At 39.2% G+C, this 53,716-nt stretch overlaps 3 protein-coding genes and 1 long non-coding RNA gene across 4 annotated transcripts; 2 read left to right on the top strand and 2 right to left on the bottom strand.

Moving 5' to 3' along the window:
* Positions 1–409: 409 nt before the first annotated feature.
* Positions 410–11,210, top strand: LOC116324194 (single-minded homolog 1-like). Its single transcript, XM_031744767.2, has 12 exons — positions 410–609; positions 1,270–1,733; positions 3,314–3,396; positions 3,517–3,606; positions 3,778–3,886; positions 4,184–4,269; positions 4,643–4,842; positions 5,091–5,197; positions 5,407–5,554; positions 7,813–7,969; positions 8,063–8,450; positions 8,825–11,210. Exons 2-12 carry the CDS (start codon positions 1,559–1,561, stop codon positions 9,565–9,567), a joined length of 2,286 nt encoding a protein of 761 aa, XP_031600627.1. The 5' UTR covers positions 410–609; positions 1,270–1,558; the 3' UTR covers positions 9,568–11,210.
* Positions 11,211–25,444: 14,234 nt separating this feature from the next.
* LOC120433115 lies at positions 25,445–26,751 on the bottom strand. Its single transcript, XR_005608328.1, has 3 exons — positions 26,640–26,751; positions 26,398–26,497; positions 25,445–25,648 (listed from the first exon to the last, which is right to left on the bottom strand). It is a non-coding gene; the product is annotated as an uncharacterized LOC120433115 (long non-coding RNA).
* Positions 26,752–32,083: 5,332 nt separating this feature from the next.
* ripply2 (ripply transcriptional repressor 2) lies at positions 32,084–32,617 on the bottom strand. Its single transcript, XM_031744728.2, has 3 exons — positions 32,485–32,617; positions 32,335–32,405; positions 32,084–32,246 (listed from the first exon to the last, which is right to left on the bottom strand). The coding sequence occupies exons 1-3, from the start codon at positions 32,602–32,604 to the stop codon at positions 32,084–32,086; spliced, it is 354 nt and encodes a 117-aa protein (XP_031600588.1). The 5' UTR covers positions 32,605–32,617.
* Positions 32,618–47,416: 14,799 nt separating this feature from the next.
* Positions 47,417–52,226, top strand: LOC116324134 (melanocortin-2 receptor accessory protein 2A). Its single transcript, XM_031744687.2, has 4 exons — positions 47,417–47,571; positions 47,839–47,962; positions 48,477–48,576; positions 51,095–52,226. The coding sequence occupies exons 1-4, from the start codon at positions 47,491–47,493 to the stop codon at positions 51,579–51,581; spliced, it is 792 nt and encodes a 263-aa protein (XP_031600547.2). The 5' UTR covers positions 47,417–47,490; the 3' UTR covers positions 51,582–52,226.
* Positions 52,227–53,716: the final 1,490 nt, after the last annotated feature.

Consider the following 53,716-nt stretch of genomic DNA (forward strand, 5'->3'; position numbering starts at 1 on the left):
CAGCATAATTGTGGAAATAATGCATGTTCTTCCTGGAGGATTATTTTATTTTCTGTTGTTTTCCATCACCGAGTGAGAGTCTTTAAAGCTTTTAATTACCCTCTCACCTGTTAACATTCCCCTGCTATTTATGCAGGTTTATTTATTTATTTCAGCTTGATCCATGATCTCCAGGCTAATGACAAAAACACAACAGGATCACATTTAAGCTCACTTCGGGCACGGCCAAGTGCTACGCATACCTAAATCGTCGCCCACTGTAAGTGTCCAATCGCGTAATGACTTGTAACGCTTCCACCCAATCACGAGGAAGCAAGAAAACAATGGGCGGGTCTTGAGCTGCTCCAGAGAGGGACATTGAGATAGTTGAGGAGAGGAGGTTTGCTGGGCATGAATGCCACTCGTTGCCTGTCCCTATAATTTGGAGAGGTGTATGCAGCGCACGGCCCGTTCGCCTTTCCAGGTGGAAATCCAGGAGGAGCTGAGAGCAATTTTAACTGGGAGGACTGGTGAACCCGGTTCAGGACAGGTGAAATTCCCAGCAGGCTGCTTTGAGACTCAGGATCGATTCAGATGTAGGGAAATACCCAACAGCGTATCTCTGCTCGGGTAGGAACACTACAAATACATGCATCTAAACAAATCTGAAAACTAATGATCCTTTTAATATGTTTTTAAACTTTCTTTAAAGAAGTAAACAAGGGAAAAAAATCGAGCACCGAGTTGTCTCTGCCAACGCAGTTGCACACGTTTCAGGAATTGTGTTGGGTCAAATGTCATTTCCTCGATACTCCTTCAGGGATCAGCAGCATAACGGCTTGTTTTATCACTCCCAAAGTAATAACAGAAAATGCAACGTGCAGAATTAGTTTACTGCATCTTACCGTTAGATTTCTTTTTAATTGTTATGGTCTAGTTGCGGTTAGTACAGATATCTCTGTTGAGCAGCTGTTTACCAAAATCTTGTCATCTTTTCAGAAAATTAAACCACATACACGTAATGTAATAGCGTCGCTTTCATATTGCATTACGTTTTTTCTGCATTGTTTATATCATTTTTTCAGAGGTTGTTGCTTTTGTTTGTGATACTGTGGCAAAAGCATCGTATCCTGGCTCTAGATCTGTTAAAAAACATAAATCTGACTTTGACTGATGATTGACGTATACGATTTTTTTTTTTCGCTGTTATTCCAGAGTCACCTCTATGTGCAATGCAAGCCTCCTTTAGACAAACAACACAGTTATTCACACTCATTCTTTGTTTTGCAGGTCATGGATGAAGGCCAGTGGCTACACCGAGGAGGTTTAACTACAACCAGTTGAATTATCACTGACTCAGATCACTCATTTGGGAGATCACAGGGATATTCCCACCCTTTGGATTCATCTTGTCATACAAAAAACCCAAAAAAAACAACAACAAAAAAAACCAATTTTTTTTTGCAGTTGAAAAAAATATACAATGAAAAACGAAGCAAAGCGGGAGGAGTCGGTCATACTGCTGATTTGAACGAGCGAACCATCCGACAAGTTAAGGATATAAAGAAAAGGCGCCGACATGAAGGAGAAATCCAAAACGGCCGCAAGGACTAGACGGGAAAAGGAAAACAGTGAATTCTATGAACTGGCTAAAATGTTGCCTTTACCGTCGGCCATCACATCCCAGTTAGACAAAGCCTCCATAATAAGACTGACAACAAGTTACCTGAAGATGAGAATTGTTTTCCCCCAGGGTGAGCACCTAGCCAACGTGCACTCTCCACTGCTTATTTATTTATTTATTTGTGTTGGATTTTTTTTCATCTACACGTTTTTGCGATCCTTTCATTAACTTTATTTCATTAACTAAAAATAATTATATCTCTTCTTTGATCAACTTATCTGCAGAATTTTACGAATGAAGGGAAACGCATGGGGAGTGGGGGGGCTTTTTACTAATATGGTAATATAATAGTAATAATAGTAAACTGGAATTACTTCTACACAACCTAATATTATTATATTTTAGGAAAAAATAAATAAACATGACTACTTTAAAAATCTGCATATTTTTAGGATTGTCACTCGGTCGGTTACTGCAAAAAAAGAGAGAACGGAATAAGAATACTTCTGTTAGCCTGTTAATAATTAACAGATTAAACCCATAAAACTTAGTGTTCAGTATAAGTTAGAAAGTAGGGTGTAATTAGAACACACAGGTTCTCTTCAAGTCATACAGAAACGTTACAGGAATATTCCCACAATTCCTCGTGGGTCGTCAGGGAGTCTGTTCAGACGCATTATGATGCTTTTTAATTCCGTATAACCAAATGAGACGATCAGCCAACGTCTCTGCAGGTCCACTAGTCTGCGTGACTGAGAGGAAGAGTCGCCAATTAGAAAAAGCACCTGCAAGGCTTATAATCACCTAAAGCACATATAATCTTACCCAGCTTCTGCGGTGTGATAAGAAAATGCTGGATGCAAAATGTCTCCCAAATACCCAGCTCGCGTTTTTTTTTTATCTTTTCATTCTTTGATGGAAGCAGCTTACAAAAATAAAATGAAAAGAAAGAAAGAAAGAACATATACATATACATATATATATATATGTAAAAAAAAATTTTAACACAACCCCTCATCTGGTAGATTGATGTTAGTCTGCATGTCCCACCGACACCGAAGACCTATTTTCATTTTCATTTACACATTTACAGCAGGGGAGACGGACACCTAATTTACTTATGATACCCGAGCTCCACGACATTTCTGATGGAACTGAATAAATTTTGATGAGCAGCACAAGATAGCATACAGGCTATCGTGGGATATACCAGGCAAAAATCCACAAATGGACATTTTTTGTTACATTTTAGGAAGGAAAAAAACATCAACAATAACAACAACAACCATAATAATAATAATAATAATAATAATAATAATAATAATAATAATAATGACACCTCTGCACGTGTGGGTTTATGCCTCCAGGGAGACTGTACAGCATCCAGGAAGGGACAAATTTTCAGGACTGTGGAGAGGAATAAATGTTTTAACTATAAATTGGCCCTTTAAATAGGAGCTCCTAGCTTCTGGATTTCTATGTGTGTGTGTGTGTGTGTGTGTCCTACTTTTTCCCTTATGCTAAAAGAATAATAACAATAATAATAACAATAACAACAACAACAACAATAATAATAATAATAATAATAATAATAATAATAATAATAATAATAATAATTTAAGCTTAAATAAAAAAAATCGTTTATATATATTTCTATTTAATTTCAAAGTCATGCAGCAGCCAAACACCGTTATTTCGCTCTCTCTCCAGGTCTGGGTGAAGCTTGGGGTCACTCAAGTCGAACGAGATCCTTGGACAACATTGGACGAGAGCTGGGATCTCATTTACTGCAGGTATTTAGGCTTTTATTAATATTATTAAAGGTACTGATCTGCAGCCAAAGAATATGGTCGACCCGGGCTTGTGAATTAACACGGAGAAGTGACGGCAACCCGGCCTTTTATTATTTGCAGACGTTGGACGGATTCATCTTCGTCGTGGCCCCAGATGGGAAGATAATGTACATTTCAGAGACAGCGTCGGTCCATTTAGGACTGTCTCAGGTTCGTTTCTCTGATCATTATATATATATTTCATTTCAGACGTTTTTTTTTTCTCCCTATTTGTTATTCATAAAGCATCGTCTGAAATTTAACGCGATACCCATGCGCAGATAAAACGCATCATCCACCAGGAAGCTTTTACCCGTTAATTACCTGAGTTATTCTCAACAGGTAGAGTTGACTGGGAACAGTATTTATGAATATGTCCATCCTGCCGACCATGATGAGATGACAGCTGTCCTCACCCCACATCAGCCTTATCACACACATTTCGTGCAAGGTACAGAACGATGCCTTCAGGCTCCACATATGCACATGTTATGTCATTTAGCATTTTATTTAATCATAGTGTTGCACTGTGTAGTGTCAGCATAATTAGCATATGATAAAAAAAAAATGCAATGAACGCGCGTAATATACGCGGATGGAATTTACGCAATAGCTTGCGCCTGTGCCTGTGTTTTTACCTTGCAGGATAAATTTTAACGCCGTAAATCCCTATTATTTCATTTTTTCAATTATTATTGTTATTATTATTATACGAGAATTTAACAGCAAAGTGTTTGACCTCTTTCAGAATATGAAATGGAACGCTCTTTCTTTTTGCGGATGAAATGTGTGCTGGCAAAAAGAAACGCGGGGCTTACCAGTGGTGGATACAAGGTAGGCAGTGCTAGTAAACAAAGAGTGTCTTGTTCTTTTTATTTATTAACAATAACGATAATGGTATTATAAAAATTATTTCCCATTAATAAACATAACAAGTGAATAAGAAAAAATGGTCACCAATATTAAAATTACGTTATACGTTTTTTTCTAACCAGGAAAAGTTTTAACCTACAACAGTTTTATTATCATTTAATTATATTGTTATAACATAGTATTTTGATATAAATTACATTATGCTGCCTGCTTCTGAAATGCATCACATAAATCATAGAGCTGACTACTGTTCTAATGAAATGGAATTTTAAGAAATTTCATTATTAAATGTAATTTCTGATTTAGCTATTATCGTGTATCTGCTTTACAACAGGTGATCCACTGCAGTGGCTACCTGAAGATCCGTCAGTACAGTTTGGACATGTCACCTTTTGAAGGATGCTACCAGAATGTGGGCTTGGTGGCTGTGGGTCACTCTCTGCCTCCCAGCGCCGTGACTGAGATCAAACTGCACAGTAACATGTTCATGTTCAGAGCCAGCTTGGACATGAAACTCATCTTCCTGGACTCCAGGTACTAATCAAGACTTTGCTCTATGTGTTGTATTCTTTTCTCTTTAGGCGTTTTTGAGTTTGTTTCTATTTTAATTGTACTGTGTGGTTGGCAAACCTTGTGTGAAGTCTATGCATTTTTCATTAGGAAGGGGAAGCAAGTTATAAAAGAAGCTGCTGGAGCTAAAATTGCCTGTAAAAAACCAAAGCACAGAAAAATGAAATATCCCTGAATTAGCTGCTTATTTTAACTCCTGAATTTCTCCCCAGGGTAGCTGAGCTGACAGGTTATGAGCCCCAGGACCTCATCGAGAAAACGCTGTACCATCATGTCCACAGCTGTGACATCTTCCACCTCCGCTGTGCACACCACCTCTGTGAGTTACAAGTGTGTTCATTTATGCTTTTACAACAGGCTGCTTGACCTTCTCTTGTTATGCAGCAACTGCTCAGGCAACCTGCTGCAGCCACCATGTGCAGGCAATCACACGTCTCCCACACGCACGCACACACACAACAAAGAAAACGTGCAACTTGTTAAATATGTTAATCTCTGTTGTCTGTGTGTTTCTTTTATCTCCTGCAGTGCTGGTAAAAGGCCAAGTCACAACTAAGTACTATCGGTTCCTTGCCAAACACGGCGGCTGGGTCTGGGTCCAAAGTTATGCCACTATCGTCCACAATAGCCGATCCTCAAGGCCTCACTGTATCGTCAGTGTCAACTATGTCCTCACGTAAGTGTAAATAACGATTTCCATAATAAAATCAGAGGGAAACTTTTGTTATAACAGATACTTAATAATTGATTTCAAAATCATTTAAAAAGTATGCTCTTTTGAGACAGTTAAATCTATAATTCGTGCTGATGGCTGCAATTATACTGTAGCTGCACAGTCATTGTAAAACAAGGTTGCAGCACTACTCCGGTCTAAATAAGAATGCCCTTTTAATAGAGATGGCACTGTGGGAATAACACTGAATATTTTACTTGTATAATCATATCATGCACTCTTATGATCTGTACTTGAAGCTCACTCTGTGATACGATGGGTCTTTTTCTCCTGGAGAAATCCTTCTCTTTATCCCTCCGTAGTCTCTCTGTACAAATCCACCAAATACAGAGGTTGCAGGACTCAGGCAGCTGTGTGTTATGAGAGAACAAAGCACACTAAGGCCCTTTGAGACAGCAAGACAAACATCAGGGTTCAACCCCATCAAAAACCTCTACTGCCACCATCGATCTGCAGTCTAAGGAAAGCAAAATCGATCAAACGGTGAACTAGGAATCAATAGCTATCTCATAGCTGTAACACATGTTGGATTTTCCTTGTTTGGTTGATCCACATGTCGTTTTTTCCTGTGTGTGTGTAAGTGCATGTGATGGAGTTTGTGCAAGTCTGTACGTGCATGTATGCATATGGCTGCACTCCACCTATTGATTTCTTCAATGCAGTAAGGTGAAAACAAAGTAACTACATTAAAATGACAGAGAATTTCCAAGTGAATAATCAAGTCCAAGACAGAAGTATCTGAAAGTCCAAGAGGCAAAAGTGGGAAAAAAAACAAACAACTACTTAAAAAAAAACAGCAATTCAATCACCTTGGCATGGCAGCATTTCAGCCCAACAAGAATCCATTAATAAATTATGTTTGGAAGTTGGCTGGTGGCATATTTCAGACGTGAGGTGCTCTGACATTGACCCCTGAGGTGGAATTCGGCTAACACAGCTGAGTTTGCACAAAGGCCCAACATTATTGGCTCAGACATAAGTCAGCCAGGGCACAGATAGGATGCACAACTGGCTACCACAACTATACCTGCAAGAGCAAATAACACTCAGACTGTGCACTGGCTATCCAAACATAGCCTTTCGCCTGCAGTGTTGTACATAAGGAATGGGTCATATTTAGAGTCATATTGAAGAGGCTGGCTGTACAGGGTCAGGGATGGGCCACAAGGTTTAAAATGCCAGACAGCTGCTATTACATACTGTTGATGTGATAAGTTAAGAATAGGCTCATGTTTGCTGAACACTTGACACAGGAGCCTTTTTCACTCCCTCGACGGTGACAATTGCATTGAGTTCAGCCGCAGTACAGTGGGTTAAAATGTCAAAGATGGCACATAAGTTACATGTTTGAAATCTGCAACATTCAAAAGTAAATTAAAAAAAATTGGGAACATTTAGAGGAAATAGATTGCATAGATAATGTGTATAAATATGTTTCTGGTGTGTGTTTACTCTCGGTACATTCTTTCCACATTCTCGTAATGTTTGTGGTTAAAAAAAAGAAAAAGAAAAAGAATGATTAACTTTTTTCTGGGTGTTTGTTAATAATCTCAGAAGCTGAGAGCTTATAATCTTAAAGTTCCCTTAAATGCTGTATTCACTTAAAGTTGTATTTAAATCCTTTTTATAAAGCCTGACCCAATCTAAGTCTGACCATCTATCTATATTCAACATTAGCCAAGGAGTGTGCTTTAGACTAATTAGTAATTATGCTGCTTGTGCAACGCTAAAACCAAGATGGTCAGAAAGAGAACATGCTCCAAGTATGTATGATGAAAATAGCCTAAAGGTTTGGAGAATTCTGGATTAACTACAGAAACACGAGCTAGCTTGCAGCAAAGTTCAAAGATGCATGCATGTTAAAACAAAGCGAGGGATCTGAGGTGATCTCTGAGGTTGTACATGCTAACATCAGCATTGCAAGGTACTCGCAGTAATAGTACTAGCATGATGTCAGCACTAAAAAGAAAACCTCATGGTGAGTGGTGATGAATTTGGTTTTGGTGGCACTTGGTGGTGGTAAATAAGTAAAGGGATCACTTGGCAGAGTCCTGTGGAGCCCATGAATTTCATAGCAAGTCACTGTTAGAGATATGTTATTCTGAGCATGATCTTGCAAGACTATAAAAAACATCAAAAAATGGAAGTTTAAGTTAAACTATTTTGTTTATCTCTAACATGCATTTTATGTCTTTTAAAAGGGACACTGAGTATAAAGGAATGCAGCTGTCTTTGGATCAAATGAGCCCCAGCAAGCCAGCCTTTCCCTACGCTGACAGTCACAGTGAAGACAGAAAGAGCACCAAGTCACGTCTGACCCAGTCGAAGGCCAAAGCCAGAGTGTCACCCTACCCACAGGTAATTGTTTTTTAGAGCTAAGTCAATTAGGGAAGCTTGCTTTGGATTTAAATCAAAAACTCCCAGAACTGTGATTTTCTTGTTTCTGTCCAGCAATTTTCAGCTTTTAATCCAGAGCGTTCAGAGTCTGACCAAGACAGTCAGTGGGGAGGGAGCCCACTGACAGACTCTGCCTCTCCTCAGCTGTTGGATCCCAGTGAAGCTACGGAGGCTTCTTGTGCCTACAGATTGTATCCAGAATCGGGCTCCCTGTGCTACGGCCTGGGTCTATCGGAAGAGGATCTTGCCCATGCCCAAACGCATCCTCACACCACAACCTGTGATCGTGTTCGATGCCAGAGTGGCCGCTACTTCCTGGGAGCCCCCCAGTCGGGAAGAGAGATGTGGTGGGACACCACACGCTCTGTTCTCTCATTGCCAAAATTCTCAGTGGACAACAGCGAGGGCTACGAAATAACATCCTACCATGGCGCCATTCACGGTGAGGTGTTAGGGTTGAGACCACAACCATCTGTCTCTGAAAATAGTTCTGGCCTAGCTTCTCCTGGTAGCTGTTTTCCAAATGTTATTATGGGACATGCTAAGTTGTTTACACCGTCTCTTGCCAGTGTGCCGATTGCTACCATCTGTTCAAAAATTGCCCGCAATTGAAAGCCAAGTTATTTCACATTTCACGTCCTCAAACAGCAAAAAAACCCCACTGTGCTTCAGCCAAGACACCCAGTCAGACCATGATGCTATAATGATATATGCATTTAAGGCAGAATTTTGCCCATTAACCACATGAGCATTTTAACAATGTGATATTCATTTATTCCATTGTTATCAAATCTGACCACTGATTTGCATTTATAGGACGGGGCCACTGGGATGAAGACAGCGTAGTGAGTTCACCTGACGGAGGTGGGTCCACCAGTGATTCGGGAGAGCGTTACCACGGTGACCAATTCCAAGCGAGCCCTCGAGAGCCCAGCAAGATGGAGACCCTGATCCGTGCCACACAGCAAATGATCAAAGAGGAGGAGAGCCGTCTACAGCAACACAAGATGCCACTGGATGTCTCGGGCCTCACCAAAACTCACAGTCCCTGTTTCACCTCCTCCCTACCCCATCACTCTCAGCTTACTATGCCCAGCGTGGTATGCCGTGGCCCCGGAGCCCCCAGCATCGACCTCCCTACCGAACGCCTCCATCACCGAGACAGCATCAAAGTTCTTGGCCCCAATGAAAATGATGAAAACACGACGAGTCCTGCTTCTTTGTCTCGTCTCAGCAGCCCCAGCTCTGACGGAATCCCCAGATCAGGCCTCTCCCTCACCAAAGACTACATGCAGACAGATATGTCCCCACACCCTCAACAACCCCAGGGAAGTCCGCTGATCTATCCAGCACAGGAGAGGCAGCCACTGGACAGGCAGGCGGCGTATGCCTTGACTGGGTACTCCCTTGAGCATCTGTATGATCCGGAGAGCTTGCGGAGTTACTCCAGCTTGGCCTGTGGAGGAGTGCAGTATGATGTGGCATCTCATGTGAGAATGCAGGCTGAACAAATACAGGGACATAAAACCACCTCAGTTATCATAACCAATGGAAGCTGACGATATCTGGTGAAGATTGAGCCAGCTGTCTAAAAGAGGACGTTACCATGGGTAGTGAGGTTGTAGGCATGTGCAACCAGGTGCTCCACACAAAAGCTGAGACACTGACAAAAGGATACAAGGAACCTGTGTGGGGCTGACTTGCCCTTGGTGATCCATTCAGCACAACTTGTGTTTGTCAGGCCTTTCTCTTTTCTTTGTCATTAGAGAAGTTTCTTTTTTTCCCCAAGACTCTAAGAAGCTAGTGTTCAGGAACTGACTTTTTGCATACTGCCTGACAAATGGAGAAAGTTTGCTCCATTACATAACAGAGTTGTCTTAAAGGCAGTAAACTAACTTTCCCTCCCTGCAAAAGCTGGTTAAACATCAATCCAGTGTTTCTATTCCAAACCTCTCATGCACCATTGGCCATGTTTGTTAACCTGACCTGTACATGATTTCCAAAGGCAGTAAGAAAATGTGTTGTTCCATAGCCGTTTCACCTGAAAACTCCAGAGCACAGACCATACAGTCTGACACGTGAAGTGCAACATGGAAAAGGCTATTGACTCACTATTGTAAGATGTCAGTGTTTCCTGGTATTTATTTGTCAGTGAGCTGTTTTTTGTATGTGTCATTATTTTCTGTCCAAGTAGAATATTTCACTGGTGGCATTAAATTAGTTTTGGTGTTTGGATCACACCATTATTACAATATTTAAAAAAAAATAAAGTGAAAAAACAGAAAGAGAAACATGCCTCTGATATGGAAAAGTGCAAAATATCCAGGTCAACTTGAAACTGGTTTATGGAATATGTGAAATGCCCTCATTTAGTGTGCGAAAAGATGTTTCCAATCTCACTCATTTTTACACTCATCTCCCCATGCCCTCTAAATATAGGCATTGTATATTTACTTGCAGTTTTAGCTATTAATGCTTACATATCAGAGTATGATTTCTTCTGTTTTTACATCACTTAACTTTTACCTGACCTATTAGCATATGTAAAATATGCAGTAAAAGTCTATAAATTCTGTTCCATGCGTTGTAAAAATAACCGTGGATTAAGGCCACAGGTTGTGGCTGTTTTTTTTTTTGTTTGTTTGTTTGTTTTGTAGAATTCTATGAAAACTTTTTCTTCAGACTTTTTTCTTAGAATTCCATTTTTTTTCTCAGAACTCTAGAAAAAGAAAATCTAATATTCTGACAGAATTCCGAGGAAAAAAATGAAATCCTGGAGAAAAAAAGTCATATTGTCATTGTTTTTCCCAGTGGCCCTAATCCTCTTCCTTAATTTTTAATTGTTTTGATTTGTTATGAGTTGTATTGAATGCTTCAAACATATCTTAAATAAGTTGAAAGTCTTTAGTTTCTTATTTAATTTATGATGTAAATATCAAACAAGGAACTTTTTGAACAGGAAACGACAAAATTATTTATTAATTGGTTTAAAAAGTCCTTAAATCTGAATACAGTTGTAAACATATATCTTTTGTCAGTGTTTTGTTGTATCTGTCAAATCTGTTTTGAATGAACTCACACACACAAACTCAAACACGCAGACACAAACACAATGCTGCTGCCTCAAAAAAAAAAAAAAAATAGATACAGAAATGTACTGATACATAGTAGATCATAATAGATTAATTGCTGTGTATTTTTATGTGGCTTTCATCTTTGTTTTCTTCTAATATTTTAGAAAAAGAAAATAAGGAAAAAAATATAAAAGAATAAGTGCTGCTATTCTGTCTCCCTTTTCTTGCAATCACTGGAAGAGACCAAAAGTAGTAATGTGAAAATATAAACTTATAAATCCTGAATCTTAGTTTTTAAGCTAAATTTACTATAATAATCATAATACAAGGGTAGTATATTTTAAAGCAAATTACAACATCTGTATACCCGTTAAGAATCAATGTATATACATGTAGTGCAAAGACTCGGTTCACTGATGTGTTCAAACAACAATGAAGGTCTAGTGCACACTTTGAATACCCGGTATCAGTCTTTGGCTACACTGACAATGTCGTTTTTCCATAAGATTCAATGACTGTAATGAAAAAACGATTTGACTGATAATTATTCCAAACAGCTAGCATAAAAAAATCCTGAACACATCATTACAATGGCGAAGTAACTGCAGTTTGGAGCAGTTAAATTTGCACATTTAGCCTCTAACCTCTTCTCAGAGGTAATTCCTCTGTGGTGTATTTTAATGAATGTATGTTGTTTGAATGTAGTTGGAGAGGTTGCCTGCCTGTCTTTCTGTCTGTCTGAGCTGACAAAGGACCTGGACACAGCCTGGGCCTGAATGGAGAACTTCCATCAGTTACTGCTGACGTGACTAACTGATGGTCTGCCAGATATCAGTGCTGCTGTCATTCCAAGAGGCAAAACCTTTATACCGCTTAGCTGCTGACATCATCAAGGTTTATGAACAGTGTGTGTGTGTATTTGTGTGAGTGAGCGTGTGTTTAGTGCTGAGATACGGCAATAATCAGAGGCCTTTTTTTCTCCTCCTGAATACTGGGAATTTTGCCTGATGTGCCCCGAAGGCTTTCACATGTAGAGTCGGTTACAAATGTGGCCAAACACTGGGCCTTTTGCCCAGACTTCGCACTCTTGCATACACCTCCCCAACTACCTCATACTTCCTCATCCAAGATCCTCTCAGTCTATAGAAAGTTCGAGTCCTGTAGACAGACTAAAAGTTGAGATGAAAACTGTAAGGTTGTGTGCAAGTGGAAAAAGAGTTTAAGAAAAAGAAACCAAAAAGGTAACAAGAAGAAACAGTGGAGAGAAGAAAGGTCATTTTGTCGAGGTAAAAAATCAATGCCAAAATAAAACGAGGATTTCAGAGCTCTGCAAAAGTTTTAGACTCAGTCTTTAAGTAAAAGTTCTGTAGAAAGGCTCCAAAATGGCTACATTATTAATTGCATTGCATTATTTAATTATTGTTGATGAAATTATGCATGAATCGAACCTACCTGGATTTAACTTTTTTATACTGCATTCGCCTGTACAGCTGCAGTTAAGGGAAGCACCACTTTACCACAATAAATTTACATAAGCAGTGAATTTACAGTGAATTTAACTTCTTGTAATGTTTAATGGATACTTTACTAATGCTCTAGGACTTTTAGTTTGCCCAGTCAAGGTTGTCTCTAAAATATCAGAGTAGAGCTAGGAAGTGTTTGGTTAAAAGGGAACTAGTCAAAAATGTACTCAAGTATTTTGTCACTTTGCACCATTGTAGAATGGGAAAGACAAGAAGTGTGGAATTATGACAATTACAGAAGAGCTCATCCTTAAACTCTAACAGAGGAGACATTTTTTAGAAGTGACTCAAGGAGATCCTGGAGAATAGCAGATGTTACTCCTAGAATCAAATCAATCACAAATATAACAAAGGATTGTATGACATCACTACGAAAACAGATGTCTTGCGTTAATCGCTTAGTCACTCTTAGGAACTCATCATAATGAACCGCGGTGCTGCAAAATTAAAGTGTTTGCAGTTAATTTAACTATATGCTACTGCTAATAAAACGCACAAGTGAATTAGCTTCGTTTGCACCATAAGGCATTAGCGGTTTGAGGAGATAAAGATGCCGCCTATGTCATGTGGTTGCCTCTGTGTGGAGGTAAACTATAGAACCACAGGAGAAAGACCCCAAGGTTTCACAACTGCAGTGAAGGAGAAATGGATCCTAACTTCTCAAACGAACACAGAATACAAGAGTGCAGGTGGCAAGGTTCAGAATAGCCACTGACTGTCTACTTGATTGATTTCAGGCCTGGGATTGAGGCACAATTGCATATTCATACATCAATTAAATTGTTCCTTCACCAGTGCCACTATAATTCATTGTGGCGCTCCGTGAAAAGTCATCCTTATGAAACAGCTTCAGAACAGCACAAAGGAAACTGTTTCAACATGTTTTCTGTTCGTGTGTACTTTACGACCTTTCCAGTTTGAACTGACATCCTCTAATTGTTTAATTCCTGTCCTTCTCTGAAATCAGCTTGGAATTTATAACTTTTACATATCTTGGCTCAAAACACAGCTGCACAGTGTAAGAAATGCAAATGTTGTCCTGTGCATAAAAACATTTCCCATGGAGCCAAAAAAAAAAAAAAGAAAAACGCCCAATTCAGAGATTCCAAATGAGTCAATGAAGGACAAAGTAGCACAGGACCTGGGAAAATCACTCAACCAGGACTTTTAGTGACACCTCTACAGCAGACCGCGTTGCACCAACAAGACATTTAGATGTTCTGATTGGGTGGACCGGGATATTGAGGTCATCTGGTCGATCTGATTGGCTGAGCTAGAAAAGTGGAGAGGTCATTCTGTAAAGAGCAGAGGAAATAAGTTTTCCACTGTGGAGGCACCTGGATTTGGAATGCTGCTTGGAAATCGTGCCCAATTAGAGTGTACACAATTGACTTTACATCACAACAGTGCGATCATTACATTCATTTAGATGTAAATGTCATCAAGCTGCATAGTTTAAAAGTTAGACATAAAATGATGAGAGAAAAAAGTCAACGAGTAGTTTAAAAGAATGTCCATTCCTAGTTAAAATCTGAGCAAATCAAACAACAAAGTGTATTTGTTTGTGATTATTGTAATCTGTTCTTTTAGTGTGTGAACACCCGGATGCTGGATGCACTACAGTGCGTTTTAGACAACAATATAGCGCTCTGTCATAAATGAGTCTAAAAATTCATGAATTTGTTTTTCCCTCTATAATTGCTTTATAAAGTATCTTACATTTTTCCTTAATAATGTAGCTAAAAACTAAGTGACAAATTAAACTGGAGACAAGTACAATAGTTAACCGTGTACTGTCAATTAGTTACAGTGTTATGTAAAAGAACTGGACCATGTGACACTGCAATATGAACAATTCCTTTGTGCCTATATTGTTAGAAAACTATAAGAACATTTAAACACAAAAAGAGGAATGTGACAGTCATAAAAACCGCCTTCATTTACACAAAACCAAAACAAAAAAATTCACTCTTAATTTAAAACCCACTAATCTCTCGGCAATGAGGCTATTAAAAAGACTACAAGTACAATATCTTGAGCCTCTACACACACACACACACAGCACCGAGACTCAGACAGTGTGAATCTAATGCCCTTCAATCCTGTGAATCCCTTTGTTCCCGATTTCATGCTTGATTTGCCCACAGCTTGAGTCTGGCTGGTATCAGCGCTCTTCTCACTGCTTTCACTCCTGCCAAATCCACAGAGCCACACCGGATCCATGTCTCCTCTCTCCCTCTCTGCTCTTGTCTGCCATTGTTCGTTCCAGCATCTCTGCAAAATGCTCAGCACATGCCAAGATGTTGTGTTTGTTTATTTGCATCCCGGTCCCTCTTGTAAACACCTTACCAATCTGCCAAGATCGAATCAGAGCTATTTCTGATGGTAACAAATCATTTCGCGTGATTTAAACCGTTGTTTATCCACTAGACATATATCTTTATTAAATGATTTCCTGTAGAGCTGCAAGGACAATCCCCCCCGGTGCATCACACTGCATGCACGATACAAATCGTTCACAGATCTTAAGATTGATTCAACACCTCTCACAAGAGGCCTTTCAGCCATTCTGTTTTGAAATCTTCTGCTTCTAAAGCAGCACATCAGCTTGGCTCTTCTCCTACGATTCCACCAGCACTCGTATTGAGCAGATATTGTGACAGCTGCGCGAGGGGGACAAGAGGGAGAGAGCAGAAGACGGACAAGGAGAAAGAAGGGGAAAGGAAAGAGCGAGGAGAGAGTCTCTAGAGAGAGGGTGCCAGTGCTCCACAGCTCCAAGTCACTGCTTGCATGCCAATGAGGAGATTCCCCTGCAGCAGCAGCAGCAGTGGCGGCAGTAGTAGTAGCGCAAAGCAGCAGGAAGGGCCAATGCTGACACCGTACCACTATAGTCCTTGATAGTCACATTACACACTCCACACAAAGGAACTGAACACCAGATGGACTTCTTGGTGCAAAATACCAAAATGAATGTATACCAAATCAAAGTTAGAGTAATGATGAGGATATTGTGATATTATTATTGCAACTTTTGGTCCATTTTTAGTTTGAAAAACATACATTTATGTCAAACCTTTAAAATGTTTCCATTTTGGTGATATTCCTATGTTTTGTAATGCATATCGTAGAAAAGCAAAAGGACTGTTTTTGTTTGTTTTTTTCATTTTTTGTGAAAAAGGTCAGAGTCGCGTGCTCTTAATAAAAATGCAGCAGACCTCGGCTACATTGCGCTCTGCTCTACTTTATCGGATTCTGCTGGTAAAGAAATTGGTTACTCCTGCCTCCTCCCAGTTGGGTTTATCTTTTTATCTTAAACTATAAGCAACAGAGACCAAAACCTGCTGTTCTGTGGCGACTGGTGGATTAGTGGACAGGTTCACAATTTGTCTCTCTTGAATTCACAGCCATCCTTTTGTCAGAAAAGATTACGCATTTGCGTCTGGACTGGAAATAGCACACTGTGATATAACATTGCTTAGGTTTGGCCATTTAACTGCAAGAATGAGAGTAATAAAAACTGCAAGATCCCCCATCGAGCCGGTTGACTAAAGGTATATTTTTTTTTGTTTGAAGCAAATTTAAGAGGGTTTTTATTCAGATCTGTTTGTCACTCTTTATCGTTTTTCGCCAACAGATGAGAACATGAGGTACATCCGTAATCCTGGTGCTAACAGCAGCAGAGTGAGTAAGAGCATTAGCGCCCCCCCTCCTCCTCCCAAAGAAGAATTAATAACTAATTATGTCAGGTCACTCGTCCAGATGGTCCTATCAGATGGGCCCACTGTCTAAACCTCACCTCCAACAAGCACCTCTGACCCTGAGGACTGCATCACCCCTAGCAACATGGAGTCTGAGGCCTAAGCGGATGGAAAGATGGAATCAGGGGGTACATGAGCGTTTGGGGTACGCATAAAGAGGCGGTGGGGTGGGGTGGGGGGGCACAAGTTGGGCGTGTCTGATCAGTGTTGGATGGCTGCCTTTAAAGCTCAATGAATACAAGGCTCCCTGCCGGGGCCCTGATCTCCACGGTCATGATTCTGTTATTACACGCCATGTTCCTGTGATGGGCAGATGGCTCAGAGCACTGGCACATGCATTCACACGCATTCAACACACGCCGAGCCTGTCGCATCAATGGACACAACCTGATACTCCCCTTTCTTGTCTCATTAGGAGGCTATAGAAACATAAGAACATAATAGGGGGGAATTAAGTGCCTGTGCGGATGTCAAAGGGGGATGTGGCAGAAGATTGGGACGATGGCTAACAAGCGCATGGTGCGCTCGTTCAGCTTTGTGGGGTGATTAGTGCCTTCGACAGGCCTGACAGGTAAAAGACAAGCCCACTGAAGAGAGGGCAGCTTTTAAACAGACACTTAAACAGCTAGGAAAAATGACAGCAGTGAGGAACATGCATCTAAGTTTCCAGTCTGACACAATAAATTTGGGTGTGCATGTCATGTTGAATAAAGATAAAGCTAATTTACATATGTGGGATGTGGAACACGGCATGTTATTTTGTGACAGTGTTACAACTGTCCTTCATATGGTGATCAGAAATTTTTCAAATTAAAATCTGTATGTAAGGTTTACAGTAATGAAAGAAAGATGACGACAGTTACTTTTAAAAAGGCAGTGACACAACGGTTTTGCATTTTTTCTTAGTTCTTTCTCTTCATTGTCTTTGCATGCACTTTTTCATTTAAAAGATTTTGCGTCCCATTATGTCCTCTAAAAGCTCCTTTGCAATTTGTCACATAAAAGCCTCCTAAACTCTTAAGCAAACAGGAACTTTACCAAAGCTCCCCTCAGTGCAAGACTCTGACCAGATCTCCGTCTCGTATTTGAGCAAGAGACACGCGACAAAAGCAGCTAAGAAGAAATCAAACAAAGACACCTTAAATAGGATTTAAGGTGTTTAACCACATCTCTTTCACTCTGCCACTTTCTTTTCTGTCCTTTGGTACAAAATTGGTGGATAAAGAAGCGTGACAAAAGCAGCGCGCCTCACACAGCATCAGTGTGCAGCAGAGCACCCTGTTGATATCGTCGTGGCTCAAGCTTTTAACAAGCACTCTGCAAATCAAAGAAATTATAAATGGGAGTGACAAGATTGGTGGCTATCATTCACTCAATTATATCAAATGGCCTGACACATGTTGATAAACACAGATAATTACTTGTGAAAAGGTTCGTCATTAACATTACATCATTACTTTCTGGCATTCTGGTGTTAAGTGTCTAACAAGATTAGCCTGCCAGGCACGTTTCTCCTCTCAGCTGAGTAGACAATGAACAACTTTACCAGCTGGCTGCTTTTTTAATGTCTGTTATTTATGAACTCTGAAATTTGGCTTCATATTTAGGAATAGGAGGAGAAATTAAATGATTGCTGTCCAAACAAAATCATGTATATTTTAAGGTTTTTTTTCCCCTTTTTCTTCTTGTTCACAAGAAAAAGATGAAAGTAATTTTGCTTTATGGGTTGTAAAAATGTATGTACTTTGCTTGCCTTTTTATTAGGTATAAATACCTAAAACCAGTTAAAACTAATGCAACACATACATAATAAATCAGACCTGAATGATGGTTATGAGGCTTATTTTTTTTGTTCAACCTGTTTTATGGAGGTCGCAGTTTGTGATGTTGCTGAACTGTTTCCATTGTTTTGTTCATCAGATTTTTGTCAGCGAGCTAAATAACAGAAATGCTTCTTTGTCTGATGCTATGTATATAGAATTTTAACAGCCCCACAAAACCACATCCTCCAAAGTAATCACAGCTGAATCCTCACCTCTGTAACACTGCAATCTTTATAAAGGTACAATTAATTACAGCCAGGATTGTAGCTGCATTACTTTAAACTGGGTGCACTTAATTAACTTGCAACTATTTTGGAAGCTTTTTGAGTTGGTGGAAAGTTGGAAGTCACAAAGCTTTGTTTCTTTTTTTTTGTCTTAACTTAAAAGAAAATAACGTGATGGAAGTACAAGGTGATGAAAAAATTATATACTGTGAAAATAAGACGAGTCATGACACATATGGAAAAAAACAGCCTTGAATATAGTTTTGTTTTTTTTAGATTGCCCTCTCTTAGAAGCCTAGCAAATGGTCATGAATGCCATGAGGTGAAATTGTGTGAACTATTGTGCAACATTTGCTGACAGCTTTCCTCCACTATATTCAGAAGAAATACTTTCTCCAGTTTTCTCACGCAAAACCGTTCCCATAAAATCGGTACTTTTTTTTTATTAAAGTGGCAAAGACAAAAGAAAAAACAAAACACAAAAACAATTAAGCGATAAGATTGCAGAGGTTGTGTAGTGCCTATTTTTCACAGCTATTATTATTCTCCCATTTTCCACATATGTTGCTGCAATGAACCCAGAAGCCCTGTCACTATGTTACAGCAGGAATCTGATGATGGCCTCTTCTAAGCAGCTATCACACACCATCTGGTAGTACTATTCTTCAGCTGTTTGAAGAATCAAGAAAATCAACCCATCATCTACCCCCACGCTACCCCCTGCACTCATCCACACAAATACACACCCGTGTGTACACTTGCGACATGCACCTGCACATATACACACGCATGCATAATTTCATCCACACACACTTCACTTTGAACGCACACTTTTCTCCTGACCGCCAGCGGGAGTGTGATGTCATTACAGCTCTCTAAGGCCTCTTATTAGCCAGTGCTCTATAATCACTCTGGTTATATATTAGTACAATGCATTGATTACCCCATAATCCAATCACTCGCCTGTTATTGATCTTTTATAGAGCACCCCCCAGACAATAAAGCTGCAGCCACAGACTGTGGGTCAATAGGCACACAGGGAGAAGAGTCTCCTTGCAGCTAATTGGCTTATGAAATAATACAAACATTTTGCTTTCCCTACACCAGCAGAAATCAATGCAGAGCAGAGCTGGTGCATTCAGATTCTTTTTTTTTCTTTTTTTTTAACCAGGAATTGATGTCTCTGTTACACATTTCAGGCTTCGTGCACTTTAATCTTTTTTTTTTAACTTTCATTTTTTTCTTTTGCCACTATTTTTCTATTTTACTACCCTCCACTTTCTCTAAACCAAAGCTTCCGTTTTTTCCTGTAATTTGTCCTGCCAGTCCATCGTTCTTCCACTTGGTCTTCTCTCCTCTTTACCCTTACTCCCTCTATGTCCAGCCTTCAACTGATGTTGGATTGCCAGATAAGTTTCTTCTTACAGCGAGACCACATCTGACACCCAGCTGTGTGGTTCATGGGCTGCAGGAGCAGCTGCTGGTCATAAATCACCCGAGCTGGAGGAGCTTTGGCACTCCTTCTGTCAGCCGTGAAACAAAGACATAGAGGTAGCGGGGGGTCAGAGGTATCCAACCTGGGCAACAGCAAGAGACCCAACGCCACCTCTGTAGTGTTGCACTGAACAGTTCTAAATTATCAAACCACACTGTAAGACTGGGTGAAGTCATTTAGGAATATATGCAGTCAGGGTGCAAGAGGATATAAATGCAAAGTCAAGAAGTATGCTGTAATATGGTATGCAAGCAATTATGGTTAAAGAGGCAGTGCAGCCTGCAAGCTGTGAGGTCAGACAACAGACAACCCCTTGCTGAGTTACTGTAGCAGAAGAAATGCAAATAAATTCGATCAGAAAGTGAAGTTCTTTAAGGAAAGTCCTGCCAATCATAAACAAAGTAAAAAGCAATAATATGGTATTTTGCTCTAAATTAGGAATAAAGCACTGATTGTGTGCAAAAAATGAGTTTAGTGAGTAATTTCATAAAAAATATCAAACATGGATATATTGCTTTTTTAAGTAATGGAAACAAAAAACAAACAGAGCTTTTATTCACTAATTTGCACCATTTCTGTAAAATATACAATAAAATGTATTTATCTATAATAATGAAAAACACCAAAACCAGGCAACAGGTAATATGCAATATAATGCATCACGATGCTCGGGCATTCTGTCATGATTTCAAATTCTCAACTTTAATCAATCAATACCATCCCTGCTGAGAGCCATTATTTGGTTTTCTGCCATGTTTTTGGTTTGACTGGATCTACACAGGGGTCTCGAACCTGCAGCTTGCTCCCCATCTTCAGTGGCTTCCCGTGGCTTTGACATAAAAACTACATGAATATCATTACAAAAGTGAATAATGTTTATATGTTTAAAAATTACATTTTTGTTTATAACGTCTATGATTCATTCCATCCAACCAATTCAAAAACACACCAAAAGTTTTATAAAAGTTGAGAGTTTCAGCACCAGAATTACTCAGTTGGTAGGGCCTTTGAGATGACTATGCATGCACATGTAAGCAGAAATGGTCTGCATGTAGTTCAGACAATGAGTTTGTGCTACCTGACTTTACAGAGGTCTATTTTTTTTAGTTTTCCTGTTATTTTTGGTTATTTGATGAAAAAAAAAAAGTATTTTAAGGTTGTATTGAAATGTAAATTAAGCCTTTATTATTAAAAAAAAAAAACTGTCTAAAAAAATCTCAGTACTGGCAATTTTGTTGTCGTGTGAAGCCAAAACACATACTGGCCTGGGTGCCAAAAATCTTTATATGCAGGAAAAACCCTGCACACGGGAATAGATATTTAATTCCTTGTTTTATCACTAAAAATAGCAAAAACAATTATTTTGGTTCTATAAACTTGTAAACGCAACAGAAACCTGGTATTATTGTAATAAAGATGTAAAGTTAAATTGCCAAATGATCATAAGCAGCCCACAGTGAAGGAAACTAGGTTAAAAGATTTCAATATTTTGGCCTGTGTTGGCAGGCTCATTTATATTTAACAGGCTGTGTCACCTTCACTGTCAGACTTAAATATGTTGTGCAGCTCCAGTACATAGAGACTTTTTTAAAACCTCAAAAATGGTTCTTTTGATGGAGCACGGTCCCCAGCCCTGCTCGGTAAGAGTCAGAGTGTAACGACTAACAGTTCTGTCTGCTCTTGTCTGGTGAATTAACATCCTTAGACATGCATGTCTGTTCACATGTATGATAAAATATTTTAATTATTAAACCCCTGGTTGGGAGATGAATGCATGAGCTTATTATCATGGGTGAATAACTTATCCAGATATTAAGGGAAATTGCTAAATTAACACAAGAAGTTTTGAGTTGGGGTGGGGAGGAGGGACTGCATTTACTTTGTTTTTTTAAGCAGACATGCACACTGCAGCGGGGAGTGCATGCCCTAGCTTAACCTTTTAGCCACGGTCCCTTAATAATGTTGTTCAAAACTGAGAATGAAAAATATTTGGAAACAGAATGAAGACTTATTTTGTCTGTATGTATTCTGTAGTCAGCAGAATTATGTTAGGGGTTTTTTTTAACCTCTTACAGTTGCTTCTCAGAATATGAAAATGTCTTGTGACTTGTTTGACCCCATTGAGCAATAACCTCTAAAAAAAATGCAAATGACAAATGCAACACATACATCTGTTTGAGCAAATAAATCTGTTTTCAGATGCAATCCCTGCACACTACACTAAACTGTTGAAGTGTGGAGATTGTGCAGATTGCACAGAACTGTAATTCAAGACCCCCTTCAAAGTCACCTCTCAGTGTTTATACTTCAGCCCACACAAGGCTGCATACTTTTGCAGATTTCTGTATAATAAATTGGGTGTTATTTTACAAGACACCAAATCTCCTACAAGATAAAGAAAGAAAAAAAAAACCGAGAACAACAAGCATGACGGCTTGGAGAGAGGATTGGCCATAGACACTAGACACTAGGGAGAAGAATGGGAGGAGAGTTGTGTTTTCTTTTTAGATCTATATGTCTAAAATCATGTTCTTTACGTTGCTGCTCACAAACATGACATACGACACAAACACCACAAAGACAAGCCTCTAAGAAAGACACAGAAAGTGTCAGTTTCCAGCTTTTTCATCTCCTTGAGCAGAAACATAATTGCCAGTGAGGAAATAGCAGTACGTAGGATGTCAGCGGAGAGGAAAGGGCACAGGGAAAAGAGAGCAGATTATAAAAAGGTATAGAGGGAAAAGGATGACAAAAGGGAGAAGGAAAGGAGAGGACTTCTTTGCCCTTTGGTGTGCAGCAAAGGCAGATCGATAACACCGTAATGAGCGTGGTATTAGCTGGGGTGCAGAGGGACTGAAGCAGAATGGAGGGAAGGTGGAGGGGGAAGGGGTAAGCCAGGATCTGATTCCCAACAGCAAACAACACCAGTGCTGTAGACACCAGAACCAACACCTGAGAACACCTATTAAAGCCAGATGACCCTCTGCTCGGCTAATGATGAATCCACCCTCGTACAAAGTCCTCACACACACATACCCACGCTCACATGTACACACTCACATGGGTTTAGTACCCGTCGCAGAGTTGTTCCGACTCTGCCAAGCTGCTACTAAAGCCAAACACATCACCCAAAGAGGGCTAACAGAGAAAAACCAAGCCTAATCCTTACTAAGAAAAAGACTACACTCAACATCACCTCTCCTTTTTGGTACAGATTACCCAACAATGGCTTCTGCCACTCTCTTAAATCCACTACACATTGGCAATTTGTATTAGAAAGCAGGGAGACACAGGGATTGTCTTTGGTTGGTTGAAAGAGAGAGAGGAGGACCAGCAGAGAGAAGTGGGGGATAACCATCAGGTATACTCAAAGCCAATCTGTTGCCTCATCAATAGGCTCCTTATGCTACGAGTGCCATGTGCAGGGCACACAGCTCTGCTAGCCCCCAGATTCGGCCGTCCGACTAGCCATCGAGGCAGGCAGAAGCCGTGGGATGCAGATAGATGGCCACGGCTGGGTCCTCTCAATGGAAGGATCAAAGCGGGAATCGAAGAATGGGCCCCCTTCTTTGTGCTCGTGTGGATCCCAAAACAAACGCATCCTCCTTTCTGTTGGAAGCTGCATAGAACAGGGTGTCTGCAGGAACAGATGGTAACAGAGGACTACTACTGGGAGACACCTCTGCGAGTGTTTAATTCAACACATCTCTATGTCTCACTTATAGACAACAATCATGTGACATCACTTCTAATCCAGCATATACAAGACCATAATAATACACTATATGGTATCTAGTTATCCAGCAATTAATTCATCAACAAATTGTTTTTAAAAAAAATGCCTAATATAACTTCTTTTGCCACAAATTTGTTTTTTGTCCAAAACTATGGAATATGATGCAGTGAGTGATTTTGCATACACAGTATCTGCAGATTCATGATTGAAAACAGCCTTCAGCAAAGCCTATATACACATACACACCTCCTGCTATAAATGTTACTTTGACTCAAATAATAATAATATCACATTTTATTTATAGGCACCTTTTAAGGCACTGAAAAAATCAAAAATCCAAATCAATCTGGTGACTCTCCTGACTAGAGAACTAAATTTGTATTGATCTCCAAGTGAAAACAGTCTAAGAAATCTACTTATCTCGTTTGAGGAAATAAAACTAATTTTTAAACTAAACTAAATCGTTAGTAGGGAGGAAACTGAGATAGTGTCACACACAGAGTGACACTGTGTGCTACAGTGAGAAAGTCCTGACTGTAACAGAAAGTAAAAACATACTGCCAGACTCAAAATTTCAAAAGTCAGTTAACTTATAAAACAGAACTTTCTTTATATTCAAAAGAAGTTTGGGTTTTAAATAGCCTGGGTTACTAAACAGCCTTCACTGGAACTTCTGCCAGCACCATAAAAGATTCCAGTGGCTGACATTGTGCTGGTGTGAAGGAAGAACTCAGATAGGTATATCATCAGATATATAACCCTTTTTTAATATAATCCAACTGTCTGAACCATCTGTCACTGAAAGCACTTGGGCTGTTACACTCATTCTAAAAGAGAAAATTGCCTTGCTAGAATTTAGATGTTTTTGTTTAGCGTAAAACAATCAAAATTGTCAATTTTGTATTATTATTATTATTTCCTCATGTCGTGAAGAGTCACAGTCTCATTCACAGCCAGTGAGTAGAGAGATTTTCTCAAGCCCATCAGAAGCAGGGCTTCCAGTAGATATAACCCATGCTATGGTAATCACATGCTAATCACAGTTAACACCAGCACAGGGTCCTATACTCTAGATTAATGCATCCGTGGCATATTCACGTTTCCATTAGCATAAATCAGGTTCACCCTGCCTTTGTAATTAGTGTTTTCGTGTGAATGATAATAGGATATGGTGATTAGGTCAGGGTACTAGAATGGAAATGACTTGTCAGCTAAGTCGGCCTCAAACAGTTCCGCACATGATGGACTATCAATATGTGCTTCCTCAAGAAGCAATTAATGATCTAGAAAGATAATTGAAGTTTGACAGTAAGATGTGGAAAGCAAAAGGAGACCATTAATCAAATTTCTGCAATAGTTGTCATCGCAGAGTTTTGATTGACACTTTTTTCTGACACCTTGTATTAAAGGACAACTTCAGTCCTACAAACCAGATCCCTTCAGAAAATGTTTTCCAGGCTGCAGGACACCTTTTAGGATCAAAACATGGGAATGGTTTGTGGACCCCCATTCTTCTCCCCAATTAAGTGCATGAAAATTCAAAAGGCCTGACCTACTAAAGCATAAGTACAAACTACAACCAGTTTCACCTCTGTTCCTCTGCAATCAACATGCAGTAAAAACCTTCTTTTTCATAGGAGGCAGTGTGGAGGGGAAAAAAGGGTGTATGTATGAATATATACATGCGTTTGGGAACATGCGGACTCAAGATAAGATCAGTGTGCTACCCATGTGTGTAAATTTAAGAGACAGACATGAGGACAGATATATGTGCGTGTGTGTCAGTGCAATGCACACCTGTGCGCTTTGATGAAATTCACAATACAAGCAGGACAAGCGCCAATGATTGGCCAGAGGTGCGGTACACTTTGTTGAGTATTGTATCCCTTGGGAAACCCCTTCCTCTCCTGACATCCCTGACATGGAGCATTCCTCTCAGGCTGGTGACCCCACATGACGGACGAGAACCTCCATGCCTATAACCAACTGATGAGATCTGCTGCAGCCCTAAGAGAGTGAAAGGTAGAGGTTGTGATCAGGAATGTGGAAAAAAAATCAATCTGTTAGGTTTACAGTGGATCACGGCAGCAAGGAGAAAGGAACACATGGCATGTAATCAAAAAATGAAAATCGCTCTGATTTTAAATCTTGATTTAACAGGACTGGTCACTCTTTGTGTAGCTACCTGACACCCCTGTTTTCATAGTAATTTATGAGCCTTGACCTGTGAATCTGAACACCCAGCTCTGGCCTCCAAAAACCCATCTTCTTTATGGGTATCATAACCCCTCTTTGAACTGTTTGCTTGGAATCACAGCTTTCACAAAGTCTTAAATGTGAAAACCGATAGTCATGACGAAACTTTTGGTTTCCCTCTCTTTTTTTCTTTCTGGTGAGGGTTACGGCTAGGATAAAGGTAAAGGTGGGGTTACTTTTCAGCCTTTTCTGGGAACATTACAGCTTGCCCATACAGTTTTAGCCACAGTGCAAACACCACTAACACAAGGGTATACAGAACGTCTGGGCAGCATAGCCTTTTATACATCCAGTTAGCCCACATTTACCTGGAGGACTCTGTATCACAGTGTAGCTCTTGTCATGGTAGAGGAATAGCTGAATGAGAGATTCTCAAACAGGGGCAGTAATTTGCAGAGTGTGTTTCTAAGTTATTCTAGCTCCCTGCAGCTCAGCAGTGGCTGACCCCTCTCCCCTTCTGTCTGCTAAGAGGCCTACAGGGAGGAATCAGCCCAAATTACCTTTATTGATCCAGAGAGACAGGTGAATACCAAGCAGGTCTCTTTTCCCTTCACTTGTCTTATCTCTCATCCAGCATTTTCATCTCCCCATCCCCCCTCTCTGCCTGCAAGAAGAGAAAATTTAAAAAAAAGAGAAAGAAACAGGGAGCGTTTATGTGAGAGGGAGTGTTCTAACCAGCACATGTTACTGTATCAGCCACAGCAGTGATTTACTGGTCGCATTCGTGTTGCTGTGATTAAACCTGCCTTCTCCTCGTTCATCTTTCACAAGCTACCGAGTGAACGGGAATGGCGAGCGCCTGTTTTTCTGCCTCCAATCTGCCGTTGTCCTTTCGCCCCAGCATACAAATCACTGTAGCGGTGGAAAAGATACTCCATTAGGTCCAACTCTGAGTTAAATCAATGCGTGACTTATCAAATGAAATAGGGGATTATGAGGTAATCACCTGACAAACGTTACTGAAATTGTAATTATCTCCACTGCACACATCTCAGAGACAGAAGACCAAACTAACTATTTAAGTGGAGGGTGGGATAACAGGGTACAGAAAAGCACAACTGCCTTTTCTCTTAGATAGCAGTGTGAGCCAGCATGTTCGTGGGGCGAGAAGAACCAGAGCAACTCTGTGGTTTATTTCACTCAGCAGAGATATATGTAGCTACTAAGGGGTTCACTTCATTGACAGATTTATGCTTTAGCTTGTCTGTATCATTACTGGAAAACTGCTGCCCGGTCTGTGTGTTTCTCCTGCTTCATTACACGTGTGCCCTCTTTACATCACTTTTTTAAGGAAAACTGCTGTTCTTAGTTTATTATTACTTTACTTTGAAAATTGGAGTTAAAGAAATGTATTTTTTTTAGTCCACTGTGAGTAGAAATCAGTTATTTACCTTTGCCGGCTAAAGCAGAACCCCCTGACAATTTATCCATTTATTTTATCTCAGCAGCAGAAAATAGAAGATATTCAGTATTTCCAGAAATTAAACTTCCAGAATCAAACCCTAATGATATAATGATCTATTCCACTGTATAAACAATTTATATCATTACATTTCTTAATAGGTGCAGATTCTGCATCATAAATGACATGTTAAGTATTTTCCTATGCATTCATCTGTACAGTGATGTACAAAGAAACATCACAGGAGGGACGTTCTGTAAAACTCTGTTTTTTATATACATATAGGGTTTGAATTTTACTCCATCATATAACTGAAATTCACTGGTTACCTCTCAAGTACAACACAGCCCCCAAGTGGATGTACTGAACTATTACACTGCAGTGCTCCAAACCAGTGGAAGAATCACTTTTGGCTCTCTTGCCCCATCTGTTGGTCAAAAACCCACATTGAGCTTTGTAGCTTTCTAAACGCATCACTAGATTGAAAACTCCATAAGGATATATGCGGCCTATCTACATTATTAAGGGTTGCATTGCATTCAGTCCCCTAAAAATGAAGCGAAATGTTCATTAGAGTTTTTATCAATTTTATGCATACAAATAATGGAACATGATTCTGTAAAGCTTGTGTGTAGTGGTTTACAGTTTGCCTAACACATGACAGATCCCTGGTTTGATCCCAGGAGGTGACACAAGCCATTAGAGGGTGGCATCTGCCCTCAAATCAAACATTCAGATTTACCTGCTAAGGTGACACATTAAGAATCAGCAAGCAGCTAAAAGTAGCTTCTTCATGTATCATCTGAGTGATGATGTTGAAAATCCCATCAAATAAACACGACTTTAAGCACAATTCCATTGGTCTCACTGAGATATCATTCAAAGTCAGTTTTCCAAATCTCTGAACACAAATTGCATCATTTCACACACTTTGTTCACCTTGAAACACTGGCCTTCAAAATGCAATACCATGACTACCAATTAGCCTCATTCATGTTGCACCTGTTCAAACATATTTGGTAGAACAATTTAATCATGTGTCAGAGCATAAAAGAGGCCTCAAGTGACTTATACAGGTGTTAGACAAGAAGATGGAGCAGCAAGAACACAGAAGAAGAGAAAGAGGAAGGTGAAGGCAGTGAAATGCAATTAGCATTTGTGTGTGTGTGTGTGTGTGTGTGTGTGTGTGTGTGTGTGTGTGTGTGTGTGTGTGTGTGTGTAGGTGTGTGTAGGTGTATGTGTGTGTGTGGGTTGATTAAGCATACTACTACACACCATATGACAGTATTAAATATTTATTTTGTTGTAGTTCTGTATATATGCACTTAATGTACTGTTTCCTAATGTGTTTATATTACCAGATATAATTATTGACTTTTGCTATATACATCATCCCTACCTAACATTCTCCAACTTAAACATTGAGAAGAAAAACTGTGCTAGAATCTACCATGTGAAATTCATACCTTAATTCATACACATTACATTTTCTATTCAAAACCAGTGGTGCTTCCTGTCTACAAATCTGCCAAAGACAATCTTTTGCATATTCAGGAGCACACAGCTCCCTTTTTGTATAACTGGCTTAACTGTCTTCGAGCAACAGAACAAACAAGAGAGCCATCGAAACAACAGATACGAACCAAAGTGACCAAAATGCATCTCTAGCTGCAAACCCTCTGTTCACACAGCCGAACAAAGGTGTGCCTGTGGGAAGCTGGTTGATTAAGTTCAGACCCAACTAGGCTGAGTCACACTTCATCACCTCATTAGGTGTCTACAATCGCACCACCAGTGCAGTCAGAGTTCACAGGGGCATGCCTCCACATGCTCACCAGATGAACTAATACAAACAACAATATACCATTAGAAATTCCCATAATTATTATCCATTGATTGTCTACATTGATATTTATACATTGATATTTGAACAGTAATGAATACTGAAGATTGATTAGCACCAACTTGTGACTTCATATAAGACAAACATGAACTGATTTGTGAATATAACTATAATCTCCACTGCACTAGGGGAAAAAGTGATATCCACGGCTCCATATTTATGTGTTTCATTGTTACTGGTTGCATCTATTTGTAACCAAGGTGCATGACAGTTGTGACATGTGGCTACTTGAGGCTGACTACTACTGTCTTAGATTTGTATTCTTTACACTCAAGTTCACACCAGCACATGCAAAAGCGGCATGTGTCTGATAAAACAAGCTTTACAAAGCTGCGTTAGGTTTGGGGCAATGTTCAGCGTTCAAAATCTCAATGGTAAATAACTGTTTACTTTTTCTTATCATATTTGCAGCTGCATTATCCAAAAATTCAGCTGGCTATAATTTCATGAGGACACACATCTTTCCCTTGTTTTATGTTTATTCCTGGAGGTGAGCAGATTTCACACCAAAGTAAGTGACACTCCAGTAGCTTTAACACCCAAGCATGCCTGGGAAAGTCCCAAAGCTCCCACAGTTGCAGACAATTACTTCAGTAATTCATCAAAAACTATGATCTCAGTTGAATATTTAGACATTAAAATGAATTTTGATGATCAGGACTCAGATTGCGATCACTTGCTCTAGAAAGTCATTGTGTTACTTTTGTGATGGTTTGTTGAACCAACAACTCCTTTCTTTGTCACCTTTACTAATCAGAGGCCCATATTACTATTTAAGTATCAGTGAACAAGTATTTTGTGAATTATTAAACAGTCCAATGTTGAAGTCTGTCTATGATATGCCACATGTGCTGGGGTGATGCATCGCCCCCACTGAGCCCAAAATTTGTCTCACCACAAAGGTGTGCAAACTTTGCACTCTTCAGAACACCTACAGATGATCTAAAAAGTTCCCATGGCACAGTTTAAAAGGTCAACACTGGTGTGACTTGAAAAGTTCAACAGTTCAAATGTGCAGATAGATATGTTGTTGAGGTTTTAGCAATCCATACTAGACTACTCATAGTACTTCCATCATATCCAAAGAAGAGCAAGCTCATGAGACAGAACTTTAACATGACAAGTGTCACTTTAATTGCTACATCGCATGATTGCTGGCTGATGTAACTATTTGGACATGTCATATGTTTTGTGGTCTAAAACCCAAGACTCTATTAGGATTTACTACAATTACAAGCAGCAGTCACAAGCTGATATCATAACTTTAAAATAATAAACTCATTCACTTCTGCATTCCAGTAATGACATATCGTTATTATAAACATCATCAGAGGACTTTTAGAAGAAAGGCTGAGATGTCACTCTCTAAACAGGCAACTGATATGGCTCTAAGTTCACAGGCTTTTATCCTTAGCTCGTGGATTCATGTTGGTTTACTGGGTAATATATTTTATATACCCAGAAAAAAAAACACAAGTTACTACTGCCATATGTATAGAATCTTGATGGGCACCAATAATGCACCAATAGCAGGCGGAATAATGGACCAGTAAAGGTTTGCAATGAGTTAATCTAGCTCTTGTTAACACACTCTACATCAGTGTTGTTTCTGTGCCTACACTTGCTATGATTTTAAAGCAAGTGCAGGCGAAAGCATAAGAACTGGAACATACATTCAGTCAAACAAATTCAGTCACTAGTTGGTTTTGAACAATTTAAACGATCAAGATCATAGGGGTTAGCTCTAGCTAAGAAAATACAACTAGTCCATGAATGCTTTTGTTGTAAAGTAGGGGTCCATAAGGATAGAGGTTGGGAAACATTGAGCAGATGAAACACAGTGGTTCTCTATTGCAAGGTTTGTTATCACATGAGCCTGTTACCACCTTGCCCTTTCACCCCAAATCCTGCTTGACTGAGTCAAACTAAGAGCCTAATTTAAAAAAAAAAAATGCAAACCTAATGTTAACACTTGTTTGTTTCCTCGCCTCATGCCTGCCAGATTCGACCTCCTGCTTGATGCTTGCTCCCCAAATATGCGGTGTCATCCCAAGGAGGACGTGTGACTTTATGGGTTAGGTCTGATGCACTTCAGCGCACAAGTTGGTAGAAGTCCTTTGATGGCCCACATAAAATACAGATTCTCTGATAATGTTATCAGTACTTTTTCTTCTTCTAAAATGTTTCACCTCCGTTTGTCTCAGCCAAACTTTATGGTCTCTGGTGACAGGGTTTTGTGCCCTCCACCTGTCCCACGGTTTCCGCGCTTCACGCGACGCTGCACAGGAAATGGTGCGTTTAACACCCTGCACTTATCCGTGGGAAAAGGGATGTTCAGCGGAAAGAAAGCGGTTATAGCCAGTAAAGTGAATGCAAATATGGAAAGAAAAAGCTCTGCTACAACGTCTAATTAAGGGATCTGCATACATTTGGAGTGACTTACAGGGTATATTCATGTGAGGTTTTAGGTGTTTCAGTGCCAGAAATAAATACAGTAAGTAAGAAAGGCCCAAACACGTTCTGCACTTGCATAAAATCAACCTGATATCTTTCGAATGGAAAATTTCACAGTCTACTGGAGAAGTTCTCCTTTTCCCTTGAACACTTCAGTCAATCAATGTAGCGCTGAATGCTTAATTTGTGTGTGAGTGTGCAGTGAATATTTTAAAAACAAATAAACCCCAGATAACGAAATTTATTTCCTGCATTTTATTATAAAATACAAAGGAGGTAGAAATGTGAAAGGAATAACTTAAGCTTGGTAACTGGTATTTGAACTATTTACATATAATTACAGGAATAAATTAAAAGATATATATATATGTATAAATATTGTCACATTATGACAGCATGCAACATTCTTCAAAGTTCACAAAGACATTTAGTTCCGCTCCTTTTCAACATCCTCCTCTTCATCATCATTGTCTTCGTCGCTGCTGGAGTCTTCGTAGGTGCAGATTGCTGCTTGGACCGGATAGTTGCGAAGGAGTATTTCTGCGTCTCGGTACAGATAATCGAAGCATCTCGATTTTGGCCAGTACAACCTTAGAACAAAAAGAAATTCATGTTTTTATATATGTATACTTTACTCTCTTTTTTCAACGATGCCTTAATTAATAAAGCTCCACTTACTTGACTGGATGGATCACTTGAGGTGTTTTCGGATCTTTTGCACCACTGAGGTCTCCATGGTTTGAAAGATTCTAAAACAAAGAGATTTCTTTAGTCTTTCTGTCAAGTAAGCAGATTTCAAAAATACAAACTTTAAAGTGCAAAACTTACCTTGTGTCGGACATTGTTATCCTCATTTCGAAACCATGGTCTCCACAACTCGGACTGCTGGCTCGAATTACCTCCGTTAGAAACAGATGACAGCCCACTCTTGTTAGCGCAGGTCTCCATGGCTCCTTGTGGTGGTCAGCTCTTCGTAAAATGTTGTGAGGATGTGGGGAAGCGGACAGGAACCGTCTTTTTATCAGGCCCTGGAAACCCGTGCCAAATTGCGTTTTGACGCGTCCCCAAGTGTTTCCATGCGCCACGGTGTTAAGGTGCGAAGTCACACTTCAACAAACTATGGTCATTTGGTCACCTTCTGGTTTAATTTTGCATGAAGATTTTTCAACTGCCTGATAATAATCTATTTAAAACGGTATCAGTAATGGTCCATTTCTAGCTATTTATTTATGCTTGCATAGTTGTATTATGTATGCAGATTGCAAAGTCTGCATGTGTTTTTTACTGTCAGTATTGTGACAGGTTTCTTGTTTGTGTGTGTGTGTGTGTGTGTGTGTGTGTGTGTGTGTGTGTGTGTGTGTGTGTGTGTGTGTGTGTGTGTGTGTGTGTGTTTTGTTTTGTTTTTTGTTTTTTTGCTTGTCTGGCAACGTAATTTAAAATTCAAACACCTATTTTAATCAGCTTAACTTTTGTGAGAGAAAAAAGACTGAACTCTTGATCCCTTTCTTTATCTCTGTCTGTCTGTGTAGCCATTTGGGTGTAAGGTGTGAAGAAACACGTGCCCTACTGTCTTTGTGTGCTCAGTGAGAAATGGAAGGAGGCTCGTGTGCGTCTGTGCGAGGGGCGGTGAGGCAGTTACACGCGCCAGCCTTTGTTGAAAACAACACTGCAGCAGATGCACAGCTGGAAGGCATTCACTCTCAAATGGAAAGCCTTATAATTATGGAGTTAAATCAACTTTTGGAGATGCCTTTATTTTTCCACTATTTTTAATCATCTTGTTGAATAATTATAGATTTTCAAAGTTGCTAAGGCACATTCTTATACATAATCTCCATCCTTTTGTCAGACCTCTAAACGGAAATCCCAGTTTTACTACTGTAAAACCTCTGACTTTATTGGCAAAACCTCACAAACCAAAACAGTTTGACCTGCACTTAATTTTTTCTGGACAAAATCCAAAATAATAACACTCTATACACTACTTTTAAAAAAAAAAGCCACCTGAAAACACAGTGTTCAGGACATCATAACACAACAGCAGTAAACACAAGAAGTTTCAAGATTCACATTCAAGAATATGATGGTCTAGTCTGCTGAGACAAGGTTGTCAGCTGTGTCCAGCTCCCCTCTTTCACATAACAACAAGAAATAGAAGAAGGCATACAGTAGAGATGCTTTATATCCAGACATATAATTACACATACAGTAATTAACAGTCCTTATAGAAGTGGTCAGATTCACATGTAAAATGAGAAAGATGGGCACCTTAATGAGTAAATCACAGTATGACATATACAGATAGGCTCTGTATATGTTGCAGAAAGACGGTTTTTGGAGTTTTGGCTCATACACCACCATAGAGGATTTTTTAATGAGACAAGCAGCATATGGTTAAAGTGCAAACTTTCAGCGTTGATTTAATTGAGGAGAGAGTATAGCCCTGTGCACATCATATTTCATCCTGTAACTTCTATTAGCGCACACATCATAAATAAACACTAGTGCCCCTGTTCTACTGGCAGCCATACATGTCATAACATTACTTCCACCATGTTTTAAAAATAGTGTGGTATGTTTCAGATCATGAGCTATTTTTTATGAATGTTTTTAGATGAGGACTAATCTTGTTTTCGAGTGTGACCAGTGGCTTGCACCTTGTTCTAAACTGACTGTATTAGGAAATGTATTTCCATTCATTTCATATTTATAAACCTTAACACCTAGACACCTACCTCTATCACAGAAAATATGTACGTATTTCAGGTCCTTCGGTGTTCCTGAACTATAGCCACTACAGTCATTTTTTTTAAAAGAATGTACCAGACTGTTGATGTGGCCACACCTGAAGTTTTTGCTATCTATCTAATAGATTTGCTTGCTTTTAATAGATTTGCAGCTTAATGATGCTCTGCACTCGTACTAAAACCAGTGCGGTGCACTACCACTGGCATCTCCTTAGGCCTCATATGTCAAATTACAGTGAAAAGCTCTAAAATACAAATTCAGCTCTGCGAATCATTGTCAGCTGCTGTTGTTGTTCATCATCTTTCTTGTCTTCCTCCACTGTTGGTCTTAACCTTCAGCTAACCCTTGTTGGCTGTGCACTCTGAACTGGCATGCAGTGTGTTTGTTAAATTAGATCATTAGTAACAACTGCAAACAATTCTGAATTGCTGTCCTTAAGGAATGACATCTGTGCTCTAGCTGATTAACTTCTGCTTAGCATTATGTATCACAAGTAAATTGCTGTGAAAAATGTGTTTTAGTAAGAGAGAATATAATTAGAGCCTTGCAAATGAGATCTGCTAATTGTGTCTAACCGTGTAAGCTGTTTGAGTTTTTGTGGGGGAAAAAAAGAGATGAAATTGCCTTAGGATGGTGAGAATTTGGTTCAGAGATAGGGAGTTAGTGCTTTAGAAAAGACTGCATCATCTGGATAGAGTGCCTTCCCGCAGTGCACCAGCAGGGGGAAGTGTGGGGCTAGATGCTAAAATCATAATGAGAACACTCTAAGAGATGATGAATCTGAAAAAACTTACAATGCTCTGTTGTATGAATGAGAACAGACTGGACTCCATGTAGGCGCTAAGTGTGCTTATTGATTTCAATCAATCATGCCTGCCAAAGGGTGCTGCTCTTTTTCTAAGCATCACTTGGTAAGACATCTACTGTGAGGGTGTCTATGCTTACAGGTGAGCCATGCATGACCAGCATAACATTTCTTTGCCCACTAGCCCCATACACATCACAACACAACGCTCCAGGGAACCTGCAGTCAGAGCTTGGTGCTAATAAGGTCCGCACAGACCCCCCTCTCTCTCTCTCCTTCTCTCTTCCCCTCTCTCTCTCTCTCTCTCAGTCTGTTTTTCAGCTCTGAAGCTAATTGGACACTATGCTCTGCGCTGTTAGGCCCTTTTGTGTTTTGACGTCATTCACTCTTTTGCTGTGCTTTCAGGATAACAGAAAACTACCCTAGATGGATACATTTCATGTTCTTGCTATACAAACAGATTAATGCAATATGTAAAATAAAAAATCAGCAAACAACTCAGCAAAACTGGGTTATATGTGTGTGCACGCATTCTTTTCCTTATTTGTCATCATAAAGATACTCCTTGCATTTTGTGCAAGTTTTATACCAGCAGGACTTCAAAACACAGATGGTAGTTTCTGACAAACAGCGTGAATAACATCAAAAGAGTGACTCAAGAAAGAATACAGAAGAGCAGTAACAGAAATGTGAGATCTTAGTAAAAATTCCATCCAAAAGATGACAGAGAATTTCTTTCAGACCTGTTACTTTTTTATACCTTTCTCTTTCAACATACTTTGTTCTCAGTCTCTTATCACACTAGCACCCCCTAAAAAACATTTTTCACACTCATTCACCCACCCTGCATAATGGTAACCACTGGAAGCAGGCATTAAAACACAACTACAGTATGGATGCCATTTCTTAAACACAGCTGCTCAAAACTGCTCATACATATTACTGCTAATGTCATTAAAATGTTACATGCCAGGGGAGAATGAGCTGAATGACAATACCAGCAAGTGATCAGGTTTTGTGGCTGTGATTTGAAAACTGGATATTGTGTTTTGATTTTTGAGAAAAGGATGGAATGTTTCGAGAAATGGTTCATTTATGTGCTGCTCCAAGTTAAAGCTAAGACAGCAGGTAACCCTGCAGGAACTGATTCTGTGTTATATGTTGCATTTAGTAGTCATTACTCACTAAAAGGCTGATTACTGCCACGATGGGATCCTAGCTGTCACTCTTCCAGCTGTGAACAACGAAGAGGTGGCTGGATTTGTGGTGACAGTTCAGATTCTGCAGCTGTGGTCCACTCTGTGCTGATACAGATAAGTTGTTATTGGCGTACAGTAGCTTCAATACATGGCCTTGCCATAATCACAACTGAACACACAGTAGCTGCATGTAATACATTTACACCAATTAAAAACCAGCATGTCGCAGTCATAATCGTAAAGCGCCAACCATGAGCACAGCTGCAGTCATAGACGGCTCCATGAGCCCATATCTACAGTCATAGCCACAAAGAGGGTGTCAGAGCTGCAGTCAGCGAGAGTGCTCAGTCTTTGCCTGAGCATGCAGCCACAGCTAAGGGTGCACTTAAACGCACTATCACAACCAGCAGACATCTAGTGTACAACATAATACCTTATAAGAAAGAGAGATCTGCCTTTCTTCATGGGTCAGATTAAATGCAGATGCCTTGATGTCAGTTCTGAATGAAGCAAAATTGAAATTCCCTTTCCCAGAGGACAGAAAAAAGAATCACACCATGCACACAAACACACGCAACAAAGCACAGAATATTAAGCACACTCATACACTCATTGATAGTCCAGCATAAAGCCATTATCCTTTACTGCTCCGAGCCATTAGGTGTTACTTAGTATTAAAGGATGAGCTGAAGATAAATTGAGGCAGATGAAATGCTGACACAGCTTTGAGAGTGATTTTACAGAAAATATGGTAGTGCTCAGCTCAGCAGCAGCAGGGAGATCTGCAGTATTTTAAAAATATTTGGTTTTTGTCAGAAATTGATCAGTGCCTGAATGTCACCATATGCCATTTGAGATTTTTTTTATTTATCATTTTTACCTAAATAAATAAACAAATAAATGGAATAAAATTATTTGAAAAAATAATACAATAATGATTTCTTCTTTTTTTACTTTCTTTCTCTGCTCCCACAATCAGTAGTGAAAGGGTCAGACGATCTCTTTTTTCTCCAAGTCATTTATCCCTCTTTTCTACAAAGACTTCTCTCCAAAATATTCTGCTCCATGGCAACGACGAACCACCAACAACACTTTTGAAAGAAGTCATCATTCGGTAGATCTTTATATTATTCGCACTGTAAATTATATATAAATGTATTCACAAATTATATGAATACTTCAGTAAGGTGTACAGCGTATTGCTGTCATTCATGCAATTAGGTTATGTATTTATAGTTCCCATGGTTACGCTTCCTGTGTGTCTGTGTTTTAATCAGTTTCTTGCATTTTGGGTGAAAATCAGTGTCGCATTCTGTAACACTGAGTTAAAAGCATGATCTAATGTCACACTCCACTGGTGACTGTACTTTCAAGGAATGCCTGGTTTCTTCTTTTGACTTTCATGGAACTGAGAAAATATCAGTGTGTATCAGATGACTGCCAAAACCTTCCTTTAAGCCTTCAAAGCGGTGGGAAGCAATGTGCTGGTGTAACATGGTAGCGCTGTCACCTCACAGCAAGAGAGCAGGTTTGGGTTCAAATCTGCATGTCGGCTGTGGTCTGCTGTGCCTCATCGGTTTTCTCAGGGTGCTCTCACGATCCAAAGACATTTTTTGAAAACTATTTGGTGATTGTAAATTGGCAGCAGTGGATCAGAGTGTGAACTGTAATCTCTTATGAATCCAAGGTTGAGAGAGGCTGCTGCTCTACTATGACGCTGGTCGAATAAATGATTAAAAAAAATACTTTTCTTAGCCTTTATTATCTGAAAGAATTAAGAGAAATAAAAAAAAGTATATAAAATACATTCAGCTCATACATCTTCACATAAACAAAGCTTCAAATCTACTTTTGCACTATGTGGTTCTCCAAAATGAGGCCTGTTAGGCTGAGTAGAGATGCTGGATCAAATCAGAGCATCCCCCATGGTTTAAGAATACATTCCTTGTTTGTTTTTGCACTGTTTGAATAATATACATACACTTAAAATAAAATAGAATGGTAAAAAAGAAATGTGTGTAGTCGGAACATCAATTCTAGAAACCACAGAGTACTGGCATGTCGTGACTTTCAAGTCAATATTCCAGCTGTTAATACACATTTCTTCAAACCTTGCCATCTTTAATCTCTAAACTCAAAATCCAGCTTTCAAACTAAATTCGAAATATTTCTCACTCTGCTGGCAAAACCTCAGCAACAGACCAACAGTTTAATCTGTGCCTGGAACCACAATTATCATCTGATCATTCACACAACCTGTCAGAATAATGTAGCTACTGAGAATTTGTTACATGGTGAATTCAGAATTTTTCTGAATTGCTGAAACACTAAAACCCATTGTCTGAACCAAGTGCTCAGTGGCCTGAACTCATTCAGTGACTGAATCATTACCATAAACACAATTTACAGATTTCAATGACTCATTTTTGCAAAACTCTAAAAACATTATCATTACAAATATTTAACACTGTGATGTACAAATGCCAAAAGGTACATAAAGCACGGATGTCCTAAATTAAAATTGATCACATTTGTTCCCAATGATGTGGCACAATGAATATAAGCCAGTTCAGAGAGTACACAGGTTGTTGAAGTTATTGGTTTCATATCTACAATAGACTGAAATTATCAGAGAGGCAGAATACATGTCATAGGCAGGGTACAACAGGAAATTCAAGGAGCTTAGGAGGATGAGCAAGACAAAGAGTAATGATTTCTGATGTAATTCAAGCTACTATGACAGACAATGCTGTTGTTCATGGAATGACTATAAGGAACAGGACAAAGAGTACAACCCAACATGAGCAGATTCTCTGTGTCCACCAAAATTCAGAGATCAAGACAAGAGAACAGGTACAGCATCACTGTTTTTAGTCACTGTTTATATCAGCACTGTATAATATATGCAGTTTTAGTTTTAGTAAGCAAGGTCATCAGAGTTGATACCGTACTGCATGAATATTTTTATAACTCCACATCTATTTCTATAGACTTGCAAGTTTGCCACACAAGGGTGGAAGTTCACTCAGCAGCAAAAGGCCATTATATCTGACAAGCTGTTTCAAAACAGCTCCATAAAACTGCAGGAAAAATAGCAACAAGTTACTGAAGGCAGCACAGACTTTGTAGGATTCAACATCGTCAGCCTTTCCACCAGCGACTCTGTCTCCAGCACAACAGGGTGCGCATGAAGAAAATGCACAGAGTACACTTTGAGTGCAACTCAGGAAGGGTCAAAGAGCTGCAGTTTTAGTATGTGCAAGTAAGTGCACATTCAGACAAAGTATAGATATGGCAGTCAAGCTCAGTGAAATCACATCAGTATGTCCAATGTATGTAAGTCAAGATTGAACATATTATACTCTACAGCACAGTGCCGTCTTTCTGTAGCACTTAGAAAATTATATCTATTTCAACATATAGAACATGTTTGATGTAGGATACCTGTTCAGTCATGGTAATTTGACACTATGCTGCCATAAGCAATCATAGAGTTCCCCACCATCATGTGACTCTGAGGCCAAATAACACAGAGCATCTTCTTGGGTCTTGCATTGGTGTTCAGAATGGTTACAATTATGGGCAATTTATAGCCGAGCACCATCCATCTCCCTTTCCCCAACCTAATATAGGAGTTTTTCTTGTATGGTAGTGGAATAGATATGACAAGGTTACACCAGAGTAAATCTCCTACAGGTGACTTAGGTTTGGAGCTGTGTCAAGGCTGGATACACCAGACGGTTCTGTCCCCATTGGCTGGTGTGGGGGAGTATGCAGCGTTGATGAAGTGCTGTAGCCTGACCCAGCCCGAAGACATGATAAAGCCAAATGACAGTCCAATTTACGGTGCATTGTAGGCTTTACACTGCAAGAAACTTGTCATTTCTATTTTCCACTATGTTTTTAATGTGCATACAGTAAATTTAAAACCCACTAACTAATGTTTTTTTTCTAGAATGCAATGCAAAATGCACTTGCTGGACTGTAAACAGCAACCATTTCTCCTGCAGCTATATACCTTGAACATTCTTCTTTTCATCTACTCATCTTTTTTTATATAGTTTGAAATGACAGCTCAGTTGTGCTTTTATTGTGACTGTCCTGTTTATGATCTGTTGCCATTGTTGCTTTTGAACAAGGTTTTAAGGCGAGTGTTTGATTTTTCCGAGAAATGCCAGAGCTTTTTTTATAACGCCGTTTGAGAATGTTGTTTTGTATTAGTAGTGGAAGGTTTCAAGAAAAGTGTTTTAGCAGTTCAGAAAAAATGTAACTGTAAGAGAATAAAACATATAGCAAATGTTTGTTTTATATGTATTGTATATTTTGTAGGATTTATATATCTCACACTATAATTTACTCATGAAAGAGACCAATTTCACATTTTTTTCATATAACATAGTTTTTAAAAGTAAACATAATACTGCGTGGGAAAATATGAGATACTTTCAGCAATAATGAGCCATTTCTTTTTGTATAGGTTATCATTTGTACAAAAAAATCTCTACAAAAAACACCTTTATCTTACTCTTCCTCCGCTGCCTCTTCATTTATTTTCCCATCCACCACTGGTAACAAGCTTCAACTCGCCCTTGTGTGCAACTCTGAACTTACCTTAAATTGCATCTGTAGCAACCAGTCTGACCAATTTTGAGTTGTGCTCTAGAAATGAGTCTGCAAGTGCACTGTAGTTCAGTTTAACTACTGTCTCCTGCGGTTAGCATTTATCAACACAAGTGTATCACTGTGAAAAAGTATTTAAGAGATAAGAATGTGTTCAGACCTCTGACCAAAAAAATGTTGTTGTACTGGGTAAAACTGGTTATTTATTTATTTATTTTGTCAAAAGTGTGATCAAGAATCGAAGCATATGAGAATAGCTGTAATTTATTATTCTAGAGTCAATAAAAAGGGGCAATGCAAGCTTATATGGTTTGTTGACTGTCTGAAGTTCTTTGAATCTTTAAGCCAAATAGAGGAATTGTCCCCCACATAGAGTATATATTGTGTAATACATGCTACATAGGGTTGGTTCCAGCCACATACCTGTCCTTAAGAAAATACACCATTCAGAGAAAACTAATAAAGAATTTACAAGGAGTTTTATATGCTAAGCTGTGCTGCACACAACTCTGATGTTGTTTTCAACATCAGAGTTCAGTTCAGGGTGTTATAGCTACATTTACATTTCTTCTGCTTCTTCTTCTTAAGATGCAGTGTGCCCCAACTTGCATACAATACACCAAATACAGTAGTATGGCCACACTAGATTTGCTAAAAGGATTTCAGGACATACTCCCTTTGACCTTTGCTCTCTATTCTGTGTTGAGAATGTCATCTGTGTGAATCCTGTTTTAAGGTAGATAACATGCCTTTCTGTAACAGCAGAATGGGAGCAGATGTGACTCCTGATTCAATTTCTAAAGAGGATATGCTAACATTGATACCATCTTTAGGCTTTCAGCTCAACTGTTTGTTGAGGAACAAAGTCTTATGGGTTCATATTATATTAGCAAGGTAATCTATGAAGAGGTGGATGAGTGGCTGAGAGCAAAATGTACTTTTTATTTGATTCATAAATTCAGAACACTATGCACTCTTTAAGTTAAAGTAACTTTTACTTTCCCTCTTGCAAAATCCTGCATAGTACATTGTTTTGTGCTTGTATAGTGAGACCATTTCTGTGTGCAGTGTCATCTAAGAATACTGAATGATCAGTAATCATCAAGCTGTGGAAAAAAAGAAATCATGCATCCTTTATCCATCAGGTGCTCAGTGTCAGTTTAATCAAAGCTATCTGGTAGCTTAACTCGCAGCTTCCTGCACCTGCAAACCAATAATCTAATGCTAGAAAATCATTTAAGATTTTCATGCTAATGTTATGTAATGTCATGATGTGTATGTTTATATGTCTGTATTCTGTGAGCTCTAGGCAATGTTCTGAGAATGGCTATGTAGAAGGTTGAACTGATCCACATCCCCACTTAATTGAAGTCCAGAGTGTTCCCCTGGAAACCATCTGATGGGGTAAAATGTACTGTAAACAGACATGATTCAGAGAAAAATATGAGGGAAAACATAAAAATAAAATCAATCACAAGCAATAAATTTGTGCATCAGAACCTCAGATGTTATAGGGAAAAAAAAGTGAGATTGTTCCTGTATGGCTGTACTTATGTGGCTTTTTATTAAAGTACTAGGGATAATAGGGGATAACATAGGGGTAGTAAGTGTTTGCAAATGAAATTGTGTGTTTATCTACAGTTTGCGGTGTTTTAAATGCGCTAAAAGATTTAGAATCATCTTAACCTTTTTTGTGGTCTATCTGTTTTGCTAGTGTTACCCTTTTTTCTCTTTTCTGTCATCATTATTTCAGTTACTGACCCTCAATCACGGATGGAAAAATAAAAAACAAGGATAAATCGCTGGGCAAGTGTGAAGATGAAGGTGCTCTGTTTGTCTTCTGCTCTTCGCTGTGGTAAACTCTTGCAACTGCTTAGTATGCAGCACGGCTTGAAGTTTCTGCTGACAATAACGATTTAGAAAGACTCACCCGTCAGAGCTGATGCACTCAAAAATACCCCTCATCAGAGACAATTTGGATGACAAAGGAGAAACTGAGAATTTTTGAGGATGATTTTGGAGTCCCTAAACAACCTCAATGAGAAGTGTGAGTTTGAATGTCTGTGCTTGTGTACTGTGTACTGTGTTTGTGCAACAAGCATGCCCCTATATCTCCAGTTGGTATCCCAACCTCAGTCAATCCCAGAAGTCTTGCAGAGCTTGAAACTGAGAATCAACCCAGACAGTGTGATGCAATAAAAAAAAGTTAAAAAAGATGTGACTAAAGATAAGAGAGAGAGAGGTGAACTGCCAGTCCTGATCTCGAAGAGCCTGGATAAGAACTCACTGTTGGTGAGTGAAAGGCATGAATTCATCTCAGCAACATCAGCAGAGTTATGCATTGCACGTAGCGGCAATGCTGATACAAATCCATGAATATTTTACAGTATCTGTTTAGGAGTCTTCAGTGTTCCTATTTCTGTGGATGGACAGCTGCAGAGCAGTCAAAGCAGTCAGAGCAGTGGGTGGTAGTGGCTTTAAAGCTTCAGCAGAGTGTGACTAGAATGTTATTAGGCATAACAAGGAAATTGAAGTGATTGGAAGTGATAAATGCAGCAGTAATTTTGTTCTGCCTGCTGATGCTGTCTGCTGTGTACTTTTACATTATGCATTGTTGGCTGTCAATTTCACGTAATGATGTGTAAATGCAATGTAGCTGTGAAAAAGTCCAGAGGAACAGTAGCATCAAACTAAATATATCCACTCACAACAGCACTGGACACACACAAATGCATTTCATTTCAGTGTTTACACTGTATTTCTTTAAATAAATTTTATTTTTAATCATGGATAAGAATATTTTAGGTTTACTATTATATTTTATGTTTAAAATGCTGAACCTTAAACCATACAGCACCACACAGCATCTTCAGTCATGAGTCACATACCTAGTGACCGGGGTTATTTACATGTCTCAGAGGACTGCAGGCGTTTTAGGAGAGATCAAGTGTAACGCTCAAAGCAAGACCTTTTATCTATAAACACTATCTTTAACTACAGGTTAATTGTAGACATTACTGAATAGCTCATCATTAAATCAATCAATATACAAATCTGACCTCAGGATACCAATCTGATTGGTCTCTGAATACCAGCTGTTATTATATTAATAGGCTATAGTTTTGGTAAAAATCCATCCACATCAGTAAAACTGTCACTGCAATTATAGCGAGGACTATTGCTCCGGCTTTCTCCCACAGTCCAAAGACCTACATGGGGTTAGGTTAACTGGTGATTCTAAATTGCCCTTATGTTGAATGTGAAGGTGAATAGTTGTCTGTCTCTCTGTGTTATTAATCCTGGCAACCTATAATGGTGTACCCTGCATCTCACTCTAATGGCAGCTGGTATAGGCTCCATACACTCCTCAGTCAGTCAGTTAGACAGACAGACAGACAGACAGAAAGACAGACAGTGGTACAATGAGTGTTCACACTATCAAACTAACAGACAGGTCCTTAAACGATTGCACTGCAAGCAACCACTGCACACACTTCCTTTGATCAAAGCCCTTCAAATGTTCCATGTGAAAACACCACAGCATAATATCTTCCACTGTTGCTGAAGGAGAACAAAGCAAGCTTTGAGAAAGTGTCTGAAATATGCATTATTGATCCACAGATGAATACGAGACGAAAAAAAAAAAACGGTGGACATTAAGCTTTGATGTGGCTTTTTCACTGAACACGGCTTTTAAAAACCTTGGTACTGATTTATGTTATGGTTTAAGGTTCATCACAAATGACGACCCAATTGCAAACACAATAGAGGCAGACAAGCAGCTAGCAAAAACAAAGGTGAGTTTTAATAGAGAGCTGTTTAAAACTCTCGAGTTACCATGAAAACATTCAACTCTGCGGTTATGAAGAGTAAAGTCTAAAAAAATAACACAGTAATGAGGAGCTCGGGCAGCCAAACAGGCAGATGAAGGACTGAGGAAAGAGGTAAAAAAAAAAAAATTAGACTGAAGCAGACAATCAGACGGGCGGGAGAAATAATTGAAACAACACAACCAAAAACAGACATCAACATTTTTTTTCTTTTTTTGTAGTTTTTTAGTTCAGAGCATTTCCCTCATTCAGTATAAAACAAATCTATAAAAATGCAAATTACTCCTTAACACCTCCACCATTTGCCTGCAGCCTCAGGGCCCACCCTCTGTAACTGGAAGCATCAGTCACTCTGTAGGATCTCTTGGTATATGCTGGGGGGAAACACATGGCACGTCAACACTCGTGAAGTGTGTGTCTTTGTTAACCAGGACACTAAAACCCAGTGTATAGTCTGTAAATGAGCAAACTATGCACTCAGTTTTGAACCAAACAGAACTGAATGTTTCTTCTTTACTTACTTGTTTTGCACTCTGCACATGTTTATATGTCCCTACTACATTAAACCATTAGTAAATGAGTTAAACTCTGGTCCTCTCCCATGTGTGTCTTGTCTTATCTCCCTCTGCTCCCTTAAGTTTCCCCTCACTGTCTCTCACGGCAGATGGCTGCCCCTCCCTGAGCCTGGTTCTGCAAGATGTTTCTTCTGCAAGGGATTTTCTTCCCTGTCCACTGTAGTAGTAAATGCTCATAGTGGGTCCTCTGATTGTTGGGGTTTCTCTCTAATATTATAGGGTCTTAACCCTACAATATAAAGTGGTTTGAGGTGACTGTTGTTGTTATTTAGTGCTATATAAATAGAACTGAATTTAACTTTGAACTGAATTAAAAGTGCTGGGTTTTTGTGATATTGTTTGACTACATTTTCAAGCTGCCAATTTTAATAAACTTTGTTCCCAATAGCCAGTTCTGGCTACTGGTGAGTTTCCCCCCTGTTTTGATGGGTTTGTCCCCTTAAGAAACCTGGCTGACTTAATTCATGGCTGCCAGCCTGAAATGAGAAAATACTTCAAACCCTTGGCCTGCACTGGCATAAAATTTTCAGCAGAGTAAAGCAGACTGAGAACACTAATGGCACCAAGATTTTAATATATATGCATTTGTGATCATTGTGGTGATTGTAATTTTCATAATGTGAACAATTCATTTTGGTGGACCATGAGGGCACGAAAGCTTACATAAACTGGCTGAAGTGCATCTGCTTAAGAGGCACTTCATAAATTACAGTAATGTGGGACTAATGAAGAAGGTTGCCTGTTTCATTTAGAGATGAAAAGAAGGATTTACATGAGGTTGCGTTTCAGGGTTTAATAAACATTTCTTAACTCACTAAGTAACATCCCAACATTTTGAAATTTTCTTTGGTACAATCAGGTTCTGAACCATTAATCACCACCTTTCAACAGTTCAACAACCTTTCATTAAAATAAAATGGATGCATGTCGAAGTGTGTATCCCATCAAGAGACACGGTGGGTGGGAGATTAATAAACTTGGCCAACATTTTTCATAAAAGTTATCTTAGACTATCAGTAATGGGTCAAAACAGATGAGAGCCATTTCTGAGTACTAAGACATGATGTTGAAGTTCAGGAAAGATACTATGTACATACATATGTATATATATATATATATATATATATATATATATATATATATATATATATATATATATATAGATAGATAGATAGATAGATAGATAGATAGATAGATAGATAGATAAATGCAGCATATTTTATCTGTCTGTTTTAAAGTTTGAAATTGGCATCACAGTTTGAATTGGACTATCTCCAATCAATGTCTTTAATGAATTTCTTTTAAGAAAAATAATTAAATTGAATTCTTGAATAACTTTTAAAATACTGTACTGCAATGTGGGCATGCCAAAGTACATAATTGTGAAGCATATTGAAAATTGGGTGTAATTACTGGGAGAAAAGACAAGAACAAATCAGGGAACTGAATAAAATTAATATCTAGCCAGGATAATTAAATTCTACATTGTAATAATAGCTTATTTTAGTTCCTCATGTTTGTGAGCCCACACACTGACCCCTAATGAATCATTCCAGATGAACATTAACATGTAATTACCTGTGGCTTTTGTCTCGTTAGACTAATTTTGTCCTATTCCAAAATGTTATGATGGATCATTACAGTATTACCAGGCTATTTAGCTGCGTTGGGCTTACATTGTAAATCTACTTCGTGCTTTATTCAATTCATATCACCGTAAATTATCATTCTCATAAAAACCATCAATTATACTTTATATAATCACTCTGGTTTGTCACGTTCAGGCTAAAGGAAAAGTGCACCAGTTTTGCAGTATCTATCTAAATACACAACTTTGGCTTAAAATGAATACATAAATTAATTCATCCAAACGATCCTATTGGATCGACGCACACAGAAGAATTTCAGTCGGCAGTTTTGTACATGTCTTCAGTACATTTAGTCTACCTACTGCAAATGCCTTGGCATGGGTTCGAGGACACGAGCATCTTGCAGTGTAATCTCTTTATCTCCGGGAGTAAGTGAGCCACCAGTACAGAGGCTGTTGGGTAAGGGTGATGCGCACTGAGAAGCCCCCCAAAAGGCTGTTGCTTCGCTTACAGGACTCACACGAGGATGGAGAGAGTTTTTGCGTAACGGTAACGCGGTGGATTTTTCTATTCTTTACCAAATTTTGGTCGCTTTGTAATTACGTTATTAACGGAAATAACGTTCAAGGAGTTGTTCGGGGGATTCCCCAAATGTCCAGCCTTTGAATTTATTTTCAACAACAGTAGAAAGATCTAACATTCCTGGAGATTGCCTGTTTGCAAACGTTTTGGATACTATAGCGTCTCATTCATATGGCGTTCTGACTGGATTGATTTGATTTGTCTTCTGCTGTTAAATCACGAAAAAAAAATTAGGTTGAAATGTCCGACTTCCACAACCGGAGCCAAACCAGCGCACGTCGCAGTGACTATGTGTGGCAGTATGAATATTATGACGACGAAGAGCCCGTGTCGTTCGAGGGACTCAAAGCGCACAGATGTAAGCCAAACACATTACAAAGACGTTTCCCATTGTTTCTGATGTCCTTCTAAATTGTGCAATGTTTATGTCTGTGGCTGTGTTATGTGTAGCCTATGTGCATGCCTTCCAGCGCACTTTTAATTAAGTGATTCATCACCCTTTGCTCCCCCTTACTCCTTGCATTATCTTCAGCTAAAGCAATCTTTATTGCTTTAGCTGAACGCCGTCTGTTTCTCAGCAACATTGTGTAGCAGATGTAGTTCGTGCAGCACCTGTAGTGCCGGTTTATACTCCAGTGGAAGCCTAATAGTCAAGCCAATTAATGAGACCAAATTGTAATGCCAAACAATTCGGTTACTTTAATCAAATGTTAAATGAACGAAATTTCACTCTTTACAACATAATTGAGAATTTTGGCCTCAGAGTGAGGCTTCCAGTTGAGAATAAAAGTCACACACAGAAAATGAGAAGAGCAGAGATGAATGTAGTCTTTAATTGAACTAATAAGATTCTTCCTTCTCTGACCTTTCAGACTCCATCGTCATCGGCTTTTGGGTTGGACTCGCTGTGTTCGTGATTTTCATGTTCTTTGTTCTCACTCTGCTCACAAAGACAGGAGCGCCACATCAAGAGTGGGTATAATAGCAGGCTGGAGCCCATGTTTCTTTCCACTTTCACATTTCCCCCTACAAGGACATTTTAAGCACCGGAGAGCTCAAGGAAATAAGCACTTAGCACTTCTCATCTAGGTGGCTGTCTAAGAGTGAACTGATGAGTTTCAGGGATGCTATTCTGACAGTAGACTGTGCAAAAGTCTTGAGCCACCCCCACATTATTTCTTATTTTGCTAGAAAAACTGGAAATAGTGTAAACATTTTTGAAACATGTGCAAAATAAATACAGTTTGTAATGCAGAAACAGAGTCTGTACAATTCTAATGAGCTTGAAAGTCAATTTTTTAGTATGTCCACCTTAATTCTTCACCACAGCCTGAACTCTCTTAAGCAACTTTGTGGTAATTTATTTAAGCAGTCTGCAGGAATAGCTCTCTGGGCTCCTTGAAGGGCATCCCAAAGCCTTTCTTTGGATGCTGGGTGCCTTTTGCTCCATTCTTTCTCAAGATGATCCTACACTGTTTTAATAACATTGAAGTCCAGCAGTCCATAAGACTTGTTGCCAAGTATTTTCAGTCCAGTTCATGTGTAATTTGGAATACTTTAGCATTTCCTCCTTGTTTCCCAATGAAAGGGTGGCTTCTTGACAGTCACCCTTCCACAGAGATCATTTCAAATGAGGCTTCATTTAATAGTAAATGGATCAGGCTAGATGTATCATTCGGCCCCTGTGTCAGTTCTTTGCCAGATTTCTTTCCTATTTTTTAAGACTATGACCATCAGATAGTGTTCATCTGCTGTAAATTGTTTTTTAGGCTTCCCACTTCTTCTTTTGTCCTCCATTTGTCCAGTTTCTTCTCCATGTTTTAAGGTCACACTGCAAACCATGCCAAGACCTGCCTAGTTTTCAGCTAACAGCTCATTTGGATTTACCTTATTGGTGAAAAACCCTTTATCTTTGGCATTTTTGAAAATGTAACTAAAGAAATGGGAACAAATTTTGTGTGCTTGTGACAGGCTGCTAATAACAATTTGCCTAAAGGTACAATTTAAAATAGGTTCTTTGCTAACCTGTCTGTAACATGTCAACATAACACTGGCACATTTCTTGATTTAGGTCCTTTTAGTGCTTGAATGAATCATAGGTCAGTGTTAAGTAGCTGAACAAAACAAACAGAAATCCTCTTTAAATCATCAGGTACAAGGACTGGCCTGAAAATGATTGGAAAAACAGCTAATATCCAAAGAAATTAAAAAGTGCTCTTGAGCTATAGCGCTCCAGGCTTTCTGAATCAAAGACCTTCAGAAAGCCCAGAGAGCTATAGCTCAAGAGCACTTTAGAAAAATTACAAGAAGGTCTGTCTCCTTCAAAGCAAAATATAAAGAAATGAGAGATGGCTGGGCATTTTGCACAGTACTGTGTGTTGTAAGATATTGTAATATAATTGAATCATGCTGAATACATATATAGATGAGTGACCAATAAAAAAAGGCCAACATAAATTAACTTAAAGTGATGGGCCGCCATCAATTCATCACTCATTGACAATGATTCCTCTAGTTTTGAGAATGCTCCTGCAGGGATGGCCCACAACGGATCATCCATCAGTGATGGTGGTGGAGTGTTTTGTTATACACCTTGGCCCAAAATCTCCAAAACGTGTTTAACTACTTTACAATGTGATGACTGCACAAACCATAGCATATTATTCACATCACTTTCATACTCATCCGTGACCTCTTGTGTCGTTTGGATGGGAACAGTTAGCCTTAAGAAAAATACCGAAAGAATACAAACCATTATCGTGGCTCAAGAGTTGGGAGTTCGCCTTGTAATTGGAAGGTTGCCGGTTCGAGCCCCGGCTTGGACACCCATTGCCTACTGGTGGTGGTCAGAGGGCCCGGTGGCACCAGTGTCCGGCTTCCTCGCCTCTGTCGGTGTGCCCCAGGGTGGCTGTGGCTACAATGTAGCTTGCCATCACCAGTGTGTGAATGTGTGTGTGGATGACTGGTTGTGTAAAGCGCTTTGGGGTCCTTAGGGACTAGTAAAGCGCTATACAAATACAGGCCTTTTACCATTATGTGAATAAGTCTAGGGTTCATCTTTTGCCTGTAATTTTTCAACTGCCTCTTTACTGATTTTGTATTGTGCTTTTTACAAAAGATATTTGAACTGGCGTTGAGCTTCGTATTGTCAGAGGCACATTTTCCATTTCAAAATAATAACCAGAACTGGAAATTGGTGAGAAGTCACTTATATAATGTCAGACTGAATACAGCTCTGTGGTGAAACCAAGGCAGAGTAAGTGGTTACCCCTGCTCAACCCTGTTCCTTTTTCAGCTTGGGTGATTTTAAGAATCCATTTCCAGACAGACACAGAAGCAAAAAATCAAGGGAGAACAAAAAAATCCTCCTTTATTATTTCTATTGAACTAAGGTTACATTCAGGACAAAAATGACAATAAAAGCCCCTCATATTTTTAAAGCCTTCTCCTGCTGTAATCTCACTCCGGATCTTTCTTTGTTTCTTAACAGTAACCCAGACTCGGCTGAAAAGCGTCATCGACCGGGAAGCTGTCTGGTAGACATTGATGGTCACCAGGATGAAAATGACAAAGCCTTCTCACGTCCGTTGCTAGCAGGATCCCGTTCATATTTTAATTTCTACATCAATGAGGAAGACAAGGGTCACGGGAAGCAAAAAGCAGAAGAAAAGAGAGCTGGAAAGCACACCGGGGCCCGAGTCGAGGGAACCTTCAACCGGAACAGAGGTGTCAGCTCCTCTGGGATGGACGAGATGGAAGAAGACATTGAGGAGGCTGGGGTCCACCAACAGCTTACTGGACTAATAGAACAGAGCAAGACAGACAGAGAGTGCACCTTTCTTTCTCACTTCAACATCCCCAACTTTGTCAACTTGGATCACAGTTCAACTCTTGGAGAGGATGATCTGCTATATGAGCCCTCAGTCATACTAGAGCGTCAGTCTAAATCTCACGATGCTCACTTTGACATCCACTAAGGCTCGTCTTGCAGATAAGCATGGTTATAGTGATATCATAACACCATCTGCTTTTTTAGAGGGTCATTTATGAACTAACAATGGGAAATATACTCATCACTAAGCTGCTGTGTATGAAGTTTTGTTTTTTTTGTTTTTTTACAGCCAACAACCAAGAGGGCACAAAACCTAGCTGACAGCTCAATATTCAGTGCAACTCAAAGTTATAAGATGATAACTCTTCCTGAAGTTGAAATTGCCTCAGAAGAGATACTTGTTATTTTGAGTATAGGCTCTGGAAATGGACGCAGCTGTGCTGTACCTGGATGAGATGACATTTTCACACAGGAACAGAAAAAAACGAAAGAGTGCCAGGTTCACAAGGGAGATTTTTTTAGTAGTTCTGTAGAATTCATTATGCTGTTATTGCTGTCTCGTTTTCCTTGTAGAATTTTGAATGCTGGGCGTTATCTTTTAAAAACGAAATAAATGCCAGCTTGTCTACCAACAAATTTAAAAACTGTGAATTAATCAATTTTTGTCCTAAGATTAAGTGTTTAGAAAAGGTGAAGTGTAATTGTGTGTAGCAAACGGTGTAATTAGTAGTACGAAATCAAATATATCAGAATAGGGACTCGCAGGAGAAAATACGCAGCGCTTTTGTAGTCGGAAAATCTATTAAACTTACTGAAGGTGAATGTTAACTGTTCTAATAAAACTTACATGTTTTTGAAATTAACTTGTGTTTGGAGTGGTGTAGTATTTTTCTAAATGTGGTGTTTGGACTAACTCTTGCCTTCATATCTTTTAGTGACTCAAATGTCTACGAGTACAAGAGATGTGACTGCTTTCACCTGCGGCGACAAAGTAAAAGAGGATTATATACGGCTCTGCAGTTCATCGCATTAACATTTACGTAACGAATACAGAGGATAACTACAGAGCAGTTGGTAGAAACCAGAATCGCCCTAAAAAGTAAAGTTTGATCCGGATCACAGCTGTGGAAAGAAAAACTATACCGTCATTATCCTTGTGTAAATTCTGTGTTTGGGGACATTTTAACAGAAGAGCTCATGCATAAAAGCATAAACGCTGCACCACTCCTTGTCTTTATTCATGTAGAAATATCTCCCCCAGCTAAATCAAATTAAAATTGTTTTGAGCCATATCAGGTGATAATTATGCAAAGGAACATTGCTAGTTATCATTATTACTTAACGGGGATTGCATGAGTTACATACATTTGTCTGATGGAAGGATGTGCTGGGAATGCTAGAGAGTTCATCAGCATTAATGCGACACTGACTCCACTGAAGCAGCCTCTTAGGTTTTGACAAACAGCCCATTAATTCTTACCAGTGAAAATTAATGTAAAAATAAAGACCTCTGACCTCGACTGACATTTCTCATATTTCCTGAAAGGCAGGCGGTCGAGACCAGGCTCACAAAATGTGGTTTGTTTGCCTGGAGCTTGTTGCAAGTAAGGCTTGTAACATTTCTCCAATATTCTTTTTCTCTGGGCTAAGATCACCAGAGGGAACACTCTATTATTTATTTAATTTAAGTGCATTATCACTCTATTTCATAAGAAATTATTAATTATTTTTCCAAATAATAAAACATCAGGGTAGCTTTTATGGGCAATGAATAGTCTAGTAAGTTAGAAACGTCACATGGCATCCAACAAGCTTTGACAGATTTTTTTTCATATTCCTCTTTTTTAAAAATTACTAAGTGCAAAATATCACATGTACCAAAAATATTCCTGCATTTTTTCCCCTTTCATTGCACTGACAGCAGTGCATGCCAGGTTTGTTAAGCATTAAAATCAGTAAGCCAAAGTGCTGTTCAGTAGATATTAAGAACTCTTTTAGGGAGTTTCTGGCTCAATCACGAGGCAGTAAACTCTATAATTAGGAGCAGCTGAGGTCAGACAGTCAAGAACTGTGTAGGTAGAAAGCATGTTCATATTGGTTATGTAATGCAAACTTCAAACTAAGTTAACCTTAACAGGAACTTTTCCTTGCTTTTCCTTAATTTATTTCATCCCTATACAATTCTGGACATTCTTATCCAGCAGAGTTGCACGTATTCTCTGTGAACCAGAAGCTCAGGCTTCACACTGGTTTTGCAACACCCTTTTTTATTTCTAGTGG

The sequence above is a fragment of the Oreochromis aureus genome, linkage group 15 (assembly GCF_013358895.1).
Source record: "Oreochromis aureus strain Israel breed Guangdong linkage group 15, ZZ_aureus, whole genome shotgun sequence".
NCBI classification, from domain to species: Eukaryota; Metazoa; Chordata; class Actinopteri; order Cichliformes; family Cichlidae; genus Oreochromis; species Oreochromis aureus.

Coding starts and splice junctions, on each gene's coding strand:
- LOC116324194 (XM_031744767.2), top strand. CDS start 1,559: ATGAAGGAGAAATCCAAAACGGCCGCAAGGACTAGACGGGAAAAGGAA. Junction 3,607..3,777: donor TCCATTTAGGACTGTCTCAG/GTTCGTTTCTCT, acceptor TATTCTCAACAG/GTAGAGTTGACTGGGAACAG. Junction 5,198..5,406: donor CCGCTGTGCACACCACCTCT/GTGAGTTACAAG, acceptor TATCTCCTGCAG/TGCTGGTAAAAGGCCAAGTC.
- ripply2 (XM_031744728.2), bottom strand. CDS start 32,604: ATGGAGACCTGCGCTAACAAGAGTGGGCTGTCATCTGTTTCTAACGGA. Junction 32,406..32,484: donor ATAACAATGTCCGACACAAG/GTAAGTTTTGCA, acceptor TCTTTGTTTTAG/AATCTTTCAAACCATGGAGA. Junction 32,247..32,334: donor CAAGTGATCCATCCAGTCAA/GTAAGTGGAGCT, acceptor TTTTGTTCTAAG/GTTGTACTGGCCAAAATCGA.
- LOC116324134 (XM_031744687.2), top strand. CDS start 47,491: ATGCGCACTGAGAAGCCCCCCAAAAGGCTGTTGCTTCGCTTACAGGAC. Junction 47,572..47,838: donor GAGAGAGTTTTTGCGTAACG/GTAACGCGGTGG, acceptor AAAAAAAATTAG/GTTGAAATGTCCGACTTCCA. Junction 48,577..51,094: donor ACAGGAGCGCCACATCAAGA/GTGGGTATAATA, acceptor GTTTCTTAACAG/TAACCCAGACTCGGCTGAAA.